General features: G+C 41.6%; 1 protein-coding gene across 3 annotated transcripts; it reads left to right on the forward strand.

Annotated features, from left to right (window-relative positions):
• Positions 1-5491: 5491 nt before the first annotated feature.
• Positions 5492-58595, forward strand: LOC121296458 (E3 ubiquitin ligase RNF157-like). 3 transcript variants are annotated; one of them, XM_041222053.1, is made up of 19 exons: positions 5492-6205; positions 14295-14413; positions 21095-21183; positions 24011-24157; positions 24572-24689; positions 29475-29541; positions 30709-30752; positions 31036-31083; positions 32431-32502; positions 32771-32930; positions 33722-33834; positions 34321-34541; positions 34815-34926; positions 35789-35900; positions 37303-37481; positions 37666-37731; positions 38270-38318; positions 50133-50255; positions 55837-58595. In XM_041222053.1, exons 1-19 carry the CDS (start codon positions 6118-6120, stop codon positions 55968-55970), a joined length of 2061 nt encoding a protein of 686 aa, XP_041077987.1. In that variant the 5' UTR covers positions 5492-6117; the 3' UTR covers positions 55971-58595. The 3 variants fall into 3 exon arrangements, with proteins under 3 accessions (XP_041077987.1, XP_041077988.1, XP_041077989.1); XM_041222054.1 differs by having other exon boundaries at positions 34818-34926; XM_041222055.1 differs by lacking the exon at positions 50133-50255.
• Positions 58596-72089: the final 13494 nt, after the last annotated feature.

The raw sequence follows: 72089 nt of genomic DNA on the forward strand, positions 1-72089 counted from the left end.
GGGTTACATCCGTAACCTATCGCTCCCTTTCAATTTAAAGATGACTACCAAATTTAATACTTTTGGGAAAGTATACCAGAGCCGTTGTGAGAGAGAATAATCGAACAGTATCTGTGGGACATTTCACTACACCATCTAGTGTTGGTGGTGTAAGCGTGCAACCTCAAGGACCCTGGTGCCTGTTAAAGGCATAGAGGGATCTACAACATTAGTCGGTAGAACCTGGTAAACTTATGCGGGGTAGTCCAGCTAGCCGCAGTGCATATATCGGTCAACGAGGCACCTCTGAAGAGGGCCCATGACGTAGCCACACCTCTGGCTGAGTGCGCAGCCACCCTCCAAGGTGGGGGTAGGCCGTCATTAGTATACTCAGTCAAAACCATGTCTAAAATCCGATGGGACAGTCACTGCTCAGTGGGCTTGACCTCGGGTCTGTTCACCATGACAAATGAAGAGCTGGTCAGACTGACACAGCGCTCTTGTCCTATCCACATAGCCTCTCAATACAGAACTGGGCAGAGGGATTTAATCTCTTATCCGACTCCTCCGAAAAGGGAGGGGGATGGAAAGCCTGTAGTTCCACTGATTGATTCAAGTGAAACCCTGTAATAACCTTAGGGAGGATTATCACAACGATACCCTGTTTCCATTGTCCCAAACACGCATACAGGAACTGTGCACGGACACTGCCTGTAGCTCACTGACCCACTTAGTTGGGGTGATAGCTAACAGAAAGGTTGTCTTCATAGAGAGATATTTCAGCTCTGTGGTATCTATGGGCTCGAACAGGGCCTCGAGAGCCTCCAGTATCACATCTAGACTCCATTTGGGGAGGACGTCCTTTATAGAAGGTCATAACCGCTGAGCACCCTTTAGAAAATGGGTCACCAGAATATGAGCGCCCGGGGATACTGAACGTGGCAAGCAAATATGGCTGCTAGCTACTTTTTCAACGTAGAGGGGGATTTACCTGCATCTAGTAGATCTTGTAGAAAACTGTAAAATAACTGCTATAGGGCAATGCACAGGATCATGGCCATACACCAGTTTTGAAAATATTTCCACTTATAGGCGTACAGCACTCTTGTGGAAGAAGCCCTTGCATTCTGCAGTGTATTAACTACTGCGTCTGAGAGCCCTAGGGTGGACAGATGGTTCAGGGGCCAGACCCACAGCTGGAGTCTGCCCAGTTCTGGGTGCCAGAGGGTGCCTTTACTCTGGCTGAGGAGATCCATGCACAGTGGGATCTCCCAGGGTTGTCCCTGTAGCAGCTGGCAGAAGTTTGAAAACCAGGTTCTCTTGGGCAATCTTGGGGCAACCAGGAGAACTGTCACTTCCTCTCTCCTGACCTTCTCAAGGAAGGCAGGGGGCAGCGGTATAGGCAGGAAAACGTAGAAAAGTGCTTTGGGTCACTCGTGACTCAAAGGGGCATCAATGCCTAGTGGACCTCTGCAGCTGCGGGAGTTAGAACCACAGGGGGCAATGGGTCGTCTCTGCTGTGGCAAAGAGATAGACCTTGGCTTCCCTGAAGCATTCCCAAATGCGCTTTACCACCTGAGGGTGCAGTCGCCATTCTGACGTGTGAGGACCCTCCTTGGAGAGGAGGTCCGCCGCCCAGTTCATCACTCCTGGGAGATGTACAGCATGGAGGGACTGTAGGTGCCTCTGTGCCCAGATCAGTAGCCGAAAGGCTATGCTGTGTAACCCTGGGGACCAAAGCCCTCCCTGGTGGTTTACGTACGCAGCCACTGACACATTGTCAGTGCGGACAAGGACATGTTTGTTGCGGAGCACAGAGAGAAAATGTTGTAGTGCGAGGTGGACTGCTCTCAGCTCTAGTGCATTTATGTGCAGGGATGTCTAGCGGCCTGAATAGGATCCGCAAAATCCTCTACCTTCCCAGACCACCCTCCAACTGGAGTTGGTTGCATCTGTCGTCACCACTTGATGATTGTAAATAACTCCCATCCTTACACCTTCGCTCAGGTGAGGGGCTGGTGCGCTGTAGCCCCAGTTGAATAGCTGAGGATACTGCGGCCATCAGACCCAGTAGTTTCTGGCACAACACTAATTGCACTATGGACCCTGGTGAAACAGAACCAGGCAATTGCGAATAGCAGCTACCCTGTCATCCGCATTGTAAGGGAATCCAGCTGGAGACCCAAATAAACCATATTCTGCACTGGTGTTAATTGGCTTTTTTGCATCGTTGAGGGTGAGACCTGGGCTCGACAGATGCTCCGTCACAATCGCTGTGTGGGCCACTGCTCCTGCCTGGGACTGGAAACAAATCAGCCAGTCGTCCAGGTAATTCATCACCCTTATCCCTTGCAGCTACAAGGGAGCAAGAATAGCAAAACGTGCAGGGGCTAAGGAGAGGCCAATTAGAACTCGAAGACACTCCCCTGAAAAGGTGAAGCGGAGCTATTTCCTGTGCACTGGACAGAGAGGAACGTGAAAATACGTGTCCTTCAGGTCCACTGTTGTAAGCCAGTCGCCCTGCTGGACAGAATGGAAGATGCAGTGATGTATTGCCATCTGGAACCTCCTCTCCCTCAAGAACCTGTTGAGGTGTCTCAGGTGAAGGAGGGGGTGAAGGCCATTGTCCTGCTTTGGCACTAGAAATACCTCGAGTAGAACCCTGCTTTTTGGTAGGTTTGTTCTATGCGATGGATGGTTTGTTTTTGAAGTAGTGTTTTTACTTCTTGTTTGAGGGCCAAGTCCTGGAGAGGGTCGTTCACGGATGTGACCGTGATCCCTCGAAAGTGAGGTGGTCCCGAGTGGAACTGCAATGCATAGCTGGTGTGTACTGTGGCGAGCACCCAAGAGTCTGAGGTGCATTTGCGCCAGTAGTGCAGATGGTGTTGTGCATTCAGGTGGGTCTGAGGCTTTAAGCCTTCAGGGCCCCTGCTGGGGCTGCTGAGGCTGGAGCAGAGACTGCCTTGGAGGCTGCCTGGGGCAGTTCCGGTGGAACGGTCTCGCTAGGCGCTGTGGCCCCATGTTCAGTGTTCCACCTACGCTAGTTGCTGCCTCCTTGCCGTGATGGCCTGGAGGCGGTGCCTCGGGTCACCCTGTGGTGCCGTAGGGATCGGGATAGTCCGGGTTACCGTGGTAACTGCCAGATGCCATTGCCTCCCCCTTCCCCTTGCCGAGGCATGGGAGGGGAGCATTGCTGCCATGTCAGTATGCCTCTCGCTCTAAGTGAGAGCATTGCAGGATCTCCTCTACCGCTGGTCCAAAAGATAGGCGCGTCCAATATATCAGACTTGTCTGCATCTGGGACCCTTGTCTGAGAGAGCCACAGCTGTCTGCGCACCACCACTAAGCCTGCCAGGCTTCTGCCCAGGACTTGGCCTTGGAACCCCAATATTTGCAATAAAGTGCTCGAGACTGCGTGTAGCTCTGAAGCTAGCGGCTTGGGAAGGGTAACAGAGGGCAGCATACCTTCCAGGTAGGCCGTCAAGAGGCCTCCTGTGTTTACAAGGCATGTCACCTGCGCTTCGGACGCGTAAGCCTTTTTCAGGTGGGTTTCTGTGATCCTGCATTGGCCGTTAGGCCATACAGGATCCTTGGATAGACCTCCTACTGGGGGGGCTCGCTCTAGGGCCGATATGGTGGAGTTGGGGGGGAACTGCGAGACCTACCACCTCTGCTCCTTCCATGGAGGCAAGTGCGGCTCCACTCTTGGACGTGCTGGGCGCTGAGGCCAGGTGTTGCCAAAAGGATTTGACCTCCTCCAGGAAGTCCGGGAATTCCAGAAAGGACTGGGGGGGTCGAAGTCTGCGCTGGTCTGAAAACAGACCCACGCTGCTTGGAACTTGCCTTCCAGGGTACCCGGAGGAAGTTGGTGGCCCTTTCGGTCAGTGCCCGAACCGAGTTCGAGGGCATTGGAATCTGGGGCCGATACCTGTGTCAGGTTTAATTTCTTTTTACACACTAACACACCTTGTAGGTGAGTGGTGATGCACACGGTCTGCTCAACAGTGAGACCAAGGCCTAATGGAGGAAGCGAGCGGTTATTTATTAGTAGGAAAGAGACACTCGACAGCAAGCTGGAGTGTTGTTTTTTGTTTTTTTTTCCTGATAGTAGAATCAGTAGTAATTGGTGGCCTGCAGAGCAAGGCTGGACTCGCTTTCTTTTACAGCTGCAAGGAGAAGAGGAAAAAACAGAAGGAACGTGCAGCAAGCTGCAGAGGTTAGAAAACAGGCTACAATTGCTGAGCGATGTACGCCAATAAAGATTTATTTCTTTATTTATTTATTTATTTAAACAAAACGCAGGTCATATGTGTTAGACTTCCAGCAAATAATTGCAAGGGAACTCACAAAAACTCGAAGAAGGCGCGCTAAAGAGTCAATCACAAGTGGAAAAAAGGGTTAGAGTAATACTTACCACTTTACCTGCCTGTCTGTGAAAGGCAAATGAGGCTGAGATCTCCACTCAGTGATTATTTATTACCTCGGTGAGGCGGGACCGAGGACCTCACACCATGGAGGGGCCTATCGGCAATTTTGATACAAAATGTTCAGCGAATACGACAAGCAAGCATATCCCAAAAGTATTCAATTTGGCGGTCATCTTCGAATTGAACGGGAACCCGTGTAGCATGAAAAAGTGCACCCCATGAGATAGTGCACCCCCTCTGATCCACGGTCTTTAACTCGCAGACGTATCGCAAAGCATCACCTGATTTATAGTATTAAAAGTCCTTTAAAAAAAAAACAATTTTAAAAAGAAAATGTGTAGACACAACATACTGTAAGCGTCTCAGGGTATAGTGTACTGTCTTTAATGAATGTCTGCTATACTTCAATCAGGGGAGCTCATTCTGAGGGGTAACGCAGTTTGTCAGACTAGTCTGACAATCTGAGCGGGTAGCTCAGAAAACATGCTGTAGTTTCTCTGGGCAGATAGAATTGTTCACGAACATTTGGAGTCAAATTTCTGACGATTTGAAGCAAATGGACATAAACCGCGGGTACGGTAGGCCAACACTTAACTCACACACTCAAATTCTATCAGATTTCTCATCCTAAACCTTTATAATATTACTATAAAGAGAAAAAACAATTATAAAATAAAACATATTCTAGAAATATTTGCAAAAATATTGTAAAACAAAATACGGCCTTACCATACATCGTTGCGTTCGCTCATCTTTTTTAAGCACCCAAACAAAAACCAACTATAGAAACAACCATCCTTAAATGGTATATCTTTGGCAAGTCATATTTTTAAAACCTACTTTCCCCTTCAACAGAACTAATTGAACTTTAATTCGATGTAATCAGTACAATTTGTGGATTATAAAGAAATTCCTAAATATACTTACAAAATACAGCGATACAAGATAGAGCTGTACTTTTGGTCTGTTAATTTTTGAACACCATTTGCGCATCTTTTGGAAAACCGAGTTAATTAATAACAATAATTAATAACTGGTTTACGTTGCGTGTGATGTCAGTAGCACGGCTCGGCTCTGCAGTGAAAAAAACAAACTAGGATCACCTTAACCGCACCGTGAGGACTCGGTACAGACACGGCGCGGCTCAGCTGTACAGTGTAAAATGGGCAGTGTTTAATGAATTACACCTGGACCGGCTTTGGAAAACGTGGAACTGGTTTAAGGCAGAAGCTCGGAGCTGTACCAAATAATCTGGCTGCAACGTCGAGGCTGCTGGAGCCATACCTGACGTCAGATGTAGCCATTTGCTTTCTCTCCTCTCCTGCTCCGTTTGTAAATAAAGCAGAGAGATCCCGGCACTGTGTAAACTCGGTTGCTGCAATTGCTTCTAATTACTACAAAATAGCGTTCTGTTGCTTTCAATGGAAGGAGGGCCTTACTGCACAAACTGCGTATGTACATCACATTCCAAAGACCTTCGGGAGATCAACACTTAAGAGCATCATCTTTATTTTGCGCAGTGAAGAAATGTGCAGGTCTGATTAGTTGTAACCGGTACCATATTAGCTGTACAGTTTAAGAAAACGGTCCTAGCGGTAACAAGGACACAGCAAACGGGACTGTACAATGATGACGGTGGGGCTTTTATTATATTATTAGTGTGAAGAACTTGGCGGTTTGATTACTATTACTTTTTTTGTTTTGCCTTGAAATGGGAGCATTATCAAGCAGACAGAATGCTGGAGTCGAGGAGCTCGACATTCCTTCTAATTCGGTCTACAGATATCCCCCAAAATCTGGTAAGTCCTTGATACAAACAGGGCATCGGCACACATGGAGTGTGACCATGCAGTACCATTTCAAACGTATTGAAAAAAAAAAAAGATGTTTTAAATTGTACGAATGTCATTTTTTCAAAAATCGAGCCTTCTGTAGCATATAAAACAAATGGTACGAATGTCATTTTTGCAAAAATCGAGCCTTCTGTAGCATATAAAACAAAGGTATCGCCTAAAAACCTGGTTGACATCCTGGGATCCTTCAAGAAGCTGCTTGATGAGATTTTGGGATCAATAAGCTACTAACAACCAAACGGGCAAGATGGGCCGAATGGTCTCCTCTCGTTTGTAAACTTTCATATGTTCTTATATATTTCTTTTTTACTTTCTTGAAAACTCAGCAACTACTAATCTCGCTGTTTTACTTGTATTTGTTGCAATGATTCCGACCTTATTTCCTTGGAAAATAAAGAGGAACTATGATAATTTTCGTGGTTTTACTTTATAACCAGATCATATATCTACTGCATAAAATTAATAATGATGCTGGAGAGACAAAAACACAACTGCTAATATGTTGCTTAGTTTTAAATTAATCCAGACGTGTGTAGCAAAACACAGTAAGTTTTAATGTAGCATGTTTCACACCGTGTGCATGATACATCGTTATAATGTAACAACGACTGCCACACAGAATATAATTTCTAACTTACAATATTATAACAGTTCTAAAATTTTGCCTTGTTGTAATATTTGTTTGCAAGATCTGCTGCGCTGGGAGGTCACATATTGAATTTGATTAGTCGTGAGCTTGTCAAAGTAGTCCAGCCTTTGTTAGGAAAAAGCCAGGGACAGTACCCTGTGTGACGCTGAAAAAAAAAAGCTTCTTTGGTCACTGCTATTCCTACCATTCAAACACGGTCTAAAAGTCGAGGTCAAGTGGTCTGGTTTAAGCAGTACTGTACACCGAACAGGATACCAGTCTAGTTGTAACATCAATATTTTAACCTGGCATTAAGTTAATCCTTCTGACCTGTCATCTTCTCAAAAAGGCATGGGGGGGGGGGCATTGGGTTATGCTGTAATGAATAGAGGGTACTTAAAGGGGGTACTTAAAGTTAATGTACATTCTATTGTAGTCCTTGGGGGGGGGGGGGGGACAAGCTAGAAAATGGGTTTAATCCATAAACTTAATGTTTTCATCTCTGGAGGCCTGGGTTCAAATCCGGCTACTCAGGTCACAAGTAAAATGAGTTTGGTGTCTCAACCTGCCCCCTATGAAAGTTGGTGTGTTCCATATCACAGTTACCTCATAAACTCCTTCAGGTGAGAAGACGATCACCTTTGTGGTTTTCAAAAACTAGTGTATTTATTTTAATATATATTTATAAAACAAAGCTTTCACCTAAAAACCTGGTTTACTAATATTTGGACATTTTATTGTTGCCACCCAGTTGTAATGCCAACTGTTCTTCCTACACTAAGAACATAGGAATGTTTACAAATGAGAGGAGGCCATTCGGCCCATCTTGCTAGTTTGGTTGTTAGTAGCTTATTGATCCCAGAATCTCATCAAGCAACTTCTTGAAGGATCCCAGGGTGTCAGCTTCAACAACATTACTGGGGAGTTGGTTCCAGACCCACAATTCTCTGTGTAAAAAAGTGCCTCCTATTTTCTGTTCTTGGTGCCCCTTTATCTAATCTCCATTTGTGACCCCAGTTCCTTGTTTCTTTTTTCAGGTTGAAAAAGTCCCCTGGGTCAACATTGTCAATACCTTTTAGAATTTTGAATGCTTGAATCAGATCGCCGCAAAGTCTTCTTTGTTCGAGACTGAATAGATTCAATTTAAACCTGCCTGCATATAACATACCTTTTAAACCCAGAATAATTCTGGTTGCTTTTCTTTGCACTCTTTCTAGAGCAACAATATCGTTTTTGTAGTGAGGTGACCAGAACTGAATACAATATTCTAGATGAGGTCTTACTAATGCATTGTAAAGTTTTAACATTACTTCCCTTGATTTAAATTCAACACTTCTCACTATATATCCGAGTATCTCGTTGGCCTTTTTATAGCTTCCCTACATTGTCTATGATGACATTTCTTAGTCAATATAAACTCCTAGGCCTTTTTCATAGATTCCTTCTTCAATTTCTGTATCTCCCATATGATAGTTATAATGCACATTTCTATATGAGTAGTTTGTTTGGGGATGGATTAGCTTACATCCATAACGGTGCCACTGCAGTCTTGTCTACTCCTTTTTTGCTGAACAGCATTCTGCGGGCTATGTCTCCATGGAAGGCTCAGTATACTGCAAGTGCTTGTGCTGAGCAACAGCAACTCCCCTCTGCAGAACTCTGGAAAGAATCGCTAGCATTGCACCTAGTAAAAGCCATTTTAAAAGTCACAGCCACACTAAGCCCAGGGTTTAAAGGAATGAGCAGCAAATTGTGAAGGAGCTGAATTTATTTAGAATTAAGGGATTTTGATTGAAGTCTTTAAAATCTTAAAATGAGTTGAATAATTAACCCAAACCAATACTTCAATCACAGAAACCAGGACCAGAGGACGCAGTTAGAAATGTAGGGAGACTTAGGTCCGAGGGAAGGAGACCTTCACACAGAGAAGGATGAGGGGATGGAATGGGTTACCTAGTCATGATGTTGATGATGATCAATCAACAGCTTGTAAGGACAAATCCTACTTTTCCATTGGCACATCTGAGCCTTGAGGGCACCAGTGCAGGTGGTTTTCCACTGGCTATTTATCGAGCGAGAATCAAACCATGAAACTTACCACACATCTGAATCTGGCTCAGAGCCGAGCAGGGCCGGGGGGGGGTTTAATGATTTTCATCATTACGTTGAGCAGTGGAAAAGAGTTTTGTCATCAATCTGCTACCAGCTACCAGTTACCATTTTTTTTAGTTCTTCTGTTCTAATGCTTTAATATTAATTGTAGAAGCCCCAGTAACATTGCCACTAGTCTTGTAATCTTTAGGCTGATGTTTTCCACAAATTGCTCTTCTTCCTGGCACTGTATAACTTCCTGTGTCATGCTCAAATGGTCTGCTAGTGTGAGGCTCTTTGGCAGTGGAAGTGGACCTTTACCACAGACAGTGGTATGGAATTGAGTCTATTAGAATATACAGTGCCTATAGAAAGTCTACACCCCTTTGAACTTTTTTCACATTTTGTTGTGTCACTGCCTCAAAGTTTCATGCATTTAAATGAGGATTTTTTCCCACTTATCTACACACCATATTCCACACTGTTAAGGAGGAAAAAGTTTTTATTAAGAAATATATATATTAAAAACACAAAACTGAAAGATCATAATTGGATAAGTCTCCACCCCTCTGAGTTAGTGGCTCTCAAAAGTATTCACCCCCTTGGACTTTTCCACATTTTATTGTGTTACAACATGGAATCAAAATGGATTTGATTAGGAGTTTTTGCCACTGATCAACACAAAAAAATTCCATAATGTCAAAGTGAAAAGTAAAATCTACAAATTGTTCTAAATTAAATTACAAATATAAAACAGAAAATAATTGATTGCATAATTATTCACCCCCTTGAGTCAATATTTGGTAGAGGCACCTTTGGCAGCAATTACAGCCATGAGTCTATTTGGATAAGTCTCTATCAGCTTTGCACATCTGGACTGCAATTTTTGCCCATTCTTCTTTGCAAAATTGCTCAAGCTCCATCAAGTTAGATGGGGACCTTTGGTGAACAGCAATTTTCAACTCTTTCCACATATTCTCAATTGGATTGAGGTCCGGGCTTTGACTGAGCCACTCCAGGACATTGACATTTTTTGTTTTTAAGCCACTCTAATGTGGCTTTGGCTGCATGTTTGGGGTCATTGTCCTGCTGGAAGATGAATCTTCTCCCAAGTCCCAGGTCTCTTGCAGACTTCAGCAGGTTTTCCTCCAGGATTTCTCTGTACTTTGCTGAATTCATTTTGCCCTCTATCTTCCAAAGCTTTCCAGGCCCTGGCGCAGAGATGGTGGAGTAGGGATGGTGTTCTCAGGATGATGTGCAGTGTTAGGCTTGCGCCAAACATAGCGCTTAGCGTTGAGGCCAAAAAGTTCCATTTTGGTCTCATTAGACCACAGAATCTTCTTCCACTTGGTCTCAGAGTCTCCCACATGCCTTCTGGCAAACTCTAGCCGAGATTTGATGTGAGTTTTTTTCAACACTGGCTTTCTTTTTGCCACTCTCCCATAAAGGCCAGTTTTGTGAAGAACCCGGGCTATTGTTGCTGTATGCACAGTGTCTCCCAGCTCAGCCGTGGAAGACTGTAACTCCTTTAGAGTTGCCATAGGCCTCTTGGTGGCCTCCCTGACTAGTGCCCTTCTCACCCGGATACTCAGTTTTTGAGTATGGCCTGTTTCTAGACAGAGTCACAGTTGTGCCATATTCTCTCCATTTCTTAACAATGGACTTTACTGTGCTCCAGGGGATATTCAATACCTTGGAAATTTTCTTATAACCTCCCCTGATGGTGCTTTTGAAGAACCTTATTCCGGATTTGCTTTGAATGTTCCTTCGTCTTCATGATGTAGTTTTTGTTAGGGAATGTACTAACCAATTGTGGGACCTCCCAGAGACAGTTATATTTAACCTGAAATCATGTGAAACACCTTAATTGCACACAAGTGGACTCTGTTCAACTAGTTATGTGACTTCTAAAGACAATTGGTTGCACCAGAGCTTATTTAGGTGTGTCATAGCAAAGGGGGTGAATACTTATGCAATCAGTTCTTTTCTGTTTTATATTTGTAAGATTTCATTTTTCACTTTGACATTATGGACTTTTTGTGTTGATCAGAGGCAAAAACACCTAATAAAATAAAAAATAACAAGTTCCATTTTAGTTTCGTCAGACCACAAAACTTTTTGCCACATGGCTACAGAATCTCCCGAGTGTTTTTTTGCATAATTCAAATGGGATTCAAGGTGGGCTTTCTTGAGTGATGGCTTCCTTCTTGCCACCCTACCATACAGGCCATATTTGTGGAGAGCTTGGGATATTGTTGTCACATGCACACTTTGACCAGTCTTGGCCATAAAAGCCTGTAGCTCTTGCAAAGTTGCCATTGTACTCTTGGTAGCTTCTGTGATCAGTCACCTTCTTGCTCGGTCATCCAGTTTGGAGGGACAGCCTGATCGAGGCAGGGTCTCCAAACGCCTCCCTCACAAGCCCTCTCTAAACTAGCTGTGTGCCTCCTAACAGCACACCAGCTCTTGATCCATCTCTTCTGGACATGAGTTAAATTTCTCATGCCATTATTGATCAGAAGGCACATATAAAAGCAATCCACAGTAGATTAGGTCACATTATTAATCTGCAGCTAAAGTTGGTAGGCAGTTTGACCTTTAGTTAAGTTTGCTGTTATGAAGCTAATGCTTTTTGCTTTTTTCAGTTTATGTATTAAAAGAGAAATTCCCTTTTAATGTAAAATTCTAAAATGACACACACAAAGACAGTCCGACAGACGCCATACTGTATGCCCTGGGATTTGACATTTTAAAACTTGTGTGAAAGAAGGTCCTTGGCAGGTTTTATGATAATTGCTAGTGTGTGACATGTATGTTTGTAAGCTCCCATTGATAATATCCCTTGGCAGGATAATAACAGTAATAAACAGGCTTGGTTGCTCACAGAGTTAAACACTTTGATCTGCCCTTGCTTGCTGGTACAGCATCATCCAGTCCAGGTTCTTAATTTAATCAAAAGGGGTTTTAAAATAAGTCATGCTTGATAACCAAGTCTGTGTGCGTCTGTGTCTCCTCCCATTGGTTAGTGGATGTGCTGTGCAATGCTGGCTCACACAGGCCTCCTCTCTAAAGTGGATCACTGCAGCCTCCTTCAGCCCTATGCGTACTGTGGATGTAGGGCCTGGTGACAGGGATATAGTGGAGGCAGTTGTATGTTGTAATGAAACTTGGTAAAGGATTAGATTCTAGGGATATATGGGGTTGCCTGTCTGTCAGTACATTTGTCCATCTGTATGTCACACTTATATTTCTGCATAAAAGTGCTTTATCCTATAAACATACTTGCATTGAGCCTGCCTTGTTCCCCTGTATCAGGAGAGCTCTGGTTGATACCGTACAGATTCAGAGCTCTGTTTCTGATGTTGCACTACACTACAGATTCGGAGCTCTGTTTCAGTATGGGTTACACATTGTATTTGTTTTGCAAGACCTAAATCGTGAATATGCATCTGACATACTAGAACTGAAATCTGCCCTTGCAGATACCCTTTACCTACAGGCTGTTAATTACAACACAGTTTCACAAGCTATTGTGAAGTGCTTGAATAACTTTGACGTTGATTTTGATGATGTTGGTGCATTTATCGCTATATTTGATGTTTAAAAAAATAAAAATAAATAGTGTACACATAATTTATAAAATAGCTGCTTGTACATTCTGTGAAATACGATACTTTACCTGTGACACTGGCCTTATTTATATTACTGTAATGGAAATGCGAAAGATATTGGTCATCTGATAACCAGTCAAGAAGCTTGTGCCTTTAGAAACTGCTTACCAGTTCCGCTTAGTGTAGTCATTTTATTCTTTTAATATTCCTGCTGTAATGCGTATCTCTACCGGGGATACAGGGCAGGTGGTTGTATGAAAGCCACACTTTACATTTTTTGCTTATGTAAAGGGCTGCTTGTCTAATTGCGAAGCAACTTGCTAAGGAGAGAGAGAGATATTTATTTATATATATATATATATATATATATATATATATATATAACACTGTGCTTTTTGTCATTTTTATAGAAATTTTAAAAGTATTAGAATGTAATATGACAAATTTAAACTCTCGTATGAAATGCCCAGTAACTAATTTGTGTTGGCTCCTCTGAAGTGCTCGCAATTTTTTTTTATAAAATAGAAAAACAATAGTGGCTTGAAAGCTATTTAAAATTCTCTAAAAAAAACAAAAACAAAACACTCATTTTAAATGTGAAATTATCATAAATGATATATTTTATTTTCATTTTATGTTAAACATGTTTTTCAAAAGTGCATCCTGTGACTGGCCATAAACACGGGATTAAAGCTGCATTGTATATCGGTCAGTGCAGAGACCCAGGGTTTGGAATAAACTACTGACCTTGCTTTTAAGATTTATATTACAAAGCATAAGTAACTAACTAGATGCTTTCAAAACAAGCCAAATCTGGCTGGAAAACTGCCAATCTGGCAGCACTGAAAGGGGGAGTACCCTAAAAGTCGCATGCGAGACACATGCATTACCTATTAAATGTTACCTCAAGTTCAGTGTACAAATAAAACATGAATTCTTATCATTTGTTTTAGAAAAATCAATATTGTAATTGGCTTTCCGGTACTTTAAGATGTAGGACTGCACTACTGTATGTAATATCGGTGGTACTGCTAGCATATTGTACTTCAGCCTTGCATAAACACCGTACTGCAATGTTTGATGTTATACAGCCATCCTTTTTGGAAGTTTTTATTAAGAAATGATTCCACACACGTGACTTTGCTTTGCATAATTTAAGCAGCTCAAAATCCCCATGTGCATTTGCCATATTTTCTTTTGTGTTAGCACTACCTGACGGAAGTGATTATCTCGTGAGATAATAGCCGACATTTTCCAGTAGACGTTTCCCTGAATCGGTTTAACCAGAAATACTGGTATTGCCTGATGAATATTGCAATATACACGTATATCGCACACCTCTACTATTCAGAGTACCACAATCTATATAGTGGCACTCTAGTGCTTATTTAGTTGTGAACCTTTGCAATTATGGATGAATCGTGATACAAGACAAAAAGCACATCGTAGCTCTGTAGTTTACCAAATGGTTCTAGGATGAAGTATTTTACAGTTATGAATATACTCTCCCTATCACATTTAATTGTTGTCTTTTAAAGAAATGGTCCATTATTAAATGACCATTGGCTCTTACTACGCATCATCCAAGTAACCTGTAAAGACCACGGCATGTATTGTGACATTAGTGTATTGTTGTACCCCTCATTGCAGTAGTGTGGACCCTTGAGCTGCTGCTGTCCTGACTCTGAACTCTGTCTTTCCGCAGGCAGCTACTTCGCCAGCCACTTCATCATGGGTGGGGAGAAGTTTGACTCCACCCATCCGGAGGGCTATCTCTTTGGGGAGAACACAGACCTCAACTTCCTCGGACACAGGCCCGTAGCAGTATGTAATGAACCTTGCTGCTTTTCCATCTTGCCTGGGGCTGCCTACTGCGAGTTCAACCAGTAGTCTTAAAGTGATTGCAGCTAACAAAACAATCCATGAACTTGCTTTCATTTTAAGACTGACATGCGGGCCTGCATGAAGCGCTGTTTGCTTGCTCTGCCTTCCAGGAAGTCTGTTCCTGCTATACTTTCTTGGTCATTTCTCCCCAGCAGTGTGTTCTGGGTTAAAGCATGTTATTGTTACTGTCAGTCAATTGGGGAAACAGCTGATTATTGACTAGAAAGTGGGTGAAGGGGTGGGGACTATTACACTCTCCAGGTGAAATGACCCAGAAAGTGCAAGACAGTCTAAAAGCAGGGCTTGCAAACATGTTTCTTTAATCTAGTGTAGTACCAGATACAGTGTTTGTTAAAACTTGTTTCTTTTAAACCTCATATAATGAATGGACATGCTACAATTCCATGAAGGTTTTAGTATAGAATTCAACAGCGGTCTTGCTGTAAACTAAAAGACAAAAGCCTGAGCAGGACTGACTAGTGGGCTTAGGTTATTGCTGACAGGATCCAAGAGGGAGTTTCTCTCATCCTACAGTTTGTGCTCTTGTGGTCTTCACTGCTGCAGGGAGTTTCAGTTATTTCCATTGCAATAGCCCCAGACAGTGTGTCTAATACTGCCACGCACGCACACACACACAGTCTCCTATTTTACCTCCAGTAAAGTGTAAGATAGAAGAGGGTTGAGTAACATTGTGATACAAGCCTGGCTGTCATTCACTGTTACAGAAACACATTTTTTTGGGGGGGTTAACAAATATAAAACTAGTTTTTGGATGATGGAGTGCATACAGCAGGGCTTGAAACTCGCACTGACCCTACCCCGGTTTCAGAACTACTTTTTAGTTCAGTACTGCATGTTTATTTTAAATGAAACAGAGCTTGGAGTTTGTTGTTAAACTCTCCCTTATAGCTGCATGGACAACAACTAATAGTAAACTGCTGCCTTAGGTTATTCATGCTGTGATGAAAATCTGGTAGTTCAGAGCACATTTCATTTACTATAAAAAAAAAAAAAAAAAAAAAGGAAAGTGCTGAAACCCAGGACTGGATGCAGGGCTGGTGTGAATTTCAAGCCTTGATACAGCATGTCCTTCTGTCTCTGTAAATTCATTTCCCCAGCCACAGAGATTGTCCAGATCACTTTAAATTAGCCGGGCTGTGGATTCAAACTCCACTACTCCCCCAAGTTTGTTTTCATCTGGGTCCAAATGCCAACTCCTCCTCCCCTCTCTCACAAGTTTCAAAACAAATAGTTTAAACAGGTTACCACGGCAACTCGAGAGCACCCAAGCAAAGGCTATACCAAGGTCATTTTTAAATAGTGTATCCCTTCAAAAGAAAAACAAACTAAGTATTTATAGAGGAATGCCTTCACTCTACCAGAAAATAAAAAAAAAAAAAAAAAAAAAAAAAAAAAAAACAGCAAATCAAACACCAGCAAGCACAACTGTCAGCTTGCTTCCTCAACCCCCTTCTCTACCTACTGGGATGCTGAGGCCTCCTTTTATGTCAGGTGGCTGGGTGCTGATTGATCGTTAATTACTCCAATCAATCCCCAGTCACCTGAGCACAATAAACCCTGGCAGGTAGGGGAATTTAACCCCATCCCTGCCAATGTATACAGGGCAGAGCTCTGCTCTACCACAGTACTCAACATTTTAAAATAAAATGTGCATCCCATTCATATCTGTTAAACACACAGTAGAAACTTAGTAAATTCACTGCCAAACCATTCAAACTGATTTTTTTTGTGGCAAAAACAAGAATACAGACAAATGTAGCTTTTCATACATAGTTCCCCAGTCCACTGTGAAGAAACTGTACTCAACATTTTAAAAAACAATATGGATGAATGGAATCGAATCAGAATCGGATCTTTTTTTTGTTTAGTTTATTTTTTTTTAATCCAAATTAGCAATTGCTCAATGAAAAATGTTTTACATGTGACCAGTTTACCCTTGAAGTCCTTGAACCAAGGCACCCGAGGCCAGAGTAAATGAGACCAGGGCCTGGCCTGAGGAATCGCAGGGCCCTAAGGATTCACTTCTCTTGCACAACTGAGTTTCAGGCAGGGAGTGGAGTGGTTTTGTGCTTTTGGAGCCAGTGTAATTAGGGCAATGAGATTGATTCTGTAAGCAAGCTGAGTAACAGCGGCTTTGACTTAATGGCTTTTCTGGTAATGCATGATATTTTCATCTGGCTGTGGATTGATTTAAAGAGTGCAGCTGTGCGATGGGGCAGACAGACTGGGCAGAGCTGGAGGGCTGGGACTATCGATTTAGTGCCGCGATTAAAACTCTCCTACAGAGAGAGATGGAGAGGAAGGACTTCATTAGATGAGAAGCTGCAGTTCAGTGAAGCATCTCTATCTGTCACGTCCCCTAAGAATCAAGGGAACAGGAGGCCCGTGGATAGCTCTTCATTGTGCAACAACGCCACATCAGATCAGAATCCCATTAATGCCTGTTTGAGTCTTAGAAACGTATTGAACTAAAGTTGGGTCATAAAGGATGTTAGGGTGTTCTGTTGTACTGTGAAACAGGATAGCGACAAACTGATTCTTCAGTGAGTATTCATTCATCTGGGGATGCATACAGTATCTCCGGTGCTAAAGTACAGGTAGACTTCCATTTTAGGTGCATCTAGAGAACTGCTTACCCAATTGAGATGAAACTTTGAACCCTCTTAAAGCACAAGTCATACAATATTTATACAGCACATCTAAACACAGCCAGATCTTAATGTCGCCACCACTGAAAATAATCAAATGCCAACTACTGTAAGTACTTTATTGACAACTACTGTAGCATAAAAAAAAGAATGACTTGTATGATGCGTACTCATAAACACCATTGCAAGAGGAAAACTCCAAGTTATTGTTACAGTAACTGAAGGGTGCTTCAAATACTCCGCTCAGTTTCACACAAGTAAAAGGTAGCAGTGTGTGTGCTGGCGGTCTTTGTAAGGATTGTCTGCTGGGTGCTTGGAAGCGTTTATCTGAGCAGGTTGAGCCGTGCTCTATTGATTGTGTCAAGACACTTTATTTACGCTGGGAGGTAGACAGTACAGGGGTGGCGATCTTGTAACTAGCTCTTTTCAGGAATCGTCTGCCCACTGTGAAATTACAGCAAGGGTGGGAGAACTGTCACAATATTACTATAGATTTGAAATAAAAAGGATATTTTGAACATTAAACAACCACTAATGTGCACTCCATCCTTATCTATGAAACAGGCTTTCTCAGTGAAATGTTTGTCTGTGAATTTACCGAGTTTCTTTTGGTACTTTTAAATGTGTGTGTTTTTTTTTTTTTTAATGAAAGTACATGCCTGCTGCTCATTTTAGATCTTTGTCTCTAATGGAAGTGCAACATTATTTGAATGTATTTCCATGTCATCCACCACTATGGCTCTCCTTCTCAGTCTTCTGTCTTGTTTGTTTCTAAGACCGCAAACAGAAGTGCAGAACCCAAAAATATCCAAAAGCACTGGGCAATATATTCATTAATTGCTATGAAAAAAATAACATAACGAAAATCAAATACACCATTACCATGATTGTGAAAAATATGACTTTAATATTTGGCAATTAATTTAATTAACACTGTAAAACCACTGGACCAATGCTTGCATACCTACACAAATAATGCAGGTGATCCTGATTGACTAGCATTGTCGCTGATTCTCGGTTTGACGGCTGTGTAGAATATCTGCTGGTTTAGAGGTTCGCTTAGATCTCGTATGGGAGGCTGATAAGGTTTCAGGCCAGGAGGGCACCTCTCTCTCTCCTCTGGTCATCAGATTCTGTGTTTGAAACTTTTGTTGGCAGTCTGCATTCAGGGAGCGGTGAGCTGGGGGAGCAGGGACACTGATTGACTGAACATTCTGCAGCGAACAACGCAGGCTGACATTGTCACTCATTAATCAGAGGGGCGTGTTTTAAATTGACTGGTACACTTTGCAAAGTAGACGGGGAGGCTACACAAGCACTGGAAATCCCAGTGTCGTAATATAACATGGGAGTTACAGTACTTCAGCTCCGTTAATCACAGACACAGGAAATATTCAATTAAGTAGAAGGAGAGAGAGACTGGTTGAAAGGGATTCACGTTCTATCACAAAGTCCATGATTGACAGGGATAGCCACCTCCTGTACAATGAACAGCCATTAGAGGTGACACCCTATTTAGCATAGAATTGGTGACCCACATAGCAAATAGTTCTGAAATTACCAAGTTCTTAGAAATTGTTTAAGTTTCCACACACACATAGACAGAGAGCAGACACACACAAAGATCATTCATACACACACACACACACACACAGATCACACTCAGATAGTTATTGATTGAGGTGCAGATATGAGGTGCAGTGCAGAGCTGACAGGGTTTGGTTGAGCTATGGCTTGCTTTACTGTTTAATTTGCTGGAAAGGCCTCCTGCTGTGGCTGAAGCATGTGTCGTTGTGTTCTATACAAAGGTTGATTTTAAAAAAAAAAAAAAAAAAAAAAAAAAAAAAGCTTCCAGAAAATGTTGCACACATTCACTCCATCCTTTGTGAAAAACAAATGTGCCTCCTTCAATTAGTAAATGGAAAAGCATTCAGCAGCAGCCTTTGTGACAGGGCACTGTTTCTGAGACAGTCTTGTGTAGCAGTGTCTCTCTCTCTCTCTCTCCTCTCTATCTCTGTATGCATCTCTATGTATCCCTCAATTTTTCTCTCAAATTCAGATGTTCTTTATCATCATGGCAAGTCAAACAAGCATTGCCAAACTTAATGTAGCACATGTACAGAAATGTTTTTTTATTTATTTTAATAGTTTAATAAATACATATGTATAAAAAAACGTGGATGAAGTTATATTTGCATCCTGAGCCATTCGAAAAAAGGCATAATACCACAGTAGAAAGGTAAAAAAAGTGATAAATCCCTTAGAGGAAAATATATTTGAAATTTGACACATTCGACTAGCATTGGCTGCGTGCTTTGGGTCATTGTCATGCTGAAAGGTGAACTTCCGTCCCAGTTTCAGCTTTCTTGCAGAGGGCAGCAGGTGTTCCTCAAGAACTTCTCTGTATTTTGCTCCATCCATTTTCCCTTCTATCCTGACAAGTGCCCCAGTCCTGGATGATGAGAAATAACCCCATAACATGATGCTGCCACCACCATGCTTCACAGTAAAGATGGTGTTCTTTGGCTTGCGCCAAACTTAGCGCTTAGTGTTGAGGCCAAAAAGCTCTATTTTGGTCTCATTAGACTGTAGAATCTTCTTCCCCTTGGTCTCAGAGTCTCCCACGTGCCTTCTGGCAAACTCTAGCTGAGATCTGATGTGAGTTTTTTTCAACACTGGCTTTCTTTTTGCCACTCTCCCATAAAGGCCAGTTTTGTGACGCTCCCGGGCTATTGTGGCCGTATGCATAGTGTCTCCCAGCTCAGCCGTGGAAGACTGTAACTCCTTTAGAGTTGCCATAGGTCTCTTGGTGGCCTCCCTGACTAGTACCCTTCCCGCCCAGATACTCAGTTTTTGAGGACGGCCTGTTCTAGACAGATTCACAGTTGTACCAGATTCTCTCCATTTCTTAATAATGGACTTTACTGTGCTCTGGGGGATATTCAATACCTTGGACATGTTCTTATATCCTACCCCTGATCGGTACTTTTGAAGAACCTTATTCCGGATTTGCTTTGAATGTTCCTTCGTCTTCATGATGTAGTTTTTGTTATGAAATGTACTAACCAACTGTGGGACCTCCCAGAGACAGTTATATTTAACCTGAAATCATGTGAAACATCTTAATTGCACACAGGTGGACTCCATTCAACTAATTATGTGACTTCTAAAGACAATTGGTTGCACCAGAACTTATTTAGGTGTGTCATAGCAAAGGGGGTGAATACTTCAATTATTTTGCAATCAATTATTTTCTGTTTTGTATTTGTAGATTAGATTTTTCACTTTGACATTATGGACTTTTTTTTGTGTTGATCAGTGGCAAAAACTCCAAATTAAATCAATTTTCCATGTTGGGACACAATAAAATGTGGAAAAGTCCAAGGGGGGTGAATACTTTTTTGTGTGTGTCATATATATATATATATATAACAGTATAGCAGCACTAGTGCTGAAAGGCCTCTACTCTGCATTTTGGATGAGGTAGCAGGCTCCAGTATACCTTTCACTATTGAAAATGGCTAGTTAGAGAAACTAAAAGCAGCAACACATAACCACACTGGGATATTTGAAAAACCTGGCGATCTAATTTCAACACCTGAGCTGCTTTGTTTTTTTGCACAGGTATTACACAGGTATAGCAGCCATGTTACAGGAAGATAATTTTTGGTAGTTTAACAATCCATAATCCTTACACCAAAATATGATTCCTGGGTGACTATATTCTTCCACAGTTTAACCTACTTTGCACCTGACTTCCAGTTTGTTTACATGCTATCAAAGGTGTGTTGTCTTTTCTGCCTTTTTCCTTGAGGCTGTTTTGTCTGCATTTCCCTGTGCAGTAAACAGCCATGCTGCAGCTAAACTAGACTATAATGACGTGTGCAGTTTTCACAGCATGGCGTAGTCTTGCGAGGAGCTCACGATGATCTGTCCCTGTCCTGCTTTGCAGTTCCCGTACGCTGCCCCCCCTCATGAAGAGCCAGTGAAGACGCTCCGCAGCCTGATCAACATTCGTAAAGACACGTTGCGCCTCGTCAGGTAGGTCGCATAGCATTGACCATACCCACCTCTGTGTGAGACCCCTGGAGACCAGGCCTAGTGATTAAAAACATTTTTGATTAGAATTATTGACTAAACATGATAACAGAAGACAAGTTTGAGCACAGAATTTAGTCTTTTTTTTTTTTTTTTTAAATGTTCCCAGTGTTTTAGATCCTGCTACTTCACCTGGTGGGCTATTCCATCATTTATAACTCTCTTTGGTAATTTTTTTTTATTTTATTTTTTAGAACTTACTTATGCCCTCTTGTGTTCTGCTAAATTTTGAAGTCCTGTCTTGGATTAACTATCAATACCATTTATGATTTTTAAAGACTTCAGTCATGTCCCCTCCCTTCTTTTTTCTAGGCAGAAGATATATTTTTTATATTATTTTTTTGTTGTCCTCATAGCTCATGCCATTAAGTCCTGGGATCAGCCTAGTTTAATTGTGACTTTCTCCATAGTTAGTAATTCTTTCTTGCTTGCACTTTAATTTCAGCATGATATGGTAATTTAAATGCAACTACTGTACAACCGCGCGTGTGTTCTTCAAGATTTTTTATTGACTCGGTGCATTTTGTTTGAGGTATCACACTGACTGCAAATTAACTACATAACTTATTGTGAAAGGGTGGCTTTGCAGGGGTTATGTCAGACCAGAAACACTCAAAACAATGGATGGTGGGTGAAATTGAGGCGCAGCGCGCACAGTGTTATTAAATAATATTAGAAAAATAAAAGATTTAAACAAACTCGGCACTACACAAGCAAAAAGGCTCATTGGCCAAACAAATAGCAAATAAGTATCGTGCTGGTGTTGCTGGAGTTTAAGCCAGCACACTTAGCAATCATTATAATTCCTCGCTCCTGTTCTCAACTCCTAGATACTCTCCTCCTGAGCGCAGAAAGCTGTTGGCTTTTATATTCTGGCTGATGGGTTAACTAGCTATTAATGATCTTATTACCCCTAGGCCATAGTCTGCACGAGTTAAATAAGGATGCATGACTGTCAGCTAGTTAAACAATCAGTAGCTTATCAGTCACGCATCCTTTTTAAAATCAAAACAATAACCTGGCGGACAGTGTCTCGCTTGGCCTTGCCAAAAATACAGCTTTTAGCCTTCATATATAAATCTAAATCATAATAATACAAATAATAAACAAAGGGAAGGGACACTTCGCCACACACATTTTTTACATTCTTACACCCCGTTCACACTTGCGGTTCAGGCTGGCCCAGGGCTGTCTTATCTCATGTGTGAACGCTCTAAAAATGAAAAGGCGGCCCTGGGCCGGGTGAAATTTAGACCAACTTTTTGATGCGGCCTAAAGAACCAATGCTGCCTCAGGGCCGGCCTATCTGCCTGTGTGAACCCAACGCAGGCCCTGGGCCGGCCTTAACGCGTCACTGCGGTGACGTAGCTCAAACCACTCCCCTACTAGGTCGAGCGTAGTAGATAAAACAAAGTCGGTTTTAAGGGGTAGCACCTGGAACGATGCAGAAATGAACCCTTAACGGTCCAGTTATTCAGTGCTTGTCGGGCGCATCAGGTCCAATTTATTTTCACACGTGCTATTTTAAATATTTTCCAGAGTAAAGCAGGTTTAAAAGGTATTGAATTGCAAAAAGACAGTCCTGCATCTCTAGCCAAGCCCTACCCCTTGTTCGCTGTATTTTTCACATACCTCTTAATAGATGTAGATACTCTCCCAATCGCTCGTTTTATCACCAAACTCCTCAATAATGTGATCCAAGTCATTATTTTATTACTATAACATCTCAAAAAGCTCTGCAAATGGCAGTAATATTCTTTGAGTACTGGATGCAGAAGCAGCTATCTCCTTTATGTCTGTGTTATCTCTGGTGAAAACCTGCAAGTTTGTCCGAGAACTCTCGGAAATACTGAGCATCAGGCCAGAGATAAACCCACCATGGATCTTTGATTTTATGGGATCTACGGCAATCTCCAGCCCAGAAAAATAGAAATGGGAAAATAGACACTTTTGACGAGGATGATGCTGGGTCAGTCATGAATGGTAAGTGTTTCTTCATCATACAGCTTTCATTAAAACGATAAAACTCACTCTCTGTGTGTGTATATACACATACACACACATTTCAGATTGTAGCTAAGATTGTAAATGTCAATATTGATAAATAATGCATACGACGTTGGATATTGTCACGATTAATATAATAATCTGTGTTGTGACTAATGTAATGTACACGTCCTTGTTTGCTGCATTTACGCATGATCCAACGCAATCACTTCTTTCCACAGTAACCGACTGCACTGTCAACACACGTCTTTATCGTATCTTATGCAATAAGTACAGTACCAACAGTGTTGCAAAAAATAAGATTGCTATGCTTTTACTATGGGAAATTTGCAGGCGTAAATATGGCAAAGTGCCATAAGGCATGCAAATTTACATTGGGATCCCATAGATGATGTAAAGTATCCCTTCAATGTGTGCAGTGATGGCCCATTCATACAAGCGCTTGGGCAGCATGTTCCAGTAGTACAGCAGTGTGTTCATGGCTCCTCCCTCCTGTGTGCTGGTTTCCAGTAGTACAGCAGTGTGTTCATGGCTCCTCCCTCCTGTGTGCTGGTGTTCCAGTAGTACAGCAGTGTGTTCATGGCTCCTCCCTCCTGTGTGCTGGTTTCCAGTAGTACAGCAGTGTGTTCATGGCTCCTCCCTCCTGTGTGCTGGTGTTCCAGTAGTACAGCAGTGTGTTCATGGCTCCTCCCTCCTGTGTGCTGGTTTCCAGTAGTACAGCAGTGTGTTCATGGCTCCTCCCTCCTGTGTGCTGGTGTTCCAGGTGCAGTGAGGATGTGAAGGCTCCCCGGGAGGAGGTGGGGAAGGGGCGACTCTGCTACAACGTGGAGTTCACCTTCGATGCTGATGCACAGGTGGCCATTACCATCTACTACCAGGCCATCGAAGAGCTCCAGAACGGAGTCCCAACGTAAGTAACTGGCCGGGCAAAGCATTAGGCTGGGCCACAGAGCACAGTCATTCCAGCTAGATAACTGGCCATGGCGTCAGTTAGCCATCCCGAGCCACAAGCTGAACAGGATGTTTGTTATTTAGCTGAAATGACTGCGGTGGAGGATGCTGTTATAAACTGAAGCATTTGATCAGCAGATTTTTCAAACATCCGGCCACTGCAAGAGACCAGTCAGGTTATCAGTGCTGCTACTTTTAGTTGCTTTAACTAAATGCTTTAAAAGAATTCCTGAAATACTGCATTTTAGAATCTAGCTCTTGATTATTTTCAAATCCAACGACAGAATAACCGGCAATTCCCAGTGCACTGTGTCAGCTAAGCTGTTTAATGTACTGTTCTATCAGGACCTTGTTTTCGCTCGTTCTGTTGTAGGTACATCCCTCAAGACAACGGCGTACAGTCGGAGACAGTGCACTTCAAACGAGGCGTGTGCCAGCAGTTCTGTCTGCCGTCTCACACTGTGAACCTGTCGGAGTGGAGCGAGGAGGAGGTAAGGGGGCTGGGTCTAATAGGGGGTTAAAGTGTTTGGAGCTAACAAAACACTTTTTGATACAGTTTTCCTCCAAGGACATCATTTTATAGGTCTCAGATGTTACCTAAAATTACTTGAAGTAGGAGTTAGATTTAAATATCATTTTGATTTATTTTTTCACCGTTCCCTTACTTTTTTTTATAATGTTTAGCTCTAAATGTATTTTCTGTATTAGAATCCACCTAGCATTTGCCCATAGAATCCTAGTTGCCAGCTCATTTTAGTACTTCCTAATTCCAATGCAGTCTTCTTTCTACTGGGGGGCCTGCAGAGTTGAAAGGTCACAGCATCATGTGATTTTCTTTTTGGATTCAATAAAACCTACATATGTATGTCGCAATAACCCCTATAAGAGTTTACCAGACATGCAAATTAAAATGTTATAAAGCACAGTGAAAGCATGGAATGCATAGATAAGAATTGTAAAATCTAGAGAGGTTTGTACAGCATTTAAAAAAATAAAAATAATAATAATAATAATTTAAAAAGTTAAACTGTGAAAAACTGTGGTAAATGCATAGTGTAACCATGGGACAAGCATAAGAACTGCAATATTACAGTGAAAGTTTACTGTGGTAAACACCTATTCAGTTTGCTGCAACATTCTTTATCTGAAAAGATAACCTGTCCATCCGTCCTGTACATGTGGAACTGTATCATCCTGTAACAAAGTGCCCGCCCCTGTGTATATTATCTGTTATGTGTTGCGTGTGGTGTGTTTAAATGTTGGTGTATAGACATTGGTACACGGGATATAAACGGGTCTGTGTAACACGAGTGTTTAAAAATGTATATGTGTATTTAGGCACGAGGATTGCACAGCACTTCACGTGCAAGTAAAATGTAGTAATATGTGAGCACGGGGAATTGCACTTTATTAATTCACGTGCTGGGATTCAAGTGAATAATTAATTGGTAATTGAATCCCAGCACAATAGTATATATAGATGCACGTTGGCACATACTGGTGGGGTGTTCGGTGAGCGGAGAACGGGATTGGAGACGGAGGAAAATAAGCAGTAGCAGTAGCATAATAATAACAACAACAAAGTATCTGCTCACCGTGTTTGTCAGTGTCTGTCCGTGCACCGTTTTGTTAAGTTTAGTCTGTTTTCGTTTGTCTATTTATTTTGGCGTAGAGTGCCGTGTCCTGTGTGTTTCGTGTTTGTTAAACCTTTTATTTTGTATTAAACCGGCGCCAACAGGCGTCTTCATCATTTCATTTCATCCGTCCTGTGTTCTGTGTATTGCATTACCTTTCCTGGTTCTGACGCCGCCCACTTCGGCCGTCTCTGTGACACGTGGTGTCCTGCGTGGGATAACAGCGCCTCCAAGCGTCAGACCAGGAGAGGTGTTTTGTCAAAAAAAAAAAAAAAAAAAAAAACATGGAAGGCTGGGACTGGAGAGATGGCTGCCAGGACCTGGAGGAGTTCCTCGGTGGTCTGGAGGACCAGGGCTGGTGCCTTGCCTGTGGGGAGTTTGGGCACCCGGTGGTGCGCTGCCCCTACCAGGAAGGAGAGGAGGAACTGCCGCAGGAGAGGAAGGTGAGGAGGTGGCAGAGAAGGGGAAAGGGGAAGAGGAAGGCAGAGGTCCCACCGCTGTCTCCACAGCCGCACCAGTCTCCTGCAAGGGAGGAAGAGCCGCACCAGTCCCCTGCAAGTGAGGGAGAGCCGCACCAGTCCCCTGTATCAAGGGGAGACTACACACCGCTCCCACCTCCACCACCAGGAGACTACACGCCGCTCCTACCTCCATGGGCAGGAGCAGAGCAGCAGGAGCTGCCTCTGCCTCCGCCTCCTCCACCGGCAGGCGCAGAGCAGCAGGAGCTGCCTCTGCCTCCTCCACCGGCAGGCGCAGAGCAGCAGGAGCTGCCTCTGCCTCCTCCACCTCCACCGGCAGGCGCAGAGCAGCAGGAGCTGCCTCTGCCTCCGCCACCTCCACCGGCAGGCGCAGAGCAGCAGGAGCTGCCTCTGCCTCCGCCACCTCCACCGGCAGGGGGAGAGCAGCAGGAGCTGCCTCTGCCTCCGCCACCTCCACCGGCAGGGGGAGAGCAGCAGGAGCTGCCTCTGCCTCCGCCACCTCCACCGGCAGGGGGAGAGCAGCAGGAGCTGCCTCCGCCTCCTCCACCGGCAGGGGGAGAGCAGCAGGAGCTGCCTCTGCCTCCGCCACCTCCACCGGCAGGGGGAGAGCAGCAGGAGCTGCCTCTGCCTCCGCCACCTCCACCGGCAGGGGGAGAGCAGCAGGAGCTGCCTCTGCCTCCGCCACCTCCACCGGCAGGGGGAGAGCAGCAGGAGCTGCCTCTGCCTCCGCCACCTCCACCGGCAGGGGGAGAGCAGCAGGAGCTGCCTCTGCCTCCGCCACCAGCAGAGGGTGAATGCCTGCTGGGTCCCTGTCCACCAGCAGAGGGTAAATGCCTGCTGGGACCACTTCCCCCACCAGCAGAGGGTGAATGCCTGCTGGGTCCCTGTCCACCAGCAGAGGGTGAATGCCTGCTGGGTCCCTGTCCACCAGCAGAGGGTGAATGCCTGCTGGTATCACTTCCCCCACCAGCAGAGGGTGAATGCCTGCTGGTATCACTTCCCCCACCATCACGAGGAGAGGAGCTGGAGCTTCCTCTGCCTCCACCTCCATCAGGGGGAGAGGAGCAGGAGCTGCCTCTCCCTGCACCAGAAGGGCCAGGACTAGATGCTGGCGGTCCTCAGCAGCCCTTGCATAGGCTGCTGAGGGAAGCACGGGGAAGAACCTCCCGGCTGCAGTGGCCGAAAAGAGGGCCAACACCCGCACCCCAGCTTGTCCTGACTGCCAGCCTCGCTTCGCCCAAGGATGCCAGCCTCGCTTCGCCCAAGGATGCCAGCCTCGCTTCGCCCAAGGATGCCAGCCTCGCTTCGCCCAAGGATGCCAGCCTCGCTTCGCCCAAGGATGCCAGCCTCGCTTCGCCCAAGGATGCCTCTGCATCGCCTGGGGTTGCCCGCCGCTCTGCATCGCCTGGGGTTGCCCGCCGCTCTGCATCGCCTGGGGTTGCCCGCCGCTCTGCATCGCCTGGGGTTGCCCGCCGCTCTGCATCGCCTGGGGTTGCCCGCCGCTCTGCATCGCCTGGGGTTGCCCGCCGCTCTGCATCGCCTGGGGTTGCCCGCCGCTCTGCATCGCCTGGGGTTGCCCGCCGCTCTGCATCGCCTGGGGTTGCCCGCCGCTCTGCATCGCCTGGGGTTGCCCGCCGCTCCGCATCACAGCCGGAAGTACTGTGGCCGGAACCCCACGAAGGGGAGCTGCCGGCCACGAAGAAGGGGGAGGAGGTCTGGAGACCGCCAACCCCAGCAGCAGTTTCGCTGCCGGAGGAGGGGGAGGAGGTCTGGAGACCGCCAACCCCAGCAGCAGTTTCGCTGCCGGAGGAGGGGGAGGAGGTCTGGAGACCGCCAACCCCAGCAGCAGTTTCTCCGCCGGAGATCGTGGGGGAGGTCCGGAGACCTGCTCCCTCTGCAGTTTCTTCCCTGCAGGAAGAACGGTGGTTGAAGCCCCACCAAGGGGAGCTGCCGGCGCCGAAGGAGGGGGAAGGTCAGGAGACCACACCCCAAGCAGCCTTTCCGCTGCTAGGACTACCCTGGCAGGAGAATGCTACCCTGCTGACAGCATTACGACCTGTGGGCCCCTGGAAGCCTCTGGTCCTGGCCAAGGACTTTGGGCGGGACTTTTGGGCTTTTAAGGGGGGAGGTGGCCATTGAGGCCATGTGTGCTTTGCACAGGAGGGGGTATATGTAACAAAGTGCCCGCCCCTGTGTATATTATCTGTTATGTGTTGCGTGTGGTGTGTTAAATGTTGGTGTATAGACATTGGTACACGGGATATAAACGGGTCTGTGTAACACGAGTGTTTAAAAATGTATATGTGTATTTAGGCACGAGGATTGCACAGCACTTCACGTGCAAGTAAAATGTAGTAATATGTGAGCACGGGGAATTGCACTTTATTAATTCACGTGCTGGGATTCAAGTGAATAATTAATTGGTAATTGAATCCCAGCACAATAGTATATATAGATGCACGTTGGCACATACTGGTGGGGTGTTCGGTGAGCGGAGAACGGGATTGGAGACGGAGGAAATAAGGAAAGTAGTAGTAGTAATAATAATAACAACAACGTATCTGCTCACCGTGTTTGTCAGTGTCTGTCCGTGCACCGTTGTGTTAAGTTTAGTCTGTTTTCGTTTGTCTATTTATTTTGGCGTAGAGTGCCGTGTCCTGTGTGTTTCGTGTTTGTTAAACCTTTTATTTTGCATTAAACCGGCGCCAACAGGCGTCTTCATCATTTCATTTCATCCGTCCTGTGTTCTGTGTATTGCATTACCTTTCCTGGTTCTGACGCCGCCCACTTCGGCCGTCTCTGTGACACATCCTTACATCTTTTAGTTTATTTAATGCAGGTTTTCAAGATTGCGATGTTGTATTTGGTGAGGGGTGTATGTTATTGACATGCCTTCTATAACAGTCAAAATGTGTATTTTTTATATGTACACTTTATACAGTTCTAGATGAACTTTGACTTAAAGTAGAAAATTAGAAACATAACTTTTAAAACGTTCAATCGGAATTCTAGTATAAAACTTGTGCTATAAAAAACACAGGTTTTGGCCTGTGCTTTCTTCAGTGTGCAGTACTGACCTAAGAATTGCTAGTGGTAAGTTCTCCTGTATAGAGTCTGGTGTGCGATACTGTGAGTGAACCCCCTTTCTGTCTCATGTCTGCAGCTGATGTTCAACATGGACAAGGATGTGTACCCCATGGTAGTGCAGGCCGTGGTGGGTGAGGGTGAAGGTAAGGGAGCTCTTGTCTGCCCTGGGTCCTGCAGGCATACATGTAGTGGAGGCTACAGACTGGCTGCATGGTGCAAATGATAGAGTGATAGAGGAAATTACTATGAAAATGAGTGGATGCTAAGTGATAGAGGAAGTTATTATGAAAATGAGTGGATGGCTAAGGTAAGTAACCTGGGCTGGGCAGGGTGGGGGGTGGAGGGGAGTGGTGTAGGGACGCCAGCATCACTGTTGAGTCTTCCTGAAGACGGGAGGTGCCCCACTCAGCCCGTTCCAGACGGTTGCCATGCTGATACGCTAGGGAGGGCGCACTAATCCCTGGAGCCAGCATTACACTTCGGCCATCAGCACTGGGCCTATAGGAAATCCAAGTTACCTGGCGGAGTAAAACTGCTGAAGGCTGATATATTAAAGCGAAGCTACATCTTGGTTGGTCCACACAACTGCTATTTCATTGTGTCCTGGTGTCAGTCGAGTCCAATATCAGCATGAAGTAGATAACAGCTTCTGTCATGTAATGAAAGTCATGATGCAGACTGGGACTAGTCAGAAACTATCCCAGGTGGATGTACACCTCGGCTGTACACTAATGAAGGCATATAATATAGATGCAGCCAAAAGAGACCTTGACAGCTACCATAAAAAAGCAGTAACACTTACTCTAACAAGGTGTTCACATATGATGCAATATCTGCACGCCTAGGGCTGTTCTGTACAAGGCAAAGTTAAATGCTGTCAAACAGCCAAGACCTGCGGATATTGAATTGTATTTGAACACACTGGAGTGTGTTGCACTTATAAAGTGGCACCCCAAGCCTACCCCACTCCTCCCAAAGGCAATTGGATGTCCAGTGAATCAGGCAGTGTTTCTGAAATTTCCAAGCTGTGCTGGTGTGGTGACACCTGCAAAGAATGGAACACGTGCTAGCCAGTTATATTACTCCCTCTATTCTTACCATTTGCCAAGTTTGAATATCCATAGTATTCTATATTACAATTCAGTTGTGTTAAAAACTAATATTACAGTAAAGCAAAGTACACATAAAATAAATAATAAAATGCATAATGTAATACTCTTTACACAAGGCTTGGCGATACTAAGAGTGCTTTATCATCAGTCATTAATCTAAGTAATGTCATTTCATGCGTTGTCTTTTCTGTGTTGCAGAGCACTTAGGTCATTCCCATGTGTTGCTGGCCACATTTGAGAAGGTAGGCTGAAGTTCATATGCTTTTAAGACACAATGTATTCACTGATGTTTTGTTGAATTTAAATGGTATGACTGAGTCTTTTACAAAGCTCTCGGAATCATGTCCAAACTTCTAAGTATAACAGATAAACAATTAAAGCCCCCTCGGTAGAGTGGGGTGGCTGCTTCTGTTTGAGGTGAGTAGGTGGGTGAAGGAGAGACCAGGCAAACCACGACAGACTGAATGTATGGGTGTGTCAGTAGAAAGCCTGCTTTGTTAACCTGAGTGTCGTGTGTCTTTGCAGCACATGGACGGGAGCTTCTGTGTGAAGCCATTGAAACAGAAGCAAGCGGTGAGTCTGCTCTTCTTGAAAGGGGTGGCAGCCAATGAAATAATTCAATCAGTCTTACCTGTCATGCACTTGTATTCATCATATATGTCTAAGTGTGCAGTTTGTAAAGAAGTTACTGTTATACTGACAGATGGAAATAGATGCAATCAGTTTAATGAAACAGTAAAATTAGGAACACGGTTAAAAGAGGGCATATAAACCCATACTGTACAGAGTTTAAACTCACTGCGATCGATCGGGTAGAAAAGGATAGCTTTCAGAAATACTTTCAGATGAAGACTGCAATAATTTAAATTTTGAATTTGAAGTCTTTAATTGCTTTTTGCAAAGAAAGTATGAATTACAGAGAACAAAAGTAGCCACACGGACACTAACATTTTCATATTGCATTTTGTAATGATGTATTTTGTGCAGTATATGTAAGGTAATGTGTAGTATCACAACGTGTCAGTGCAGCATCATAATCTGTTTGTGTGAATTGTGTACTAAGTAAACCATGGTAAAAAAAAAAATGGACAAAAATCATTGTTTCAATAACAAATAACCTTTTATTATTTTTGCATTGTACAGTAATGTGTGCAGTGCAGCAGCATGGTTTATTTTGTGTTACTCAGGAAGTGCAAGGCAGTCTAAAAGCATGGCTTACAAACAGATATCTTTTTAGCATAATCTAGTACCAGATATGATGTTTGAAAAATAAAATACATATTTGATTAAATATGTTTTTTTCTTTCAAAACTTCAAATTTGGGACCTATATAATGAAAGAATGTGCATGGTGGAGAAAATTATGTAGTTTGCTGCAATTCCTTGAAGGGTTTTGTGTAGAGTTTACAGCCATCTTCATGTTAACCAAAAGACAGAAGCCTAGGCTGGCAGACAAAAGGGCTCAGTTTGCACTCTTAGTTTTTCAGTTAATTTCCAATTCAATAGCCCCAGGCAGAGTATACTGCTGACACACATAGAGACTCTCACACAGAGACACATTGTAGGTGGTTTTAAAGCATGTCTAAAACATGGCTTGCATACAGAGATTTTTTTAACCTAGAGTCGTACCAGATTTCATGTTTTAAAATACAAAATACAGATTTACTATAACGTATTTCTTTCAAAACTGCACATTTGAGAGCTATACAGTGAATGGACATGTATAGCTGGGAAGATGTATATGGAACTATTTTGTCATCTATTGACCTTTACTTTTCAGATGGTTAAAATGAGCTTTCTGTAGACTGTGAAAGTGACTCTGAAAGCACAGGTCCCACTTTGTCTAGTTTTGCTGCACCTGGTTGAAGTGTGATTGCAGTTCTAATCTCTCTGTCTCTCTCTGGCTTTGAATTCCCCCCAGGTGGATGGAGTCAGCTACCTCCTTCAAGAGATTTATGGCATTGAGAACAAGTACAACACTCAGGAATCCAAGGTGTGGATAGGGAGGGGAGCAGGGAGGCAGCGGGCATAGTGCATAGGCGAGATTATGGGGGGGGGGGCATTAGTGTTTAGAGCCAAGGGAGGCAGTGTGGACTAGTGGTTAGAGGTGAGAGGTTTAACCTCATAATGCATAGATATATAACTGACATACTACTTCAGTTGTCTGTAAGCACTGTACAATGGGCTGAGACCTGTTAAGCAAATCTCAAACAGCAGCAGTAAAGGGCAGTGAAAAACCTTGTTGCTGTATCTCTCTCCAGGTGGCGGACGATGAGATCAGCGATAACAGTGCAGAGTGTGTGGTGTGCCTGTCGGACGTGCGGGACACTCTCATCCTGCCCTGCCGACACCTCTGCCTCTGCAACACCTGTGCGGACACTCTGCGCTACCAGGCCAGCTGCTGCCCCATCTGCCGACTGCGTAAGAAACACCACACTCCCAGCAGAGCACTGTACCCACCGTCCACAGCGCCTCTCTCTTTCACTGCCTTCTGATTCAACCAGCCATGATCGAGGATTTAACTAGAGGCTTCATTTCCAGCTATGATGTTTTTATTCCAATAAACCACCACAAACTACTGCTAAATTATTGATAGAGAATTGCCGGCAGCAGCAGGACTCGACTGGTGTCGACACAGTTTAAATTAAAATGCATGCTTGTAGAGGGAACTGTGAACTGTCAAAACAACAGTCAGACTGATTGCAAAAATGATTGGATAGTGGCACTGCTGTGGCGTGGTACAAGATAATAATGAACTCCAAAGTCAGTAACATATTCCTGAAAGAAGGGAGTTTCCTATTAACGAGTATCATGCACATCAATGCCATTATCACTGTTTTACTACAATTTTTACAAAGTTACTTATTTATTTGCCTCTGTTTGTCTGAAATAATCACTAGTCAGTGAGTTATGTTTTTGAGAGCAGGGCTTGAGTGACTCTGTGAAGCATTTCATCAGTAGGCAGTGGCTTTAAAACAGGTATCTTTTAGTTAGTGTCAACTTTTCCATTATATTCTGGAGCACTGTGCATTGAGAGCTTTAGAATCTTGCACAAAGACTTGCGTTTGCACATCAGGTGCTTGTAGGTCATAGTTCTGTGCTTTTTCAAGCGGCTCCACATCTGAATATATTGCCCTGGCACGGGATGTAGCTTGTAGTGTGTAATAGTGGAAGGCAGTGGTTTTAAAGAGGTGTGCCTCGTCTGTCCCCAGCGTTCCGAGCCCTGCTGCAGATCCGTGCCATGCGGAAGAAGACGAGCCCGCTGTCTCCATCGGGGTTTAACCCCATCATCGCCTCGCACACCTCCGACTCGGAGGAGCACTCGGTAAGAAGGGCCTCCTCAGAACCACAGCCTAACTCCTCAATCTACCTTCTCTACAAATTAACCATACAGCTTATAAGTGTCTTTAAATACATCTACATGTTCATAGTATTTCATATACTACCTACTGTGTGATACTTATTTACCTGCTTTACTTAATATCCTGTTATGAGTGTTTTCTAGCATTCTCTATTGTTAGATTATTGTTTTAATATGCTTCCTAACTATTCCAGCAATAATCTACACTGGGCTGAATTACTTTGATTTGAAAAATGACCACTAGGGGCATGCAGCTGTAATTTCTTCCCTCTCTGTAACTGTGGTTTGTTTTAGTGTTTTTTAAAATTATTTTTAATTTGCTAAATTACTGTTGCACATCGCTGGTGTTCATATCTGAAAAAGGAAATTTGTTGCTAAGCCTGGTAACTAATATTCAAGTAATAATTGTCAAGGTCATAGAAAAGTCAGATGTTCCTGTGTGTGTTTCAGGCCTCGGAGCACATCCCTCCTGGGTACGAGGCAGTGTCCCTGTTGGAGGCTCTGAACGGCCCCCTGTCCCCCTCCCTCTCCGCCCCTCCTCTGCATATCCAGGCAGACGGGCACATCTCAGGGGCCCTGCCCTCCTACACCAGCGAGGGCCACGTCCTGCCAGCCAGTTCCGTCTCCCCTCATGACAGCCAGGACCTGAAGATGAAGAAAAGCATCTCCAAGTGAGTCTTCTCTCCCTCACCTTTTGGCAGGACAACTTCTCAGACTCCATAGAGTTCACACAAACTGGTTAAACTGGTTTTAAAATATCTAAAAAATATAGGATTCGTGACCAAAGGGGGTATTTAAAACCTGTGTTAATATATTCAATATCTATGAGCCTGGCTCAATTACAGTTAAAGGGATGGGGATTGACCTGTTCATGAGCCTGGATTAACCAGTTGTCATGGCGACACAACACTTTTATTGGGGAGTCCAACTGTTGTAGAATTCAGCAGGTCCATATCCCAGAATTCCTCAGTCCTGCCCGAAGAAGACGATGAGAAGTCCCGCAGCGTATCAGAGATGAGGGCGTGTCGCAGGAAGATCCTAGACGACCAGCCAGAGGTAAGAACCAGGGTCCCAGCTCTGCCTCTGTGTTCTAACAGTACATCCCACTTTACATATTTCATGAGACCCTTTTACACGATTGATGAAATTTGTTCAGGACATTCTTTAAGTTATTGCGAATATCAGAATCTGGATGTGTGAGGGAGCCTGTTTGGTGGCCGTACTGATGTAAATAAGTATCTTCTTGAGGGGAGTTTGTATGAGTTTGCAAATCACTTTGCAAATCCACTGTGAGCTAAGGCCGACATCTTGAGGTCAGGTCCCTTTTTGGTTACTGGATGATGAAGACCTAACCCTTTGAGATACTAGCTTCATACTCTGTACACAGCTGTAGTCCTTGTTTACAGGGCAGTACAAATGTACAGCTGTGGCCAAAAGTTTTGCATTACCTAGAATTTTAGGATTGAGACATTTTAATTAAAAAAAAAAAAAAAAAAAAAAAAAAACAAAAAGCAGCAATATGAACATAATTTAAGTGTTTTATTAACATCATGCAATCAAAGTTTCTTTGACTGATTTTAATATATTGCAAAAGTTTTCAGAAGGCATATTCGGTACCATCATTTCATAAAGTACAATTAAAACTTACATTGTAAAAAGTCAAAGTCAATAGAAACAGCCCCTGCCTCCCTGACCCTCGTATGGAGAAATAGCCCCTGCCTGCCTGACCCACGTATTGAGAAACAGCCCCTGCCTCCCTGACCCACGAACTGTCGTGCCTTTGCCAGCAGAGTCAGTATTGACTAAGATGGTACAGTGTCTGCTCAATGCAATGAGGCAGGTCCTGACTGATGGAGTTGGTTTGAGGAAGGCCCTGCTGTGACTCCAGTGCTAATAGGAAGCTGTTCTGTGTTGACAGGATTGTGGAGTCACTCCTGAGAGTGAGAACCTGAGCCTGTCCTCTTCGGGGGCCATCGACCAGTCCTCCTGCACCAGCACCCCCCTCTCCTCCACCATTGCCTCCCCAGAAGGTAAGAGGCTGTTTGAGTTCATTATTGCTGCTAATGAGAGACATTAGTCTGGTGGATGTGTTTTTGTTTTATTAATGCTATACTATAAAACCCATTAGGTTATCTTTATTCTGTTTTATTATGTTACATCTCTCAGAATGGAATTAGTTTAGTTGTAGTTTTAGTTCCCCAGTCTCTCTCCGTGGTCAGGCTGCAGTGTTGGTCTTCAAGAGTAGGTTGTAGCTATGAATGTGGCTGTGAGTTTTGGTGAACCTGAACATTTAAAAAAAAAAAAAAAAAAAAAAAAAAAAAAAAAGTTTCAGTGGTTTTAATAATAGAACCAGGCCAGAATAGGGAGCGAAACAGCTGTAGCTTAGATTATTTGTTACCATGCATATTAAATATTCAATTTAAACAATCTCTTTCAGCCCCTTCTAAAAGGTGGGGTGGTTTTAGCAATGACCACTAGAGGTGTGCAACTGTAGACTCCTCTGCAACTAAACTGAGTTAGCAAATGGGAAAACCTCTTTACAAAATGAGTTTTTAAACAATAGAGAATAATGGAGACCAAAGAACAGGGTATTACTGTAATTGTAGCTCACAGAAAGTGCATACATTGTCTTTGCCATGCCACTCATTGTGTAGGTCTCAAATGTACAGTCTTGTAAAACATGCTTTTGTGAAATTTTATCTTTTAAACGTGATATCTGGTACTACACTAGGCTTAAATCTCTGTTTGCAAGTCCTGCTTTTATACTGTCTTACGCTTCCTAAGTGAAAGTGTCCTCACCCCTTCACTGGCTTCATTCCTTTTAATAACCAATCAGCTGTTTCCCTTATTGATTGACATACTTTGTCAGTAACATACTTTGACCCAGAAGACACTGTTCCACGGAAGTAAAGCAGTAACGGACTTCCTGGAAGGCAAGGCAAACAAACTGAGAACTATCCATTACCTAGTGTAGTAGCAGATGTCAATAAAAATACATGTGTTCTATATGTTTGAGACCTATGTTGCTAATGGAAGTGCAAAATAGGTATGATTTATGGAACTATTTTGTTTGCTACAATTCCTTTAATGTTAATAAATTAAATATTATGGAAATATGCTGTGACGAAATGACTCAGGAGGTGCAAGTGTAACAGAAATCTTGTGGGGGAAAAAAAAAAGGCATGAAACCTTAAGAACGTCCACTACCCTGATACAGTACTAGACATGTTTTACAGTGAAAATACATATGACGCCTATGTAACTAACGCACTCGCAGAATAGAATTTCTGGAATTATTTTAGTTATAACCACTTTACACAGCTTCTGGGGATCAGGTCTCCGGTAGGTTATCTGGTGAAAGCTAGTGTTGAGTTATGAGGCTGTGCAGTCTGGCTGGATGCTGAGGCAGTCCCTGTCATTCCCCTCCCTCAGAGGCTATAAGCTGCAGCCTGGCTCAGTCCGTGATGTCCATGGCCTCCTCTCAGAGCCGGCACTCCCAGCTCAGCACCGACACCATCTCCTCCATGTCAGGATCCTACATAGCCGGGGGTGCTGATGGGGAGCCCCCTGAGACCCCCGTGGAGAGCTGGGGCCCCTCACAGGAGGGAGAGGTGAGCGGGAGGGGAGGGAAAGGGGTGGGGCTGTGTTTTGTTTATAATAGGGTTACTGTACTCCGCAGCGGTCATTACCTGTGGACAAATGACCTATTGGTGTCGTGTTCACTTATCTAGCAGGTGTTGACCGCCTCATTGTTTCTGGTTTCTCTCTGAAAGCCTGGTCTTGTTTCTGTGGTAGGAAACCCCCGTGGAGACTCAGGAAACCAACTTTTTGGCGATCGATGATGAGGAACAGGACTCGGAGGTAAGCGCACCTTCCTTACAGCCCAGGAGCACAGGCCCAGACCCTTTCCTTGCACACTCAATGGACTCTCTGGTCTGTTTTATTCTCCCCCTGCTGGGGGTGTATGTTCCAGGTGTTATATATATATTTAGAGAACTGCTTGTCCAACTAAGATGATATTTGATATTTGAACATTAAGGAGAAGAGAGAGCAGAGACTCTTGCGTTGCATTTGTTTTTGATGTCGATTTAATGTGCAAAAGGGCTAGAGCTAGAGACCACGGAACTTATTTCAGGCCCCATAGGCCTCTATAGATGACAGCTTACCTAGTAAATCAGGTTTTCAGTGGGTGAAAGCTGCTGCAGTAGTTGCTTGCATCCCAATATTTGTGTTCAGTTTAAGTAAGAGAATGGGGCGGGGCTAGTCTCCATGGCAATGCAGAAGGGCAGGGGTTTAACAATACCATCCAGTTCTGTCACTGGAGAGCTTGAACCTACAGTAAAGAGAACAGGAGACTGCAAGTCATGGACACCACGTTTTTGTTTTTCTTTGTTTCTAGGGAAATGATGTCACTGAAGAGGAGTGTCCATCGCCCACTCAGGAGGAGGGTAACTAAGAATTTCAATACATGTTTACAGCAGCAAGCGACGCAACAGGTTGTACTGCAACACAGACAATACAATACAGGGCAGTCTGTACTGTACACACAGTACAATACAGGGCAGGCTGTACTGCGCACACACAGTACAATACAGGATTTCGATTGTAACATGTTTAATACATCTTTAAACTGGGAAACTTCACAAGCTTCCCATCTTATAATAAGCTCCCTCGTGTGAGTAAAATCTCTCTTGAATATATTAGCAGTTGCATTTTTGGCTGTGTCTGTATGTCCACCATGCTTCGTTTCTACCTCTGTCAGGTGCAATGCAGTAGAATCTGCCAACAGTGTAAGTCTGATACATTCCCTGTGTGTAGCTGAGGCCAGTCCAACAGCTAAATTATTGGTTACATTTAAATCTTCCCCTCCTGGTATCCTCATACACAGTGTGAAGCAGCAGCTCTCTGCACACTCCCGATCAATGCAGTAATACAATGTTAAACAGTATCATTCTCACTGCAGTAAGAGCCATGCGAGAGCGAGTGAAGCAGGAATGTGGGCATGACAAAAACAACAGCACAAAATAAATTTGTGACTGAATCTACCAAGAGGTGCAAACTGTGGACTGGATGTTCAATTTCCTATTATGGGTTGGAATGAACTTTCATTTTAAGTTATATATCCAAGTTTAATGAAAATAAATGTAACTGAATAGTCAAAGCAAAATATGAACTGGGTGTAAATTAGGAAGTGTGACTATAGCATCAGTTTTGAACTTCATTAAATGAAATATCTCGTCATTACAGGACAGTGAAAAATTAAGTTTACCATTAAAAGAAATCCAGTGAATGAGACTGTAAATGCTTCAGTAGAGCTCCCATACACTTCCGTGTTGGTATCCAGAATAAATTCAGTGACAAACATTTCCACTGGAAGTTTGAAGACATTTATCATTGAATTTATTAAGTTTCTTTGTGTCGTACATCCGGCTCTATTGAGTGTCTGGTTGTTCTCGGTGATACTGTAAATACTGACTGTAATGTGTTAGGAAATGTTTATGAATTCACTCTTTACTGTCCAGATATCCTTGACATTAAGATACGTACTTCTGTCCTTGCTTGTCTTTGTGATGCTATTCAAGGATAGGAGATTTCACAAGAGGAGATGCAGAGATTATTAAATGCTGCTACTGTGTAACAGGAAACATAGTAACACAGGTCCCAAGTTTCATCAACTGGAATGCTGATCCAGACTATTTGTTGTGAGTGAGCGGGAGGGGAGAACATTTTGGACAACGATTAATCTGACCTAAATTATAAATTACATTTTGAATCAATAGTGAGTGGTATGAGTAGTACAGTACCAATCGGGAATACCATTTCGTGTTCTGAATGATAAGATTCAGGCTTCTGAAAACAACATGTAGAACTCTTGTCTAAGATGGAAATGGAAATGGATACTGATCTGGTGTAGCGATGGAAATTTTAAAAGTTTAAATTTATGAAAAAAGTGGTTAAACATTTAATAATATGCTAGACGTATAACCAGTTACATGACAAATGTCACCAAACACACATTTTTTTATGCATTGATTTTAGTAATTTATCATCAGTAGTCTGTCGCATATTAGACTGCTCTGGTGCCACAGTGAGGGTGGATATTATAAAAAGGAAGGGGTTTGGTAATTGGTGCAACAGAAAGATTGACACTGGGGCGGGCTTTGTTCTCGGTTGATCTGGCACTTCATCGGTGCACTGTGTGTGTTTATGCCTGTAGTAGGTGTGGTATGGTATCAATTCCACGGTGGGGTAATAACGTTAATGACAGGTGTTTATTCCGAGCATGTTTAATATCTATATTTAAAATGGCATCTGTAAACAAAGGAAGCAACTTTTGGAACACTTTTGAGGAACCAGACAAGAAAACCATGGTATGTAAATAATTATGCCAAACAAAATTGCCTTTCCACAAAAGTAGGATTGATCCTATTTTGAGAGCAGAAGTTACATAACGTGCCCAACCTGTAGAGTAAGAAGATCTAGTAGAAGGAGCAAGTGCTGAAGCCATGTAATCTTGAGCTGGATTAAGTAGCTTATTGATGGTTAGATTCAGTTGAAAATGAGCTGGTTGAACTGAGAAGTTGCTGCTGGGGATGGCAGAGCTGTAGGAATCAATTTATGAATTTGGCTAAGGTGCTGTGAAAAAGTATTTGCCCCCTGTCGATTTTCTGCATTTTTGCATATTTCTGACACTGAATGTTATCAGATCTTCAACCAGAATCTAATATTAGATAAAAGGGACCCTGAGTGAACAAATAACACAACATTTTGCTACTTATTTCATTAATGTATTAAAGAAAGTTATGCAACCCTGTGGCAATGTTGCCCCGCCCCTGTGTATTTCTGTGTTGTATGTTACGTGTAGTGTATTAATGTTGGTGTATAGTCATTGATACACGGGATATAAATGGGTCTGTGTAACACGATTCAAACTTAAAATGTATATTTGTATTTAGGCACGAGGATTGCATAGCACTTCACGTGCAGGTAAAATGTAATAATATGCGAGCACGGGGAATTGCACTTTTATTAATTCACGTGCAGTTGTACCGAGACTCCAATTGAATGACTGATTAGCAATCGAGTCTCGGTAAAGCTTCATAAAGTGACTGGAGAATGGGATTGGAGGTAGAGGTAATAATAGTGATAGTAAATAATAATATCAGCTTACGTTTGTCTGTGAAGTCCGTTTTTTTTGTCTCTTTATTTTGGCTAAAGTGCCATGTCTTGTGTTTTGTTTGTCTTGCAACCTTTTTTCTGTCTGTTCATTTATTAAATGCTGAGCGAAAACAATTGCTCAGCTTCACCAAACTCCACCTCTCTGTTGTTTATTTGTTGGTTCCTGGTTCTGGTCTGACGTCACCCACTGCAGCCGTCTTTGTGACAAACCCCCAATGGCCCCGTGTGAAAATGTAATCACCCCCTTAGACTCAATAACTGGTTACGCCACCTTTAGCAGCAATAACTGCAACCAAATGCTTCCTGTAGTTATTGGTCAGTCTCTTACAGCACCATGGAGGAATTTTGGCCCACTCCTTCATGCAGAACTGCTTCAACTCGGTGACATTTGTGGGTTTTTGATCAAAAACTGCTCGTTCAGGTCCTGCTACAACATCTCAATGGGCTTTAGGTCTGGACTTTGACTAGGTGTGGCAAAGTGGCTAGTGGAGGAGAACAGGTGTAGCGGTGATGTGATGCAGGAGTGACAGGCAGACAACGGTTTCCATTGAAAAGGTGCTTTTATTTATAATCCAGGTCTGGTGACCGTAAAATAATAAATCCCCGGCGATACACAACAATGTGTAAAGCGCGGAGATAACAAAACAGGGCACAGTCCAGAACAAAAATGAAGCCACGGTCACCAGTCCTGGGTGAGTGCAGACGTGAGGGTGCGTGGTGAATACACAGATACGGTGGTGTGCAGGGGTGCTCCGGACAGTGCTGACCCTTTGCGACAGCTCCGGACTAGTGCTCTGTCTACAGTGAAACAAACGCAGGCAGTTAATAAACAAACACAACACGTATCTCAAAAACACTGCAAGTTCCACTCTCGCTCCTTCTTCCTCCAAACGTTCTACCCAAACGAAGGAAAAGATCAGCGTTACCCTGGCCCCTATATGTAATCCCGCATGATATCTAGGTAAACGGTTGCAGCTGCCTTATTACTTGCAGCTGCCTCTCGTTTACCTTTCAAATCAATACAGTCTTACAACAGAGTCTCGCTTCTTTCCAGGCTGACCCACTTCCCTGACCTGGAAACGAACTGTCAGGCCAGCCTTTCCAGATACTTCTCCTCTCGTTCTTTAGCGCTAAACACTCTTTATCGACTACAGAGTAGTTGCGTTCCCGAGGTAACATTTTTTTACTCAGGTACAATATCGGGTCCTCTACTCCAGCTACTTTTTGGGACAAGACTGCACCCAAACCTACATCCGATGCATCGGTGTGGAGGATGAATCTCTTGGTGAAATCCGGTGTGATAAGAGTGGGGGCCTGGCAAAGTGTACGCTTAATAGTATCAAACGCTCCCTGACACTCAGCTGACCATTTAATTAAATTTGGAGCACTCTTTTTGGTGAGGTCGACTAACGGGTTAACCACTGTGGCATACTCGGGGATGAAGTGGCGGTAATAACCGGCTAAGCCCAGTAGTGACCTCACCTGAGTCTTGGTTTTGGGGATCGCTGCATCAACCAAAGCCTGGATTTTGGTGACTACATGGTACACAATGCGGGGAAAGACCACCAAAATGAGGATTATTTTTCCCAGGAGGGGGGAGTAATGGGGAAGGTAGATTTAGCCGAGTGTTCCTTCGGCTCCACTCTGAGCGGTGGGATATGTAACGGAAATATGAGTTCTGGTGATAAATCTTCCTCCCGACCTGTGAGGGCGCTAAAGAACGAGAGGAGAAGTATCTGGAAGGGCTGGAGTTCGTTTCCGGGTCAGGGAAGTGAGTCAGCCTGGAAAGAAGCGAGACTCTGTTGTAAGACCGTATTGATTTGAAAGGTAAACGAGAGGCAGCTGCAAGTAATAAGGCAGCTGCAACCGTTTATCTAGATATCATGCGGGATTACATATAGGGGCCAGGGTAACGCTGATCTTTTCCTTTGTTTGGGTAGAACGTTTGGAGGAAGAAGGAGCGAGAGTGGAACTCGCAGTGTTTTTGTGATATACGTGTTGTGTTTGTTTATTAACTGTCTGTGTTTGTTTCACTGTAGACAGAGCACTACTCCAGAGCTGTCGCAAAGGGTCACCACTGTCTGGAGCACCCCTGCACACCACCGTATCTGTGTATTCACCATGCACCCTCACGTTTGCACTCACCCAGGACTGGTGACCGTGGGTTCATTTTTGTTCTGGACTGTGCCCTGTTTTGTTATCTCCGCGCTTTACACATTGTTGTGTATCGCCGGGGATTTATTATTTTACGGTCACCAGACCTGGATTATAAATAAAAGCACCTTTTCACTGGAAACTGTTGTCTGCCTGTCACTCCTGCGTTACATCACCACTACACCTGTTCCCTTCCACTAGCCACTTTGCCACACGTGGTGTCAGAACATGGGACTATGGACCGCAGCGCGCTGGCGGAGCTGCTGCAAGGCCTGCCGTTTTCATGGCACCTTTTGATTTATAGTTTGTGGTATTGTGTTTTATTTTGCACTTTTTGTACAGTTTGCTGTATTGGTCCTCTATGCGTTACCATCGCTGGTAACGGCCCATATGACCACCTTTATTTTACTTTTGTTTTCTGTTTTTGTTAATAAATCCTGCGTGCCTGTGCTGGCGTTTCAACACCACCTCTGTCTCTCTGTATGCTTGAACAGCGGCTACCCACACGCATGACCCAAGCAAGACCCTATCACACTAGGCCATTCCAAAACTTACAATTTTCTTGTTCTTCAACCATTCTGGTGTAGACTTGCTTGTTTGTTTTGGATCATTGTCTTGCTGCATGACCCAGCTGTGCTTCAGCTCACGGACAGATGGCCTGACATTCTCCTGTAGAATTCTGATATAGAGCAGAATTAATGGTTCCTTCAATGATGGCAAGTCGTCCAGGTCCTGATGCAGCAAAGCATCCCCAAATCATAACACTACCACCACCATTCTTGATCGTTGGTATGAGGTTCTTACTGTGGAATGCATTGTTTGGTTTTCGCCAGACATAATGCGGCCCATGTTGGCCAAAAAGTTTCACTTTTGACTCAACAGTCCATAGAACATTGTTCCAGAACTCTTGAGGATCATCCAGGTGCTTTTTGGCAAACTTGAGACGAGCATTCATGATGTTCTTAGTGAGCAGTGGTTTCCGCCTTGCTACGCTGCCATGAATCCCATTTTTGCCCAGTGCCTTTCTGGCAGTGGAGTCATGAACACTGACGTTAGCCGAGGTGAGAGAGGCCTGCAGATTTTGTTCTAGGGTTTTTTGTGACTTCCTGGACGATTTTATGCCTTGCTCTTGGAGAGATTTTGGCAAGACGGTCACTCTTGGGAAGATTCATTACTGTCCCAAACTTTCTCCATTTGGACAATATGGCTCTGACTGTGGTTTAGTGGAGCCCCAAAGCCTTACAAATGGCTTTGTAACCCTTTCTAGACTGATAGGCATCAACAGCTTTTTTCCAGAGGTCTTCAGGAATTTCTTTTGATTGTGGCATGATGTGCCTCTAGAACCTGTGTGCTGACAACTTCACTCTGATGGTAAGGGCCAAAGTTAGTCCCAAGTCAGGCCTGATTGTTAACCAAATATTCAAACAGCTGACCCTTATTATCCCTTTTAATTGGGTTGCGTTAACTAGGGAGGGCAATAAGTTTTTCACACCTGAAGATTGCATGTTTGATTACCTTGCACACCAAACAAATGAAAAAGCACCAAAAGTTGGTGTCATTTTTTCTCTTACTACAACGCACAAAAAGATCTAACCAAATTCAATGTGAAAAATGTGCAAAAATGCAGAAGATCAGACAGGGGGCAAATACTTTTTCACGGTACTATATCTGTAAACGAGAGAGAGCATCAGCTGCATTATTACTTATGCCCGGTAGATGGCGAGCTCGTATTAGAAAATTATTGAATACTGAAATCTCATACTAGCCGCCATATTAATTGCACGATAAGAGGGGAACTGGAACAGCCTTTATTTAGAATATGAACTGTAGCTATATTATCGCAATAAAATAAGATCGATTTCTTGGACCAGAAATGACCCCATAGCTGGACTGCTGCAACTACTGAGTAAATCTCAAGAAGAGCTGTGGATTTTAGCTGTGGAGATATATATTCAATTTCCAGTGGCCATATACTGGAAAACCATTCTTTAAAAGACCTCTGAATCCAAGAGACGATGCGTCTGTAAACAAAGCCATGTCTTGCGGTGCTGAGATGAAATCGTCATTAAACATGGACAAGCCGTTCCAGTGCTGAATAAGAGCAGACCACATTTTAGTATCTTTCCTAGCTTCTGATGAAATATTAAAATGTAAAAGTCCACATTTTTTGCTGTTGATGCAAGAGCAAGTAGACAAGATATAAATGTCCTCCCTTGGGGAATAATGCGAATTGCAAAGTTGAGGTGACTCAGCAATGAAAGCAGAGCATGTTTTCTGAATAAGAAATCGAATGTAATTGAGTTTGGACTCAGGGAGGCTGGCTTCGAATTTTAACATTTCAAGAAATTCCAGAGAATGAAGGGCCAATGAAGCGCCAACTTCTGAAAACAAACTCTTGAGTTTAGTAATTGCTTCTGCTGGCAGATCAGATGGAGGGGAGATCAATAAAAAATCATCAAGCAGGTGAAGCAGAAATGGAACATAGTAGGCATTGAGCAGTATCCAGCATAATGCTTCAGACAGTGTGTCAAATATCTTCGGGCTGCTGCGACAGCCAAAAGTTAATTGAGTGGCAAAGTAAACCTTTCCTTCCCAGCATATACCAAACAGATGGTGAAGAGATGGATGGATTGGCATTACATTATATGCATCTGATATATCTGCTTTAGCTAGCTAGGAACCACGATATGCTAATTTGGAATTGAATGAATTGCATCTGAAATAGTAATGTAATGAAGAGAAAATTGATCTTGGGGAGTAAGTGAGTTCATACTGCTGATGTTTGAACCCTGCGGTGATGATAAATTAAAAAGACGCTTTTCCCCTGACATTTTCTGAGTTGCTGTGCCAATAGGATTAGTTATATAGACTGGAAGAGAAGGAGCTGAAAAAGGGCTGACTATAAATCCTTTTTAAATTTAATTTTCAATGAGAAATTGAACTGACTGGATCTTGATTAGCAGAGTGTAGATTTTTACTTTGAAACGAGGAAGAAGGAATTTGGGTGAGACCGGTTGAAAACCTGTTTTAATCCATCAATTAAGTAATTGATGAAATTGATATCAGGATGATGTTTTAATTTATTATATAAAGCCAGAAGACTATGAGCATCGGAGAAAGTCACTTGCGATGCCTGAGCATCTCCACAATTGCTGCACATATGAATGAAATTACATTGCCTGTTTGAACAGAAACCGGTGTTGAAGTTGTTACAAATTTGTCTTCCTCTTGCAAATCTAATTGTGCGCCTGTATTTGTCTTGTCTTGTGGATTGATCGGGTAGAGCTGAGGAATGTATTAGATTGGGAAAGGAAGATCTGTTTGAATGATTAGCGGTGGTAGCAGGTGCTGCTTTAGAAGTAGACACTATAGCAGTCTTAGGGCAGGGGGATGTTGAATGACCCGTGGAAGCGCAGAGCCCACATGCATTGGCTCAGAGGCCGCCGAAAATCCAGTTGAATAAATCTGGATCGGGTTTAGCCCAATTGATTAAATGATTGTCCGATGCCAATGTGGCTGCTGCTTTTGCCGAGAATGCTTTATGAAATTCGAAGAACATAGTACCTCTGTATCTGACAGACAATTCCACGATATAATACTCATAGGAGTCTAATTCAGCTCTGCGGTTAGGATAAACGGAGCATAGCACATCTCTAAATATGGAGAAAGCAAGGATGAATTCCCCCAATGTTAGATTTTTAAGTAATCTGGGATCTCTGGATTTTAATGTAATTAATGTCCTTGCCTTCAATTATATTGTGCCGAATTTGTGGAGATATTGAATGCTGCCTAGCATTGGTTGGGGAGGAGGAACCAAAAGCTAGAGCAGTGGCGTTGTTGAAGAGAGGAGGATCTACTGAAGGTGCCAATGATGGAGCAGAACCGGAAGTAACTGTAGCTGAGACTGGAGTAACTGCAGGAATAGAGGAGAAAACTGAAAGAGCTGAAGTTTGCTTCTCTTGTTCAATGTGAGACACCTTTTACCTAAATCACTCAGTTGGGTATTGACTGAGGATAATGAGTCGGCAAATGGCTGCATAAAAGATTTAATCTCTTAAAATCAAGGAGTGCTGTTGTTGGATTGATCTGGCTGAAGCAGGTTCCTGCTGTTTTGAAGTGCTGGCTGTTGGGATGAATTGTTCTGACGCAGACTGCCTTCTGTCTGGTTGGGGCTGCTGAACCAGCTGAGCATTTTTAGAAGGGAAAACCATGTTCTGCAGAGATGAATTTGCAATATAGAATGAATAGAGATTCTCGATCGCTACCTGCTGGAATTGCGTTTCCATTTGTAAGAAGGGACTTTATAAGTTTTATTTAAAGTCCAGTCCTTTCAGTATAGTCGCTCTGGAGGTGCATCATTTAGAACGACGTAGATTAGCTCTTTGGGAAGCTGGAGTACTGAGAAAATCTTGGTTGGGAGGCAGCTGATTGGATCTCACCGAGCCACTGAACAGAGACTGGAATAGAGGAGTGATTTGACCCTGATTTGAAGCTGCAGGGGAATGATTTGCTACAGACAAAAAAATCCTGGAAGTCATCTGAATCCGAAGAGATTTGTTGTAAGTAATCAGTTTTTGCTCTTTGCTGTTTTAACAAAAATCAATGGATCTTGCAGTCCACTTTGGTTTACACCTGAATGAAAAAGCACAAGACGACTAGGAGGAGGAGACTAAGGTTTAAATAGAACAGATTTAAACCTGTTCATACAAAACTTTCAAAAAGGGGAAAAAGTTGCAATTACCACAGACTCATGGACCCTATTCCCTAATCTTCCAATATAGGTGGAAGGCTTTTTTCACTTGAAATTGTTGTTTAAGCTTTTGGACCGAACTGTATATTTTCGTATGTTGGAACTACTGCACTAAAGTAAAGGACATCTGAGACACACTTTAAACAGGTAGGCTAGGCATCTCTTTTTACAATTTTTAATGTAAAGTTGTGTGGATACATGAATTTGAATACTTATGTTATTTAGTAATACTTGACCATATACAATTAGCTGCACAAAAAGGCAAACATATTAATTACTCAATATATTATAATAGATTGTATGTTAGTTTGGCATTTTAAAATAGGACTTGTGGCAATGTTTGGCAGGTCTATGTATTACGGTATGTAGAGGAGAGTGGTGTTTGATTCGAGGACTCGGAAATTGTAGTGCTCAAGTACTCGAGCAGTAGATCTCAAAAATCCCACATCTACTATCAAAGACCACAAACTTTTAAATCTCTGAGGCAGACTTTTTAATATCAGTCACAGTGCTCTTTACAATTCCAAAATATTCCTTTACTTTTATTTTTTAATTGTAAGCACAACTGGCTTTTCACTTTTTTTTTTTAAACCATATAATTTTGAGCAAAGTTACTTATTAAAAAACCCTACAAAAAAAAAACGGAACAGGTTCCTGTTTTTTGTTGTTAAATGAAGCTTTAAGAAACATTTTACTTTCCGAAAATGTATACTGTGTAGTATATAGTTATAGCTCCACTTGCAACTTTAATTACAAGCATAAATATAAACATTTCAATATATACTTTGTGTACATGTTTTTTTTGTTTGTTTTTACTTTGTAGTTAAGTATTTGCAATGTTAAAACATTAGTTGCATGTTTAGGGGTTTGCTTAAAAAATACTAACCAGGGCTGTCCATATCAGAATATAATATAAAGAATGTGTGTGTTTGTAGATCTGGTTTAAAAGCAGACACTGCAAAGCATTTAAAAGTTCATAAAAATGTACCAAAAGCACATCCCTAATCTGCTGCAGCATGCAGACACCACCCACAATCCCCAGTGAGGGACCCAGTGCATGGGAAAGCATTTGTCTCTCAGCCAAGGGGATACTGCAGCTTGCTGAGCGATTCAACTTTTCAAAATGCACATTTTTTAATATGCATTTTTTTAATTCTGTATTTGTCTGCTTTTGTCATTTTTTTCTTAGTTGTTTTTGTTGTTGTTGCAGTTTTAGTTTTTTAATCCTATATTGTATGTTGCATTGAAAAAGTTTAATCAGTGCACCCTATAAGTAATGATTTCAACAACAAAAAACAACTCTGCAGTTTTCCAGACTTTATTTTCATTTGGACTTGGATGAAGCCTATTGTTACTGTAATACGCACTTCTGTTTCCTGTGCTTGTTCTTCACTTCTTTTCTGTGCACCGGGTATTAGGACCCCCTTGACTCTCACACTTGCGGTTCTTGCTTCACGGTCATGATCAGTGGGCCTCCTTTAAATAAAATTGTAGGAAACTACTGCCTAATAAGTGAGGCTTGTGAGAATGAAGCTGAGTCACTGTATTCAGAGTGTAATGGCTGGAAAGTAGACACGTTTTATTAAAAAAAAAATATATATAAATCACTGGAAAACTACAGAAAAAACAAAATTATAAAGCTTTTGGTTCAGCATCTTGTGTGAAATGCCTAATCCACTAGTTCTAAGCATTCTAAGACTATTCTAGAGTGTGAGTGTCAGGAACACTTTTGCGACATTTCATAAAAGCAAATCTCTACTCATCTGTGCTTTATGAATGAGCACCATGCAGTCATCAGTGAGGGTATGCATTAAAAGAAGGAAAAATAATAATTCAGAATTTTACCAGAAAAATAAAACTGGAACACTGGAATCTCCTTTCAAGGGCATCCTTAGATATTGTGAATAAAAGTGTTCTTAAAGACAGATAGGTAGAGAAACTGCTTTTCAACTGCAGCACACTCTTCCGAACGGGGCTCCCTTGCCAGATATTAGCAGTCCTATCGGCTCCCACAAAACAAGACTGTTTGACAGGCTTTAAAGAGGCCTCAGACATGAAGCTGAGGAGATGATACTGGCAGAAGAGGTCTGTTCGACAGAGGTGTGCCCACCACCCCTCTCTCCGCCTCATTTTCCACTCCCCAGTGTCTGCTGTTGATTGACCTCTGACTCGCTTGCAGGTGGGAGGAGGAGGTGGAGGAGGAGTGAGGCGCCCTGTCTTGAGTTTGACAATAACAATCAGGGCCTGAGTCGCAGCTTACCAGGGCTGGACAATGAGCCCTGCCCTGAGGCCTGCAACGCTGGTGAGTGGCAATCTGTTGAACATGGACTTTCTATCAATCCTAGAGAGCAGATGGATGTACTGGGGGCTACACACATGCAATATTTTCACATGGCCAAAAGCATTGGCTATACCACAGGCTATATATGCACTGGGGGTGGCAGGGTTTGGTGGAGCATACGTATTCCAAACCTCTGTATAGCTATACGTATACGAATATTTGTTTGCTGTTCAGACAGGTACGCGCAACTAAAATACTGCTACAGACACTTCATTTCCAGAACAAAAATTGCATTATTTTAGAAGCATTTTAGAATCCATATGAACTAGCGAGCACAGAGATTGTTTATTGAGTTAGCTGAGGAACCATTTGGGGTCTGTGTAAATGGGTTTTGAAAACTTTAAATGTTGTCATCCTTCACTGAGGTTCTAAATTGCTTATAAAATTGTAATTTCCTGACAGATCACTTTGGCCATTATGCAATACAGTCAGCACTCAGATATACGACACTCAGATAGACGTCAGTTGCGTTTTACCGTCCTTGTATTAACCCATTGCGGTCCTATGTCGGACCAGGTCTGACATTACAAATTTCCCTTTCCAGTTCGATGTTGGACCCTGTCCGACATCATCAAAAGATGTAAAGCACAGGTCTCGTTTTTTCACCGGAAAAAGCAGAGAAAACCTTTCAATGGCCGAGTGAGACCGATAGGTGCCGAATAAAGCCAAAAAAATGGCGTATTTCAGCAATACAGTATTTCTGAATATGATACACAGGCACACAAGTTTGATTGTATAGGCGTGTGATTTATTTTATTTTTTTTATAGAAAACGCCCCACGGCTCAGTCTATTTAAACCGCCTCTCTTCCTGACTGAGCTCACTTGCAAGCCGCTGGAGTTTGCAAAGACAAGCAGCGCTTGCTTTCTTTTTTTTTTCCCCTTTTGAAACGGGTCCTGTAGTTCCTCCAATTCGCCAATACATTTGTCTACAGTGGCGTAGTGGTTAGCACTGCTGCCTCACAGCGCCAGGATCCTGGGTTCAATTCCGGCTTAGAGGTCTGTCTGTGTGGAGTTTGCATGTTCTCCATATATACAATACATAGAAATGCGTTATGTTATTCATTCTACTCACCCATTTGAACATCATGATTAAGCCCAATTTGTAAGGTTTTGAGTGTCGCAGGAATGGATTGTTTTCGTTATGATTTTTAGTTTTTTTGTAAGAATAATAATTAATTCTAAATACGCCCCTAAAATGTTAATTGCAGCCAACTATGATTTCTCAATAAATGAACAATCTCTGTACAGTTAACAACATCGACATTCAGCAGACTGGACAGCTGCATAAACGGACAGAAATTACAGTTAACAGAACTGTTTGTCCCGCCTCAGCTAACTTATGAATGGACAGCTGCAAAGAAAATACAGGTCTTTGATTGGTTGATCGTATCACCAGTCTGGCTTTAGGAAAACGTAAGCATGCCTTTCACAGCAAGAGTGCCCTGATGGTGATTGGCTCTCTGAAGTGCAGCTGCTTACCCTTGCACCCGTAATACACAGCAATCTATGGAATAGTCAGATAAAGCAATAGGCCACAAGATTGGTGTATGACATATAGTCGGCAACCAGTTTGGGGTCATACAAAGAGCCTACTAATATATTTGTGCACAGTTTTTGCAAAGGCTTTGTTGGGCACACAAGCCATGGTCTTATATATTATAGATTATAAAACGACGACTTGTGTGTCTAGAAAAAAAAAAACTAGTTTTCTCAATAAGGTGTCTCAATAAGGGCTAGTATTCTGATAGTAGCCTAATACTAAGTGGGTATTCGGTATCACGTTTTCGGAATACTGGTATCCAGAATACAGACAGATTCATTCGGAATACCGTGTTTACATGGCATGGAATAGCAATTCAAATGTGCCACTATTCCGAATGCAACTGGAGTCCTGATAGAACAGGACAACTGGAACAGGTGTCCGGATAGCAATATGGGTGCAGTCAATTGCACCTACCACACGTAGCAGGTGCATGACCTCATAAAAACCCTACAATTGTTATTCTGTGCGTCATAAACCTGGTTTTGCTCCTCCCATATTGTGCGATGCATACATTTTATTTCTGCACAGCGCAGAATGGATTGTGACACACAAAAGGAATTTTCGAACATGACAACTTGGCACAGTTTCGGCACAACGGCCATTTGCAATGCGCATACCCCTCTGCGCGGTGCGCAAACCTTTCGAAGATTGGGCCCTAAGAGATTTATTTTCTTACTTTTTTTTCTGATTTCAGTTTATTATTTGTGTACTTAATAAAATACTACTATTGATTAACCATTCCTCGTGTCTGCGTGTGAATGTGTGTTCATAGTAAATCCTCGATCTTTTGAACATATCAATTTAAATATTGTTAGTAAGAACTAATCAGCCCAGATAAATATTAAATTATCAATTATTGAATTGTTCCTACACAGTAGCCCTATGCACCACAGAGATAACACAGACCATAAAAGCCTGTAGCTCTTGCAAAGTTTTTTATACCCATCCCCTGATCTGTGCCTTTCAACAACTTTGTCCCAGAGTTCTTTTGAAAGCACCTTGGTGCTCATGGTGGAGTCTTTGCTTTGAAATGCACTACCCAGCAGAGGGAAAATTTATCCTGAAATCATGTGAATCACTACAGTTTAACACAGGTGGAGGCCACTTAACTCGGTGTGTGATTTTGAAGGCGATTGGTTACTGAGCTAATTTAGGATTGCTTTTACAAGGGGGGGTGGACCCTTATCCAACCAAGCTATTTCAGTTTTTATTTTTAATTAATTTTCTACCATTTTCTAGAATATTTTTTCACTTGGAAGCTGTGGGGTAGAATGTGTAGAGAAATGAAAAAAAAGCTATTTATAATGCATTTTAATTCCAGTCTATAAGGCAACAAAAGGTGAAAATTTTGAAAGGGGGTGTGGACTTTCTATAGGCATACTGTGACATGTCGGATTTACCGATCACTATATTCTAATTTGGAATACTGACTTTGGATACTGTTTTAATTCTGGAAAATTGTTTTTTTTTTTTTTTTTTTTTATAATCTTTTGCTAAATTTCATTGCCTTTTACTTGTTTTAAAAGTGTGCACTGAATTACAGTCCGCGTGTCCACAGTCATCTCTTGACAAGTGATATTTTCAGAATCATATTGTTCTGAATTAAAATACTTAGTCTGTTGAAAATATATTTCTGTACCAACAAAACCAACTACAGTACATCTAAATGGAAGCATACTTATTTAATTTTCAGCTGTATATTTTTGACATTTGTATTTTTTTTTTTTTTTTTTGTGGTCCCTGAAAAACGGGCAAAGGTTGGAACAGGCCAGAATGAAATAATCGGGTATGCGTGACACTTTTTTTAACTGTCGTTTTTAACTTTTTTTAAATACGTCAGTGCTGACTGTATACAAGTTCTCATGTGATCGCTGATTATTTTTTGGAAAATCAAGGTTTCGTTTTAGTAATTGTATTCACCATTGTATTTTTTAGGAGTGTGACAATATTGAGCCTGATTACTCTGTGATAAAGGTGGTTTTTTTTTGTCTTTAAGTAAGATTTTTAACCTAAAACAAGTAAAAATTTAAACCAGAAAACCCAAACCCTAATCAGATAATGTTCAGTGGCACTTTAAAATAAATTTATCTAACATTTACCAGAGACCTCTGTCAATATCTCTTGTAATGTAATGTATAATGTTCTAATATTAGTTTCTTACACTGAATGGGACTTGTGATTCATTTAGACATCGGATATACAGTAGTATAAACAAGGAGCTTGTTCATAAAAATATCCCATAGGGGGCACCACTAGCCTCTCGCATGGTCAACAGGTCAATTCATACCTCTCGTTCCCATCCTTTTATTGTTTAAATTTATTATATTTATTTTTGTATAGTCCCTGAAAAAGCAGCATGTTTAAGTTTCAAATGTGTGTCTCTGTCCAAGTGTGAAGTTCATGTTCAGTGTCTGCCAGCTCCTGTCTGCTTCGCTAAGCCTTCACTTCCCATTCCTGCCTGTGTCTCTGTCTCTGCTTCTTGGGTGGGGGAGCTTAGCACTGGAGAACTTCATAAACACCACTGTGAAGACAGAGAAGGACAAGGGACAAGTAGGCCTCTGCTAAGAAACCTGCCCTGATGGATGGGCTAGAGTCAGTGGTCTGTCGTTTCTTTTTAGGGTCTAGGTTAAAATGGGGCTGAATGAAGGGGCTGAAGCTATCCTTGTGCCTGGCTGTAGTCCGTGCCATTTGCCCCTTACCTTTCAAGTGCTCCAAAAACAAAATGCTGAGAAATACGACAAGAATCCTCTCCAAACTCGTACTTCACCCACCAGTAACTGCAACCAGGCATATGTGCCTTTTTGAGTTGCTCTTTAAGACAGTGTACCCAGATATCTAGGTCTGGGGTCTAAGGTTTCTGAGTGGACATATCTCCCACCCTCCCGTGGCTCACTCTGGGAGACTGTGTGCTCTCTGTTCCTATTCACCATTAAAGTTCTATTTCTGTCCAGTGTGTTTGTCACAATTTTGTCCAGCAGGTTATTCCTATGCACTGTAAGTGTGTGTGTGTGTGTCTCTCTCTCCATCCCTCCCTGGCTCTCTCTCTCCTGCTGTCCATTGTAGAATAGGTATGGTACCATAGGAGTTAAGAATCACTGTACTTGGATGTTATTAGTGCTATAATAAGCTGCTATTAGTTTTATTAGTGTGGCTGCTTCTACTACACCACTGAGTCATAGAAAGCCTTGGTATGATTTCTTTATTCTTACCACTAAAGGGACTAATGATTTGGCCTAACGGAAGATCTTCAAATCCACAATCCTAGATATCTGAATTTCTCTAGCTGGTCTCTTGCCACCATTTTTTTTCTTCTTGCCACTAAATTCTGGTGCTAATTTATTTAATAGGACTCGTGTGGCTACATTTCCATGAATTATTTTTGTGTTTTGTCAGATTGTATTTTTTTATTGTGACACACTGCACTGAACACTTAGTTCACAAAAAGTAAGGTAGAAGTAAATTTTTAACTAAATGTCCAGTCGGATGAGTATACCAGAGGAATTTCAAAGACTATACAAAATAGTTGGGTCTGAATAATGCACTGCTGTACATCCAGCTTGCCTGTCGGAAGGGATAAGCTCTCTACTGACTCCCTTTTGACTTATCGTTCAGTTGCGTGGTCTACGATGTGCGGCAGAAGGATAACAAACTCACCCAAAGGCTTGTTTGTTGTCTCTGCGTCCACCCGTTTCATAAAAATCGTATTTCAAGAAAAGGGTTGTGAATTTGGAAACTGTCTGTCATTCAGCCCTGTGCTCCTCTCAACCAGACTGCCAGCTGTGCTGCTGCAGAATTTATACCAGTGTTTATCTGAGGTGGATTACACTAATGTCTATGATCTTGAAGTTGAGGCCACAGACAAAACTCACTTGTAAAGCGCTGACCTTTAATTAACTGCCTCTGCATGCCTGGTCGCAACAGTCCCACAGTTCAGTTGTCTTGGTGAGCAGTGAGATTCACAGCAGTGTCTCCCACATTAACGCTGTCTCCCTGTGTAGAGCCGGGGTCCTGGGAGGAATACAGGTCTGGAGGAGGGTGCCTGCAGCCCTGCATCTCCGCGAGCAACATCGACCTGGAGGAGGAGAGGGAGGACCACCCACAGCCCCGACACTGCGGACCACTGGCTGTCTGACGACAATGGCACCAGGACCCAGAGACCCACCCGCTTCGCTGCACTCCCTGGATCCCAAGATATCAACACCTTTCTATTATAAATTATATATGCTGCTGACCCATGCAGGGTGGAACTTTGTGTTGACCAGAGCTGTTCAAGAATATTGGATATTTGGGTCTAGATTTTGGAGTGAATTTGGATGTTTTCTTTGTTGTTGTCTTCTTTCTCCTGAAAATACTCTCCCTTTTTATTTGTTTGTATCCTTATAAACAATCCTGGCTGATAATCAAAAGACATCTACAGCTGTATTTGTGGGGCTGCTCCCTGGACACTGTTTTGATGCAAGATAAATGCTAAAGGATTGAAAACCAGGGATGCTAGGTAGGTACATCTGCCTCCAGTTTCACTTTAGGCTTTCAAACTCACATTGCAATGCATTCTGGAAAGTGCAGTCCTACTTCCCTTAAAGAATAGAGAGATACAGGATACCAGAATGCATTGAGATGGAGGTTAAAAACCCTGAGCTGTTCCAAGCTGTCCTGGTGAACATTGAGCCATTTGGTTACCGTATTTCCAGCTTTCCTTTTTAAAATTTCTGATTAAAAAAAAAAAAACAACCTAAAAGATCCATTTGAATTCTACATTTAACTGGATTTCTAATAAAATAGATAATGAAACACAATTTCTGGGTCATTCTGTAGTGTTTGTCACAAAAGAAAATAGTTTTAATAATAAAAACCAAAAGGCTTTGAGAATTTCGCCTACAGTTTTCTTTCAGACTTCAAATCTCAATTCTGAATCTGCCAGTTTTGAAAGCAGCTGACAGTGTAGCAGTTTTCCCTGATTAGCTGCCTGGAATAGTGAAAAAAAAAGAAACAATTTCTAGAGGAAAGTGATTTTGAGCATCCCTGGAAATGTTTTTCAAATCCTGCACCAGGACTGTTCTCACTGCTGAGATCAGTGTGTTATACCCTCGTTTTATAACCTTGACGAACAGTAGTAGCATCCCTTTCCCTTTGTTTTTTTAATGCCCCCTTTTTGTGGTGATTTTCAGTTATTCCGAGGGGTTCATATTAGTTACACACATACTGTAAGGTGAGCTAAGGAGCTGCTCTTTGGTTCTAGTTGTCATAGATTACATGTAATTTTGGCTGGATTAAGTGTCAGAATTGCTGATCAATCAGAACCCTGTCACAGAGATTGTGTATGGTGAAACCTTATAGGAAATCAGTACTCTGCATTCTCAGTCACTGAAGTAAAGCGACTCCACAGTCTGAAATAGTGTACCTGAAGTGTGCATGTGTGTGTTTTTTGTTGTTTTGTTTTTTTTAATGCATTCACTTTTTGAAGCTGGAAAGGCATCTGTTTGCAAGGAGGAGAAGGTATGGCCATACGGTGAATGCTCATTGTTGGAGTTCTGGACTGTAGTTGGTTTTAATTGTGACAGCTACATTCTTTGATACAGTCAGAAAGCAGTTGCCTAATAGCCTCTTGCTGCACCTACACCTTTCAGCAGGGGTTCCATTTAAAGAGTCAAAGTGAAGCAACTACTTCCTGTAAAAGCATTTATGGGAATGGGCAAACAATTGTGTTTTTCTTTACTCCTATATAGAAGGAATAATAAACAAATCAAGCAATACACTTCCTAGTACCTAATCATGTTCTATGCTGCCAGCCTGTCTTCATGGTGCAAAAAAGACATGGACAATACAATCTTATCCAGAAGCTAGGCTCTGAATCATAGGCCCATTTTAGAATTGTTGCGTAAATGTGGTGAAAGAAAATGTTTTAGTTTTTTTTTTTTTTTAGAACTTTGGTTATTAGTCTTTAAATCTGAGATTTCTGGTCCCTACACATAAAACTGGACTGTTTAGGACTGTTTTTAAGGCCCATTTTGCTTTATGTTTTTCATTTGTTAAAAGGAGTTCATTCTCATTTTTTTTGTTTTTTTGTTTAACTTAAAATTTCTTAAACATTCTTTAAAACAGCATTTAAAGTTTTATGAATTGGGCCATCTTTGTAAGCCAGCAAGAAACTGTGGTTCTATATGCCAGCTAGGATTCAGCAGTACAACCTCCTAGCTCCTGGTCTTGATCTCCAAACACTAGACTCCAAAGTATAATTCTAGTAAGAACTTTTCCATTTTGTGGCCAAATAGTTAATCCAAGATCTAAAAATGTGGCAAACCTGCTTCAGTTATAATAATAATAATTAAAATTCCTCTGAGCAATGAAATGCTGCTGTTTCACCCAGTCTGTCTAAGAGCGTCACTCATACCAGGTGGCATTGCTCTCCTCATTAGCTACCTGCCGTGATTATCCGCAAAACTATTAGGTAAGATAAATCTGTGGGCATTGGTGATCTGTGTGCGTGGCGTCGACGTTGTAATCTTTGTTTGGTAATATAAACATGAAACTATTAAAAAAAATGGATGATGGACTACTAGTTACAGTGCCATGAAAACACAGACAGGGTGCATGTGTGAGGTCTATAATACTGTAGGGAGCACCACAGTATAGCTGAGACCCGGCCCTGTCAATACCTCTGCAACGTCCTTGTGTACATTTGCAATAAGTTGTATCTGTTAAGGACAACTTTTATGAAGTTCCGGTATATGAAATCAATAAATACTTTTTAAAACTCCTATCTGTTTCTTGCTTCATTCAGTGGGGTGGGGTGGGGTGTATACTTTTATTGTTTTGACAGGAAGCAAATTAAACCAAATCAGCACCACACTGAAATAACAGGGTGAATTCAATATTTCTCTCAATACCTTCCAAATGGCAGGAGATGTGATTAGTGGCAAAAGTCCATTACAGGTAGATCTATACAATGCATGCTATACACTTTATGGCCACTTTATTAGGACCTGTGCTTAATATCAGGTTTGGCACCATCTGTCTCTGTCTCAGCCTTGCCATGTGGCATAGTCTTCACAGGTTGTCTCTGCTAATAATATTTCACACAATTTGTGCAGGGGATTGTGATGATGAATGAATGCATTGTTCAGTTTCATCCCAAACATGATCAAATGAATTGAGACCTGGGGATTACAGTGGCTGTGGAAGATGCCTGTAGGCATGTTGGATTGGTTCATTATTATGTTGATAGCCATCGCCATCAGGGCACAGCAGTGTTGGTTGGATCTGCAATAATGCTAAGTAAGCTTTAAGTACAGCAGCTTTCTGGTGCTACAGGTGTTTAATATACATGTTCGAAATGACTTCTGGAATGTGTGTATACTGCTGTAGAGCAGGTAAACCTCCACTGTGCTACCCTGTGTATCTCACCCTGCATTGCATCCTAACCTGGAGATAGGAAGTGAGATATTTGGGTTTGTGAGATATTTTATATTCACAATCACCCCAAGATTTGGGGGTTCCTATTTCGATAACCAATGAAGCATCACAGCTAGGGGTGCATTTATGAGTTTGCTAACCACCGCCACCACAGCAGCTGCTAAACATTTTAGCTAATTTGAGGTGAGATGCATTTTAGAAGTGAGGAGGGGAAGCATATTAGCAATACACTCTGCACCTGAAGCCCATAGGTAAAGCATTATGCACTTAAACCTGTGCAACACTGATATGCTTCCCCACCTTACTTCAGAAAATCAGCCTTCAATTACTAACGAGGACGCTGTCCCACTAGGGCAGAGGGACCTTGAAAAGTTATCCACTTTCTCTAAACACAGACTGGATGGAGACTGTAATGGTCATTTTAACCCAGTATTCCTGAAAAGATAAACATCCCACAGAAAGAGTAAACATTTCCAAAAATATTTAGAACGCTATGTGCTTTGAATAGCCCATTTTCTGGAAAATTCTTATCGATATTTCTTAAATTTTAATAGGCTGATTTCTTTAAAAAATATAATATAACCTAGAACAGCTGTTCTCAAACTGTGGTACGCATACCCCCTGGGGTACACCAAAGATCTCTGTACGTGGAAGAAATTGTGTAATGGCGGATTATAAGTTTTTTTTTTTTTTTTCCATTTTCTTAATAGGCTTCTAAAATGAAGCTTCTAAACTCTGTCGGGATTTGCTAAACGAGATAGTTAATTTAATTCAAGATGTACCAATGAGAACACAGAGACGCACATGCCATGCAGAGCCCTCTCACCGCCAATCGTCGTACAACGTGATTTCAGTTTCCCAGCAACAGTCCAATCTAGTAACTGATTTCAGAACAAAGTTGTTTTTTTTCTTCTTTCGGCAAACTTGTATACTTTGCACAATAATAGCAATATCTGCTAGTGAAAATGGACAGATGGTTAAAGAGAGGTACAATTAAAAAGAAGAGCAATGAGCGAATTAATGAATGTTGTCTTGCCAGTACCAGCACACTTCCTGAAATCACTGGCGAAATGACTACTGACTCGACATGCGACTTTCAGCCTGTGAAGCAAAACCTTGACACAGGCAAAACGGAAACTACATCAAAGAGACATAAATATGACGAAAGATACATAGAAATGGGATTTACTTGGACTGGAGCCGGTGAATACCCTCAGCCACAATGTGTTTTATGTGGCGAAGTCCTATCGAATAACAGCTTCTACGCAGGCACTTGGAAACAAAACATGAACACCACAAGGACAAAATACCAGAATTTTTCAAGTGGATGCTGGCGCAGCTAATGGCTTGCAAGAAAGTTTTACGTTCTGCTGCTGCTGCAGATGACAATATTAAGGCCCTTGAACCATCATACTTAGTAAGTTACAGAGTTGCGAAGTCAGGAAAACCTCACACCATAGCAGAGGAACTAATACTATCTGTGGCTACTGACATGGTAAGCACTATGCTTGGAGAGAAGGCCCAAAAAGTAATTCAGTTAGTGCCATGATCAAACAACACAGCGTCACGTTGAATTGATGACATGGCCAGTGATATCCTAACTCAATCAGTGAACCATGTGATCAGCAGCCAGTACTTTGCTCTCCAGCTGGACGAATCCACAGCCATGGAAGGCTTAGCTCAACTTCTGGTATACGTGCGGTACATTTACATTGTTTTGCCAGCCGCTGCCTACCAGAACAACAGGTGAGGAGATTTTCCAGTTGCTTGACATCTTTATAAATGAACATAATATCATCTGGGCACAATGTATTGGCATCTGTACTGCTCTATCTTTGAATTCCAGAATCTTTTCCGCTCTATGTAATGAGATGGGATGCGAGCACGTAAATCTATTGCTCCACACAGAGGTGCGATGGCTTTCACGGGGCAAGGCACTGGCATGTTTCTTTGAACTTCACTCTGATGTCAAAGTATTTTTTACAGACCACCCATTCCCACTCTCTCATTGTCTGCATGAAACGGACTGGCTCTCACGACTGGGCTACTTGTCAGATATATTCTCTCGTCTGAACGTGTTAAACCTAGGACTTCAATAGCTGAGTGCAACCATCTTCAATGTCCAGGACAAAAGGAGGCAATGATAAAAAAACTGGAATTCTGGGCTTGTTGTGTGAAGAAAAACAACACTGACATTTTCCCAAGCATGCATGAATTCCTGACGACAAATAAACTACAGTTGGAAGACAGTGTTAAATGTGATATCAAACAACATCTCACTGAAATGGCAAGGCAACTACGTGAGTACTTTCCCCCAATGGAAAACGCAAACAGCTGGGTCAGCTACCCTTTCGCAAATTTCTCTGCATTACCCATGCCGCAAGACATGTCAATAAAAGAACAAGATAACCTCCTGGACATCTCAACTAATGACGGACTCAAGACTGAGTTCCAACAAAAATGCGATCCAAATGCAAGCAGAGTTCCCGAATTGTCGGACAAGGCTGTAAAAGTTTTAATATCTTTTACTACAACTTACCTGTGTGAAAGTGGATTTTTCATCACTCACTGCAATGAAATCAAAGTATCATCAGCGTCTTTCTGTAGAAAACAACTTACGACTCAAGATATCACTCATCACTCCAAACATTATGCACCTATCCTCAAACAAACAAGTTCATCAGTCATATTAATGGTGAGTAGTATTATTAAGCCATTGTTTAAGTTTTTAAGTAAATGTATATTAAAATTTAAAACATAAATTAAATGTATTATTATTATAGTCATATATTTTGTATGTTCATGTGTATTATAATGTGTACATTTTATACAATGCTTTGGCATTAAAGGGGCTAAAATAAACCGTCTGCTGGTAGGGGGTACGTGAACAGCTGGTAAATCTGGAAGGGGGTACGAAATAAGAAAAAATTTGGGAACCATGGACCTAGAACTTTATTTTAATATCCATGTATTGCATTTCACTGTTTACTGTATCCATTGTGTTGTTTTAAAGATTAGGTACGGTACATTTTGGTACCCTTGTACAAGTGTGCCTTTATGTACAGTAAATTACTGACAGGAAGATACATATTGATACAGTACAGCCTTCTGCTAGTGTACTTAAAATCCATTGAATTGAGTGATGCTACCTCCTGAAAATAGTGTGGGTTTCCTTTCTGCTTCAGAACAAAAGATTAATTCATGGACACTTTATATCAACACGTACGGTCCGCCAATGAACAGATCTCGTTGTTCATTGGCTATTATTGTGAATGTATGTTTTACCACTTCATTTAATGTAGCCTGTTGTACATTTGTGATTTCTGAAAAAAGCGCTTTCAATTTTCAAGCCTTTCCGTTTTCATTTATAATAAAGCTGGATGAGCAGTTTGTTTAATTTTGTAGAGAAAATTATTGTGAACTAAAACAGTGATTAAGAAAATGTTATATTTCAGCTTATAGGCGTATTCAGTGAAAATAACCAAACGTATCCAGGAGTGTTAAGGCCTATTCCTTTTACTAAACTAAAGGATGGAGTGCGGTGCGTACCCTGGAATGGCCTGGTCTTCATGACTGCTCTCTGCTGGATAAATGGACTGTAAGTGCGTTCCTGGGACACTGCCAGATTATCTTGTAACCCTACAGCAACTTGGGTAAAATATACAAGAAAATGTTTGTAAATGGAATAAAGAGTTTGCTTTTAAAGTTCTTTGTTGTCAGAACATTTTAATCAGATCCATTAAATGGGTTGTATCCCATTTAAGCAGAAATCCCGATTAGGTAACCCCTGCATACACACACACACACACGCACACGCACACACACACATATACACACAGTGCCTATAGAAAGTCTACACCCTCTTTCAAAATGTTCACCTTTTGTTGCCTTATAGCCTGGAATTAAAATGCATTAAAATAGTTTTTCTTTTCATTCATCTACACATCCTACCCCACAACTTCCAAGTGAAAAAAATATTCTAGAAATTTGTAGAAAAATAATTGAAAATAAAAACTGAAATAGCTTGGTTGAATAAATGTCAACCCCCCCTTGTCATAGCAATCCTAAATTAGCTCAGGTGAAACCAATCACCTTCAAAATCACACACCAAGTTAAGTGGCCGCCACCTGTGTTAAATTATAGTGATTGACATGATTTCAGGATAAATTCAACAGTTCCTGTAGGTTGCTGGGTAGTGCATTTCAAAGCAAAGACTAAAAAAGGTGCTTCCACCAAGTATTAACTCAGGGGGGTGGAGACTTATCCAATTATGATCTTTCAGTTTTGTATTTTTTAAATAAAATTTTTTTTCCCCCTTAACAGTGTGCATGAAACTCTGAGACACTGACACAACAAAATGTGAAAAAAGTTCAAGGGGGTGTAGACTTTTTATAGGCACTGTGTGTGTATATATATATATATATTACTATATATATATATATATATATATATATATATATAATATACACATACACACACACACACACACACACCGAGCATCAAAATAAACTGTTTACTATTATAACACATTTATTTATTTATTATTATCAAATAAGGTATATAAATGTTGGACATTGTCAAAATGTTTTTTGGTTTCTTTTTAATCACTTGATCATTCATCCTTGACCATGACCCACTTGAGTAACTATGACTGCAGCATATGCACTTAGTCACCTAATTAGTGAGACAGTTGATTGGACACTGGATATAGAGTGATTTCAGCTGTTGAATGGCAAGCTTGAATAAAATTAAATAAAGAAAATCACTGAAAAAAACAATATGCCACGTCTGTCAAGAGCAAAGCACCTTTATGCAATTGACATGTTGGAGGCTGGACTAGAGCAGAGTACTGTGGCTCGCCATCTTGGGTGCTCACAGCCAGCAATTTCAAACCTTGCGAGACGGTATAACCAGACACACTCTGTCAATGACAGGTCACGAACCGGGAGACCAAGAGTCACAACACCTGCCCGAGATCGACAGATCATTTTGCAGCATCGTGCTGTCAATTGTTAATCAGCACAATAAAAATCACTGCACCTGGTCTAAAACAGAAGTTTGTCATTTTTTTATCACATCTAGAGAATTTTATTCAAATATAAGTGATATGTTTATTTTGATGCTCAATATATATTTGAGACAGAGACATTACATCTTGTTGGTGAAATGCCAAACTACAATCAACCAGTCACTGACATGCATTATAAACATGCTCTTATATTGAAATATTATTTATTATTATTATTATTATTATTATTATTATTATTATAATACATTATTTAGTATTCAAACATAAAATCATAAGTTATATGGTGAATTTCGCAATGATAAAAAATAAAGAAAAATTACTTAATTATAATAATGTCTTAGGGGCATTTTTTAAAGCGTTACTCTTTCTTTCTTTTTATGAAATAATAATTACAGAATAAAAATAGAGTAATCTACTTACAGCCATGCTTTTAATAGTTTAATAGTTATTTTAAGTAAGTTTCCCAATACATCTGAATTGTTTATTGTGTTTTAAATGAATATCATAAACTAATAACTATTTTTGAATATTATCCTTTGATTGTATTATGATGTGTTTTATATGTTTGTAATTGTAATTTTGTGTAGAGAATGAAACTGAAATTTGTATGCTTCTCTAATGAATGTAACTAAAGTTATATTGACTAGGTGGTTTAAATGATAAATGTAAGGTCCTTTGATAACGAAATAGGTGGATACATTTCGTTTCTAACACACCCTTTATGTGTGATACACTACTGTCTATCAAATACTGTGAATCAATGGAAAGACCGACAAGGACTTGTTTACAGTACAAGGGAGCGCCTACACATAGTGGTATTTAAACTCAAAATAAGGATTCTTGTAGATCTCTGGATTCGCTCTTTCTCTCTTCAATCTCATCACTCTCAACTCATCAAACTCCGAAGTTCTTCAACAAAGACGCAATGACGTAATCTTCAAAGCTCTCCCAGAGAAGATGGGCTCCCTCCGGAACAACGAAAGCTTTTGGCTACACACTTCACAGAGATGCTGCACTGTGCTGCTGCATAACTAACTTCCACAGAGAGGACGACTGTGCTAAGAAGACTTTGTTTTAAACATCTCACCAACAGAATAAGTATCAAACTTGTATTGTGTGTTTACAAGTAACTGAACTGAAGCCATGCTATTGATATTGTCACAATACATACTGTGCGTCTATTCAACTAGATGCTGGAACATTGTACATGCGTACTTAGCCACTTGGAAGCTAGCACATGTATAAGTAATGCGTGAATGAACTGAATAATGCGTGATAAACTACTAATGACTGCTTCACTGATGCAGAACTCTATGAACAGAGAGCACATCAAGGATTTATTATGAACTTTTAACAATGCATTACTTTTCCTTGAATGTTTTATTTGATTTCTTCTTTATACACATGTTTTTAACTATGAAGCCTAACCTTTACTCTTCTTCCTTTGGGAATATGAATAAATGTAATAATAATTTGGATTTTTAGGTATCTTTTTGTCTTATAACAAATACACATTTATGATTGATTTTAAATATTAACCATACATAATATGAACTGTTAATCTCTTTTCCTGATATAAAAATCCTTCATCCCTATAGCAAGTTCGTGATCACCAACTGCAGCACACTTACTGGTCAGAATTGCTACATGTATGAAGAAACACAAGTACAATTGTTGCTGGACTTGCATTTACAGTCAAGTTTTACCTTGACCTTCAACAAATCTCCCAGTCTCTAACTGACCTGCATGGCTGATTCTCTTAGTGGCTCTAGTGTAGTCCACATAATGATTAACAACAAAGGGGGCAAAATGTTCACCCATTGTAATTATAAAGATTGTATTGGAAGCTAGTCGATGAATGACAGACATACCATTGTTAAAATCACTTCTCAGGGCCATGGTTTTATGACCTGTGACAGTTCCAATCCAATTTAAAATCTGGAAGAACCCTATAGAATGCTCTTAGAATATTCACAGAGGCCTTATACATACACTTTTCTACTTTCCTTTAATAATAAGATATGCACTGCAAATCTGATGAGGGACATCCTAAATAAATAAAGTGCTCTTTTGTTACCTTCATAATAAAATGCAGACATACACCAAGCTGACCCCCAATCTCTGCAACTATCTGACAAGTGCAAAAGCAGATGTATATTGAAAGACACATTTTCTAAGTCATAGAGCATTTCCATGTTTTAAGAGCATGCTTTACTGACACAATTGCACTGTCTGTCATTTTATCTGCAAATAACAAATGAATGGCATAAACAAGAAAGAGCCAATGACACACAAACAATGTTTGTGTAGAAACTGTTAAAGCAAGGGTATTGAATAAAAAGTAAAAATGCTCTCCATGCAGATGCTTTCCCAAATTCTTTGCTATAAAGAACGAAGCGTAGGTGTGTCACAGATGGCTAGAATGGTACGTGTGGGTGGTGACGTCAGGTACAGGAAGCAACGCAAATCACCCTGAAAGTGCCTTGGTTCTCTTTGCTTTGAAATGCACTACCCAGCAGAGAGAACCTACAGGAACTGCTGCGTTTATCCTGAAATCACGTGAATCACTACAGTTTAACACAGGTGGTGGCCACTTAACTTGGGGTGTGATTTTGAAGGCGATTGGTTACACCTGAGCTATTTTAGTATTGATATTACAAGGGGGGTGGACACTTATCCAACCAAGCTATTTCAGTTTTTATTTTTAATTAATTTTCTACAAATTTCTAGAATATTTTTTTTCACTTGGAAGTTGTGGGGTAGGTGTGTAGATAAATGAAAAAAAAATATATATATATATTTTAATGCATTTTAATTCCTGGCTATAAGGCAACAAAAGGTGAAAATTCTGAAAGGAGATGTACACTTTCTACAGGCACTGTGTGTGTGTATTATATATTATATATTATAAAAACTGCCATAAAGACCACAGTGGCATACAAGCTAAAAGACATGGCCACTCACTGCAACTCTAGAGTCCACTGTAAATAAAAATGGAATAATCTTTTTTTAATATTAAATTAAAAACTATATAAACTAATAACTCATAATAATCCAAAATGCATTTTTAATTATTTACCTGCTTTTTTTGGATCAAAATAAAATATTATTTAAATAGAAGTGTTGTCCCGGGTTTAGATAAATACAGGTGCATCCATTTACTCTTTTGTTAAAATCTTGTACTTTGTCTAAACTTTTCTTTTTTTGTTTACAGTTACTTGTTTAAGTTTAGTTGCTGTTCAAAGTCTGTTTAGGGTTTGTTTTTGTTAGTGTGTTCAATCTCCATTTTGTTCCTGATATTTTCCAAACGGCTATTCACCATTCAACCTGATACTACTCGACAGACTATCAAATATTTATATAGATGATCAATACTTTTCATCAACCTTCATCCATCATCATCAATACAGGACTTCATTATTTGTTGGTGAGAGTATTCCTTTTCTGTTTGCTGTTTTTTCTACTTTACTTTGATACTTTGGTTCCTGTAATTTTGGTTTAGTTTTTTTGTTACTTTGGATTACATGGGCATTGCTTCACTGAACTTGTTAGGTCTAAATTTCATTTATCATCCATTGCCATCAAGACAGTTTTTGTAATTGGTTTCCCCATATAATTATTAATTCACATTTTGTCTTTTTTCTGCCTGTCGGTGTGTTGGTTTTGTATTTGTGTGTGTGTGTTTGTGCGTGTGTGTGGGCCGGGGGGGGTTATTGGAGGCCCATCGGACACTGCATTCATTTCACTCTTGCTGACTTAGTTAGTTATAGATATTGGGCCAGTAGTATCTCCTTAGGGAGGACAGTACAACTGCTTCTCAGTTGTGCAGAGTGATCGTTACACGGTCAATGAGTTAATATACCGAAGCTCTGTGTCTTTTCTACATATCTTTGTCACAGAATCCCATCAGAGCCCTACTAAAATCTCATGGGAACCCAATTATAATCTCACTGGGTAACTGAAATTTGAAATCATGGGATTTTCATGGGTTCCAATTCACCATGGGAATCCCATGAGATTTAATTTATTTTCCTGTGGGAGTTTTCCATGAAGGGAATTATTCTATTAAGCTCAAAATAATTTGCTCAAAACAATGTGGTGCAGCAGTTTGTTAGAAAAATTGTATTGTTTAACATAAACAAAGTACTTTCTTCAGCTGGTGGTAAACACAATCAGAGAATGTTATATTGGTTATTAGTTATAGGTTATTAGTTAAGAGCAGAGAGGAGTGGTTTATTTTTGGCATGGGATAAATAAAACAGTGTATAGCAACACCATTAAAATGTATTTTAATGCTAATTTGGTGTTAAGTGAGCTTCCAATTACTATTACATATGTGGAATTTGTACAAAAAAAAAAAAAAAAAATGATTCACTTACCTAAAAAGCAGTTTAAATACTGTACATAACTTAAACATAACTACTTTGAGAATGAGTAAACATATTGTACTCAGATGTATTCGCCAGATCCCAACTTTTGCCAGAACTTGTGTGACGATATTGAGATGTTGTTTTACCAGGCTCATTTTATACTGAATCCACCCCCCCTGGAATAGAGGACAAGAATCCCCTTTCTCCCTTTCCATTTTGCTCTCTGTCATGCCAGAGATTGAAGATTGGGTAAAATCACCACTGGGGAGATACACTTTTTTGTTCTCATGGTATAGCTAAAACTGAATTTGGTGACTGGGAATGTAAACAAACTGCCTGTCAACAAGGCTTGCTTTCTAATAACTTAAAGGTAGAAATTATAGCAAACACACCATGGAAAATGATTTTACTCACTGATTCTTGACAGTAGGGACAAAAAGGGATTGTTTTTTTCTTAAAACCAAGTTTAAATTGATCAGATATGATGCTTTTTAAGTAGACCTTGGTATTAATTCATGTAAAATTTCAGCCAACTGACTGACAATGTGTGACAGTGTGAAAGGGTGGTATCTAATTCACTGACACAGGAGACAGACAGTTGGACTTGGCAACACCACACAGGTGCCCAGTTTTATTTTTAGGGGTGCTTTTTGTTTCTTTAGTCCGCAGAGGGCACTGTTGGTCCGTGGTCTGCTTACCAGCTATGGTAAACAGAACCAAGGGAATACCAAGTGATGGTAAACAGTCAGGGTGCAGGCGCACTCGCAGGTGCTTCAAACAATAATTCAAAAATAGAAGGCACAAAGAAACAGGGAAAATAAAACTACAAAGAACAGGTGCTGCACTTGGGAGGGATATCCCGGTTGCCGCTAATCATGCGACCCGGATCACCGACCTACGCTACCGGCTAACTAGCCTGCTCTGTTACATTACTCCGGGGTCTGCCCAAGGGTTCCCCGCTCTCACTGCCTCGCTGTGAAACTCTCAGTTTCCTTTTCTCCTGGCTGACTCTCGGTCCTGGACCAGCGCTTCCGCACTCTTGGTGCGTCTAAAAGGGCAGACCTGAGGAAACAGCAGAGCATTATCTTATAGGGCTAACAATCTCCCCAAGACCTGCCTCCCAGCCATTCAGAGAGGGGGGGAAAGTCCACACACCCACTTTCCCACCTCCCTGTGTCACTGCCATGACTCACAGGTGGTTGTTGGACGACTGCTGCCCTCTTCCTGCAGCACTGTGAACACGCCAGCAGAGTCAGCACAGATCTCCCCCTGCTACAGACAGATTAAATTATTTTTGGTGTTAGATCTCCCTCCCGACCTGAATAAAGAGAACTGAGTACCCTGGACTAAATGGCCCGACAGTCTATTCCCAAGGTTAGGTGGAAGTCAGCCATCTAGAAAGGGAGCAAAGCTATGGTATACAAATTCGACGACCCGGACAGGAAACAGCGTGGCACCTGTGGATTGGCGCATGCGCTCGTTGACCATGGCAATGGGTGATGTTATAAAAAGGGGATGTAGTGATGTGATCTTTTCCTTTGTGAATGGTTATATTAAAGGACCAGAAAGAGACCGTGCATTGTGAAACCTGAGTTTTGTTTGTTTTTGTTTTTCGTTAACAATACTGTTTGTAATTATTTGGTCGGATAACACGATCCAGAGGTTTCACCAAAGGCCAGCATTAAACCTGGATCAACAACACTGTATTTTTGTTTAACACTGAAGAACTGCATTCACCACGAGCACTAGAGCACGCACTGTGGACTGGTGTTTGTGTTTGTATTACATGTGGGTGAACTAAAAATGGGACTGTTATTTCGGGGTCAACCCACAGATTACAAATAAACAATACATGCCACTGTATTGGTTCATTACCATTATTATTTACTGTTACTTTGCCATCAGGCCATTGGATTTAAAAAACCATTAAACAACATTCCACCTGGATTATAATTGTCTGTTTATTGATCACCTGCACACTGCCACACCATGATATCTATCTATCTATCTATCTATCTATCTATCTATCTATCTATCTATCTATCTATCTATCTATCTATCTATCGAGATTGTCAACTTCAGATAATATAAAAAGCATGTTATTATATATTATAAATATAAATCACAATTAGTTTGCAGGCTTTTATCATTTTTACTTGAATAATGCATTATGCTTCAAGTAAAGAAAAAAGTGGGATACACTTTTTTTTAATAAAAATGTAAAAAAAATACACCCAGTACTGAATTATGGAATCCAAAACTCTGTCTTTATATACAGTACCAGCCAAAAGTTTTAGTACACCTGCTTCAAACCAGGTTTTTCATGATTATCTATGCTTTTAATTGTATGACCTTGTCTATAAACACTTAACATTTCATTATATGATACGTGTACTTATATAAGCTGATAATCATAAGTGAATAGCATTCAAAAATTTAATTTTTCAGTGAAAACGTAAATCTTGTCAATTTCAATGAAATGGTCACCCAAAGTAAGGGGATTTCAGTCTGAAGCCCAAGTCCGCTAAAAGTCTGAAATGTGTATAACACGGTGTTGGAACACTGGCCTAAGTATAAAAGTGTCTTTGTTAGATGTTCTCTGAGTTAACTAGCATGTTACCTAATTAACCTTTTGTCATCAATTATTGTTAACAGATGAGGGTCCATGATTACTATAAATATAGGTAGCATAGGCACAACTTTGTCATTCCTGAATGTAGGGAGCAGAAAATGGCAAAATACGCTCAGTTAAGCAAAGAAAAAAAGACTGTAATGTCTTTAAGAAATGAAGGTCAATCTTTAAGACAAATCGCAAGAACTTTGTAAGTGTCTGTAACTGCTGTGGCCAAGACCATCAAACGATTTGAAGAAACTGGCACTCATGAGGACCAAACAAAGTCAGGCTTGCCAAGGGTGACCTCAGAATCAGAGAACAAGCTCATTCAAGTCACAAGTCTGCGAAACCAGCGATTAACCTGAAATACAAGCTGAGCTAAATGCTACTAGAAGTACAGATGTTTCAAAATCAACTGTTCAGAGGAGATTGTGTGAAGCTGGCCTAACAGCAAGAATTTTTGCAAATAAACCATGTCTGGACCAAATAACACAGAAACTGGATGTTTGAGGAGTGGAAGCCAGTCTTATGGACTGATGAGCCAAAATTTGAAATATTTGGGTCCAACTGCTGAGTATTTGTAAGACACAGAGAGGGTCAGCATAAGAACATAAAGTTTACAAACAAGAGGAGGCCATTCGGCCCATCTTGCAGATTTGGTTGTTAATAGCTTATTGATCCCTAGAATCTCATCAAGCAGCTTCTTGAAGGATCTCAGGGTGTCAGCTTCAACAACATTACTGGGGAGTTGATTCCAGACCTTCACGATTCTCTGTGTAAAAAAGTGCCTCCTATTTTCAGTTCTGAATGCCCCTTTGTCTAATC

This window comes from Polyodon spathula, chromosome 21 (assembly GCF_017654505.1).
Source record: "Polyodon spathula isolate WHYD16114869_AA chromosome 21, ASM1765450v1, whole genome shotgun sequence".
Taxonomy (NCBI): Eukaryota; Metazoa; Chordata; class Actinopteri; order Acipenseriformes; family Polyodontidae; genus Polyodon; species Polyodon spathula.

Bases quoted from the DNA above. Each gene is read 5' to 3' on its own strand.
- LOC121296458 (XM_041222053.1), top strand. From the start codon at position 6,118: ATGGGAGCATTATCAAGCAGACAGAATGCTGGAGTCGAGGAGCTCGAC. The intron at 6,206-14,294 runs GTAAGTCCTTGA...GTCTTTCCGCAG, and splicing joins CAGATATCCCCCAAAATCTG to GCAGCTACTTCGCCAGCCAC. The intron at 24,158-24,571 runs GTAAGTAACTGG...GTTCTGTTGTAG, and splicing joins CTCCAGAACGGAGTCCCAAC to GTACATCCCTCAAGACAACG.